Genomic DNA, 72089 nt, shown 5'->3' on the forward strand with positions numbered 1-72089 from the left:
ATGTTGTGGGACAGTTCAGCAAAAAAAAAATAAAAAAAATCGAAGGTCAGATATAGTAGTGTAGACGCATATGTATTGCTTAGACTCTTCGGTGTGGGACGCGGTTTGGAACCGCACTCATGCCACGTGGGATATGAACACCGCCCCCAGGGTGCGGTTTGGACCCGTGGAGACCGCACTACGGCCCTAGAAGACCGCATTCTGTGATTGGTTTCTCTCCCCTTGACCGTTCAAAGATTCGTTGCATGCAATTGTTTTTTTTTTTTTCTTTTTTAACCTTTTACTCCATCTATATATACATATTTACCATTTTTACATTCACACAACCTTTAAACACATAAAAATACAATCATTTTATCCAATTTTCTTTGAAAAAATGTCTTCTTCCAAAAGACCTAGCAAAGAAAAAACACCAGTCAGAAACACCAACACCCCAATACCTTCATTTGATCAACCGATTTTCTCACCTCCGTATTACCACTATGGCGATATGTTTCCTTCTTTTCCACAACGACCAGGGCAACCACATCCACAAACACCATCACTACCACAACCCGACCCGGATTTTAATCCATTTGATTTTTTGTCCCAACCCGAGTTTGTGCAACAAACACAAACACAACCAGAAACGGTCGTTTCTGATTCTGAATTCGTTACAGAAACTCAGCCCACTCGAGCAACGAATAAAAGAAAAGAGAAGGCGGAGGCTAGATGTTGGGAACCTTTGGAAGCGTTGGTGTTGGCACAATCTTGGATCGATATTTCAGAAGACGCGACGGTTGGAAAAGACCAAAAGCATGACCGCTTTTGGATTCGCGTTTTACACAGGTTCCATAAAGGAATGGGCCGTGGAGAATACCGTTCAAAACATCAAGTGTACTCCAAATGGGGGAAGATGAACAAGGAAGTCATGTTGTTTAATGACTTGTGGAACAACATGAAACGTCAATGGAAAAGTGGAGAAAGCGATGAAGTCATTTTGCAGAAAGCGTTGAAAGTGTATCAACAAGAAAATCTGAAGGCTTTCAAGTTTCTGGAGGTTTGGCATTTTTTGAAAGATAACAGGAAATGGCTGAGTAGCAAAACATTTGACCAACATATCGACAGTGGGTCAAAACGCAGCAGAACATCTGAGTCCGACCACACTACATCAGATGCTCGTGTTCAGTTTGATCTGAACGAAGATGAACCTGTTCCAGTTTCACCACCTTCCCGACCATTGGGAAGAGACAAATCAAAAAGCAAAGGCAAAGGCAAAGCGTCGGATTTCAGATGACTTGAAAGAAATGGGAACCAACATGAAGGATATAAAGGAGAGAATGGATAAGATTTTGAAAATTGCTTCTGAAAGAGAGCTTCGGAAACAAAGGGAGAGCGACATGCGAATACTAGCAATGGACACGTCGAATATGACCGGGGCGGAGCTTGAAGTGGTTTTGGCGATGAAGGAGGAAGTGAAAAACCGTTACATGAATCGTGGCTAATTTTTAGTTTTTTTTTTCAACTTTTTAATGGTTTCTTGTGTTTTTTTTTTTTAAAAAGTTGTTGGTTTTTTGTTTCTACTTTGTTTTTCTAAATTTTTAGGTTTTTTTTTTTTTTTTAAATTAGGCAATGTATGGTGTTTGTATTTTTAATTAATGAACTATTATGTTTTTAAAATTATGTTTTTCTTTATTAAAAAATAAGTTTTATTAAATTAAAATACTTAACAAAAAAAACAAAAAAAAAAAAAAAAAAAAAAAAAAAAAACTAAAACTGTGGCACCACACCCTTGGTGTGTCAAGAAACCACACTTAAGTGGTAAACTGTGACGTGGCGCTTACGTGGCGAGGGAGGGAGTGCGGTTTCGATGGCACCACTCCCTCCAGCCTTATAGGCCACTGGTGACCAAAACAAACAGCAGATATCTTCCTTTCCACAATCTGAAACAACACAACTACTATAAACAATCAAGAATCTTAGTAGTTAACCAAAAAAGGGACCGTCTTTGTTTCCTGATTCTTGCTTCTTTTTGACAAAAAAAAAACAAAAAAAAAAAAAAAAAAAAAAAAACCACTATTCAAGTGCAATTTTCAACGGAATTAGGTCATACTACAAAATAAAAATGCTTTCACTTCATTCAAAGTGGATCTTCCTTACCCAAATCCCAAACCCCAATAAACAAGTCTAAACCAAAAAAAATACTTTTTCAATTAAAAAGTGATTTGAAGATAGATGGCAACACATATATGTCAAACAAGTATATTTTCCAAATCAAATGATCCTCACTGTCAATCCCTTCACTTTAAGCAGAAAATAAAAATAAAAATATATTTAATTATATCCAAGCATAAACCCTTTTAGATGATTCATAAACCCGTTTGATTCATACCGCTTCATAGCTTCTCTATTGATCAGGGTAAGCTAACGTCTCTGATTCCCCTTTGCTACCTCAAACCTTCTTCATGATGAGAGTTTCAGAATCGGGAAAGGTGTTTGGGAGTTGATTTCCTGATTCTTCATAAGAGTTGTACCAATAGAGAGAATAAATAAGCACATACAGTTGATTGGTTTTGGATTACCTCGGACTTATTTTCTGTCGTTTCCTAGGGTTCCTCCCATGAACCTTAAATTCAAAGTTTTCTCTTATCATATCCTCTCTTGCTCCCATTTTCTTGTCTTGCTCTCAAATGAAGAAACAAACATGACAAACATTTCAAATATTTCAATTTTATCGATCGGTTTTGAGGGTCCTAAAATCGACCGACGCCCATGAATCCTGACCTCTGATTATCGAACTTGTTAACTGCTTCCAGAAAAAAAAAACCAAATATTATATTATGTATAAATATATAGGGCTATAGTTTAATAAGATATGTAGCTACATAAAATGAGAAAGTTTTACCAAAATCACATAACAAAGACACAAACTGAATTTTACTTGGAAAAGAAGAGACGAACTAACAGCAATAACGTCTGATTAAAAAAAACTATCAAAATACAGCTAGGAAGAAATGAAATTAGGGTTCTAGCCCTTTACCTGGATCCATTCCAAACATGATGAAGAAAATATAACAAACATAGGGCTTCAACATATATGCAGATGAAGAGAATGCTAGAAGATGGATTAAAGTGAAAAGGAGTGAAAAACTGAAAGTCTAATATGAAATGTGACTTATATCCAGGCAGACCTCATGAATGGACTCCAAACTGAAATCTAAGATTCTAATTTTTGTTGAAAAGACCCAAGAGTCAAATGAAGTGGAACATACAATGGTCGTTCTTTCAAATCATATAAAAAGAAAAGATAATAAAGATGAATCATGCAGTGTTCAAGAGAAAGAGGGAAACAAAACTCTAGAATAGAAGCAGAGGCTACAAGGCACGCCAACGATTAATAGTAATTAAGGATTTGGAGGAGAACGCCAGCGACACATCATTCAAATAGTATCAGACGGGAACTCTTGGGTGAAAAACAGCTCGATTAAGGGAGAGATGATGGTTCTTATGAGGAGGAAGCAATCAGGTGAAGTGAAAGAGGAATAGGAGAGACATACACCTTTTATTTGTAAAGAAGGACTTTGTGGCTGACGTAGGAGAAGCACCTCGGTAGCGGGAGCTGCACCGATCATGGCAGCTGGCAAAGCTACAAGCAGCTGGTGGCAAGTCTAGAAGCAAAACCCACCTTCAAGTCTCCTATAGCGGCAGCTGGAGCTCTTGATAGAGGGTGGCTCGCCAAAAGGTAGCAGAGGCTACAAGGCACGTTTCGTAGGATTGGCAAGTAGTTTGGGGGAAACGACATGAGAGAAGGTGAAACAGACAAGCAAGGTGTTCACCACCATATACGTTAAAAGTGGCCGCCCAGTAGACTTCTCATTGGCGGAGGAAGCACTTATCGACGTGGACATAGTTTACACTCTTTAACATATATATATATATATATATATATATATATATATATATATATATATATATATATATATATATATATATATATATATATATATATATATCACATTAATGACATTAACTTAAATAAATTGAAAACATATTCAAGCTACTTCCATAGTGTATTTATTTGTTTACTTATTTTTTGTATTGAGTTTTGGTTAAAATAAAAGTTGTTAAAATCGATATTATATGTAGATAATATTTTTAATTATAATTATTTCTTTTACGTTATAGTACCGCTACTTTAATGTTAGATAAGGATTAAAAGGTAATACATATTTGAAATTTCCAAGGAGAGGAAGACTTTTGAAATTAATAGGTCCTGTGATTATTTTTCGAATATGATATTTTGAATTTATGAGTAGGTTACATGAAATCCAGATTATGAGGATAATTTTTTAATGACCAATTTCATATCAAGGCATCGATATCAGACCACGAATTAGGATTTATATAATTCATATTTTTATAATTACCGAACATTAGATCATTTAGTATCAAATGCTAATTTTATCCATAGTTTATGATAATTTTAACATAAATATCAAAAAATATTATTTGAAAATAATATTTTCTATAATAATTTTGTTAGTAAAATGAAATTATGGACATAAATAAGGTATCACGATCAGCGAGACCCCTAAAGAGCTCTATGGGAGCTCTTAGATCCCGCTAGGGGTGATACCCCTAGGGCTCAGCAAGAGGGAGCAACCCTTCGTCGGAAACCACCACGATCACATTTGTCCCTCATAATGTTTCTGTCGCTAGCTAGCTCTATATCTCTCATCGTTGTAGAGTAACAGACCAAGAGGCGGAAAGATCTTCATTTCTTTAGGTGGGTTGGAGTACATGAGACGTGTTGAAGTTGTTTCGGCCGCAAGGTTTCATTAGGTAACTCGACGAGTTTAGGAGTCTAAACTCGGTGAGTTGACCGCTCTTGAGGAAACCCTAATTGTAGGGTTTTGCACCCTATTTAAATACCATAAGTCCCAGGTGTTGGCCTAATTTCCAGCCTCCAAAGTCCCTAACACTAATCTCGAAACCATAAATCCTTTTTGAGTGTTATAAGCCCTTTGAGAGTGTATTTTGGTGTGTTTGAAGCCATTAGAAGAAGGAGAAGCTTGGTGCAAGGTGGTGATTCAAGTTGGTGCCTTCAAGATTTTAATTATTTGCTTCATTTCTAGCATATTTTTGGTATAAAGTTCGAACCTTGCTTAATCTTTGATAAGATCTCTTTTTGGGTTAGTTTTGAGGCTTTTAGCGATGTTTTGGTGGTTGGTGGGGTTAAAGGTCGTCCCAAGTGCTATTCCTCCAGATCTATGGTCCTCTTGAGCTCTTTTAGCATAAAGGTGCCAACTTTATGGTCTTAAGGGCTCCATGCATGCATTAAGTCCATCTTATGGCTTCTTTTGAACATTTGAGTCTCTTCCAAGCATATTTGAGAGTAAAGTTGGAAAATTTAGGTGTGTTTGTATCCTTTAAGGACCAGATCTGTATTATAGGGCCTTATCCTGGTGAATACGTGCTTATTGTTAAAGCCTTAACCTTTTAAGCCTTAACCTTCACTGTAACATCCACAAAAATCATGCAAATTTTAAACTTTTTAAAACATTTAAAAACCAATAGTGTAACGCCCGCAAATCTGGGCTAGTCAATTTAGAGACAATAAGCATCAAAAATGAGTTTTTGATGGAAGACTATTTAGAATGAATAATCTTAACCAAGTGGTAGTATATGTTACAAGGGTTCCGTACATATAAGGAACGCCGAAATCCGAGTTATAATGAAGAAGTTATGGTCCGTCGAAGTTTTACAGCAAAACAGGCACGACACTACGAGACGTAAATAGTGAATTTACGATGGAGGACTTTTTAGCCTAAGAAATCTAAACAACAGTTGTAGTATACGTTAAACCGAGAACATACAAAAAATGAACGCCCAAGTCTGACTTCGTATGAGCAAATTATGAATTTTCTAAGATTTGGGATAGTAGTGCACGACCCGAAACTCAAATTTTAGATCGAGCGGTTTTATCCTACGCGACCTAAAAGATATTTTAATAACTCATTAATAGGAACTCAACGATAAAAAGAAAGACGAAAACGGAGTCCGTAATGGAGTTACGAATTCTTCGCGGTCATTTACCAGTCTAATCTCCTTCTATTGTTAAATTTAAGACCGGCCGAGAATTAGCCGACGAGTCAAAATGAAAGTTATAGATCTTATTTTTACCTACATGTGGATATAAAAAACGTTGAAAATGGAACTCGTATGCGAAAGTTATGAATTTTTGAAAATCGGTTGATTTCCACCCTGTGTGCGATGCCACGTGTCAGCACCATGCTCAGACTTGGAGCCCAAGTTGGCTCACAACGTGAATGACCGTCTAACCCCTTATAAATAAGAGGTGAAACCCTCTTCATTCCTCACACCTCCTATCACTTCCCTCTCTCTCTAGAACCTTTCTTTAGCCCCGAAACCCCCCGAAAAGCCTAGGGAACCTCCCTAGCACGAGGCGGAAGCCCCGGAGCGCCCAACGACTCCAAGAAGAAGAGCCTTTCAGCACTATAACGTTGCTCTAGCGGAGCCCGGTTTTAAGAAAAACCTGATGTAAGTGACCTACATCTAACATATCTTTAGTATAGATTATGTTTTAATATAGTAATGTTATTAGGACCTTATAATAAGTATTTGGACTATTATTGTGAGTTATATAAGTGTCGTTATAATATCTTTTTAACCACTCGTTGTATGGGGAATCTAGTTTGCAGGGCCACTTGGGTTGCTGGATTCAGAAGTGTTATATGCCAAAATGATCCTACACTCTGGTGTTCTATGTCTGGCCCCTGTCTGTACAGAGTGGGTGAAGATTATTGTTTAACGCATATATAATAGTAATAATAGCTAGACTATTAATTAGTCTCGTCAAATATTAGACTAAACTCTAGTGGTAATGATACTAGGTTTTGTCTGAGGGAAATTGTTTTAATGAAGTGCATCAAATCCCATCGCCATATGGCATCAAATCGATTCCATCGTATGGCCAGGAAATGGGCACTCTTGGTCAATCGATTCACGATGACCCATATGGCATCAAATCCCATCGCCATCCTCGACAAGTTGGTAATGAAGTGCATCGTGATCTATTCCCATTTCCACATGGGAATCTCTAGAGGCTACAACTTGCCATGCAACCTTTGATGTTTGGCCTTAACCATCCTGCAGGTCAAGCACCTCTCGACGTACCATCCATGAAATGACAGACGGAGGGATAGGAAAAATTCAATCATAAGGAATTTTGTTGGAAAAATGTATTTCGACTGACCTTAGAGAGGCTTGGGATACCCAAATTGCAAACTAGTCAAGTCCTTTACCATATTAGCATTTGGAGTTGCTCCATTCGAAAACCTTCATTGGTCGTAAGCACAGAGCCTCTTTGCGCTGGACTAAATTAAGTGCCACACGACTAGTTAGTTTCCAAATACCAGACAACATATTCGCCGCTCCATAAATCATTCAAGGAAACTACCAAGCAGAAAGTACGAATCCCCAAACGACCTAGAACTTCTAGAACCAACAAGGAAATCTATGCCTTCCGTAAGAGCAAAACCTTTGGAACTCTAGGATGATGATCACGTCAAATAGGGATCTCACCATAGAAGGGCATCGTGTGTTCCAGATGCATGGAATGCTAAATCCAAAGTGCTAAGGACCATGAGAGATTCTCAATAGAATCGGCCGAACAGCGTACAGGTATCATCTAATTAAGGAATTCGATACATTTCACCATATCCTGCCACATATATAGAGATTTGAAAAAGCGGTTGTCTGTCAGAAATTTTATCATTCCACTCAAATATATCGTGCAAGAGAAAGCCTTGACCTCGAAAAGAAATTTGTAGAAATCGAGTTTAGTGACGGAAACCCTCGGAAACCTTAGTCAGTAGAGTCCATCGAATGAAAACGAAATTGTACCACGTGGCGAAAGTCTTCTAACGCGTATTCAGAGGACCTGATTTCACTAGAGATCGGGTGAGCTAGATGAATCATGAGTATCTGTACCTTCCATCTCATTCAAGAATATTTCTTAAGCTTTAATTTCGGGACGAAATACCCTCTAACGGCGGGATGATGTGACTACCCGAAATTTTTTTGCTTTGAAAGCTCAGTCAGTCAACTCAACTGAGTGTCAGACTCATTGCTAATGAGTTCTAGCCTTCTCAAAAGTCATTCTAAGGAGTTTTAGCCTAGTACACTTAAGGAATGAGTGTTAGGAAGTACCTACTAAAGCCACGGAACAACAAATCAAGCTTAACCTCACCAAAAGGGATTTCACAGCCAAAGCACAAGAGTTTACAGTCGTAAACTCAAGGTTGGCTGTAAAATCCTCCTTATAGTCTCATATCCTTCAACTTTCTTTCATTATTTCATTTCCACCTCAAGAACTTCCATTTCTCTCTAAAGTATCATCAAGATCTTCATCCAAATCCTCCAAAAACGTAAGTGTTCTTCCTTTGATTTCTTAATACGTCTCTTCATCTAGTAACACCCTTATGATTTCATCCATGAAAACATCCATTTAGCTAGATCTTCAAATCTTCAACTTTCATCAAGAACATCAAGAACACACACTAGTGTTTTGGTCCGAAATCAACCCTTTCAAGCCTCTATATCGTAAGTACTCATTTCGTTAACTTATTATTTACTTGGAACACCTTATTAGAGCTTTGAAATAATCCATTTCTCAAGAACAAAAGGAGTTTAGGGCCAAGCAATCTCCCTTGGCCATAAACCCCTATAAGTGTGCCATTTTGACCTTAAACTCTTCTTAAGTCCAAACCCTAGACCATAAACCCTTAATGGACGTTGTAGGACCTTAATCCACAGACTTTGGCAACTTTGACCATGAGTTTACGACCGTAAACTCCCTTGGCCATAAATTCATGGCCGTAAACTCCATAAGTGGCCGTGAACTCTTCCTTGATCAATGACATGTGATTCAACACTTCATTCCAAGTGTTTCCTAGTCCCGTGAGGTGTTTCCTTGCATTTGGTTGCTTCTAAACACTATATTTATGTCAATATATGCCATTATGTGTCATTTAGGATTCGTTAAGTCTCGAGACTTCATTCGTGGAACTTCTCATCCTTATGCGCATATTCGTTTGAATCACCCACATCAGGTGAGTTCATACCCCATAATCAATCTTTTAAAGGGGGGGGGGGGATACAAGTTGAACACAATGATAATTGTGTAAATGATTGTTCTAAACATCTTTCAAAAGATTGCTTATGTCTTTTATAAGTGATCAAAACATTTCAAAAGCTCTTTTCAAGTTATATTACTTCATAGTTTACAAAACTTCGTCTTTAAAGTATAATCATAATATGGTAGATAAAATGAGTCTTTCCTTCAAATCAGTATAAGTACAAGTAAACATACTAGTAAAGTATAATAGGTATAGTTTAGGAGGTTCAGTTCATACAATAACTAGTACAGAGAAGAAAATACTATAACAAGTACAGGGAGGATCATATTATGACAAGTACAGGGAGGAACATACTATAACAAGTACAAGGAGGAACATACTATAACAAGTATAGAGAGAAACATACTATAACAAGTATAGGGAGGAACATACTATAACAAGCATAGGGAGGAACATACTATAACATGCATAGGGAGGAATACTCTATAACAATAACAGACGAACAAATCAAGTATTACACACTTATACAATAACTAGTATAGAGAAGAAAATACTATAACAAGTACAAGGATGAACATACAATAACAAGTACAGGGAGGAACATACTATAACAAGTACAGGGAGGAACATACTATAACAAGTACAAGGAGGAATATACTATAACAATAACAGACGAACAAATCAAGTATTATACACTTATACAACGTCCCTAGTATTCTAGGAAGACATTCTATCGTTAACTCATTGTTTGTAACAAATTAAGGTATAAATATATCTTTCCAGGTTTGCGTTAACTCTAGTACGATTACACGTACCTAGGTTAGCAGGCACGAGGTGACAAAATATAATAATATATCTATCCGATTTTGCATTAACTCTAGTACGATTACACGTACCTGGGTTAGCAGGCACGAGGTGATAAAGTATAATAATAAATCTTTCCGAGTTTGCGTTAACTCTAGTATGATTACACGTACCCGGGTTAGCAGGCACGAGGTGATAAAATATAATAATATATCTTTCCGGGTTTGTGTTAACTCTAGTATGATTATACGTACCTGGGTTAGCCGGCACGAGGTGATAAAATATAATAATATATCTTTCCGGGTTTGTGTTAACTCTAGTATGATTATACGTACCTGGGTTAGCCGGCACGAGCTGATAAAATATAATAATATATCTTTCCGGGTTTGCGTTAACACTAGTACGATTACACGTACCAGAGTTAGCAGGCATGAGGTGATAGCTATATATTAAATCGAAATTATTTATATAGATCACAATTATAAATATCTAACAGTAATAAACAAAACGTACAATTATACAAAACTCACATTAGTACCGACTAAGGCGTCAGAGTACGAAGTTTCATTACCTCTAGTAGTCGTCCAAACAATAGAACATTGAGTAAACTAAACTAGAAACTAATTTGTAAAAGGGTTGACTCCATTTTATTAAACACATATAACTTAAATGACCTTAAGTGATTAGTTCTATAATACCGTAGTTTATACGAGAGTTATACATATCATTAATATTCGATGGGTAATTGGATGTGTGATTTCCGCCTTACTTCCTGTTCCTTGTTTGGTTGTGGGCTTAGGGTAGATTCACACAATTAACTATCCGCTCGATAGTAGAATATATATAATTAGTGTAAACTAAGAGACTATAGAAGGAACCACTGTGGTTACAATTTTATTATAAGAAATAAGGGTTTTCTTAAAGAATCTTTTCTTCAAATATAAAGGAATTATTACAGTTAACTCCGTGAGTACCAAAGGAATACACCAGGATTATATACAACAAGGATCTAACAACCAATGGGATGTGTGTCATCCGCCTCATTCCTTTTTAGTACTCATAGAAAAGGATTGTAGAGTCATTTTTACTTATCTTTCATCAAAGTAGGAAATATAGGATTTTCTGGAGGAACAGGCGAACTTTTCTAAACAAAACTTACAATTTACTACAACTTACTAAACTTTCTACAACTTACATACATCACCAAAATCTTATGAACTCACCAGCTTAATTGCTGATCAACACTTTCAAAATAACTTGTATTCTTAGGTAACTAGTAGACGGGCACTCGCAGTGGGGATTCAGAAGATGGAGCAATATAGTTTCAAGTCTTGTTTTGTTATTTTCTTATGTATTCGATGTTTTGTAAACACATACTTTGTAAACACTTTCTTTCTAATGAAATGGTTGCTTATTACTTGATTACTATGATGCATTTCTTGTGATACTAAACATGACGTCCTCCACCCTCGAACGTTTCTGCCGTTTTGGTTTTGGGGTGTGACAGTTTGGTATCAGAGCATTGTTTATAGTGAACTAAGTATATCAGTCGATAAAAGATATACAACTATAAATACAATGGGGCTTAAGTGCTCTGCATAATAATATATTTTAAGAATATGACAATAAGTTATAAAAATATACCTACTTGCTTATACGTTTATACATACTAGAACAAGTATCACGAGAAGAATAGAACATGAGTATTTAAAGGTTGAACACTGTGGTCAAACCTGAACAATTATGTAATCATAGCTAGAATCAATATAGCCTGATCAATTATATTCATTTGAGATGTGACCGACATGTGTTTGGGAGTGATGGGGTGTTGAAACAGTTTTAAAACTTACGTAACTCTATCCAAAAGAATTCTAGATAAGAACGTAAAGATAAGATACTATGGGAGTATTTTATGATACTGTAACATGACAACAAGTTTAAAACATATCAAGTTCATTACATTAAAATACTATAGGAGTATTTTAGGCACTAAATAAATAACTTATGTGATAACTTAAAAGACCCTTACGGATAGGTCTATAATCTTGCAATGTATACTCCTAAAAGTTTTATATAATTGAGATTTTATAGACTTAGATTTTATGATCTACGCTTCACTACCTGTTCCTTGTTTGGTTGTGGTTTTGGAGTAGGATCACTTATTCAAAGGCCTATTTAATCTTAAATTATATACAACTTGCATACATTGTACAATAATAGGACACTGTAAGGATCACCCCATAAAGTTACCTTAAATCTAATAGATTCTTTAGACACATCCATTCTCGCACGAAAAACCCAGATAAATGTAACCACTTCCTCATAGTAGTTAGCAGAAGAGTCAAGGAGGAACAAGAGTAAGTTCAAGAAGAAGTTTTCAAAAAGAGATCAGCCAAAGTAACCAAAATGTATTATACGTCACACTAATAAATAATAATCTTGGTTAACTTAATGAGTTAGTGGAAACACTGCTCACCCTATGTGTTAGGATTATTTTCATTACATGAAACTGGTAACAGTTATTCAGGTCATAGATATTCATTCGAGGATAGCCATTTCTAATTCATAAAGTTTATTCGGTATAGACCCTATTATGAATTGTTTCTAGAACCTTGTGGAAGTCAGGACCAGATGCACTCAGAACAGGGTTAACTTAGTTTAAATATCACTCGTACCATACCTACTTCTACCCACCACCATGGCCATATCTCAGGAGTGCTGTCTAAAACATTGAGAAATGTTAAGCAAAGCGTGAAACTAATTAGTACATTTAAAAATGTTGGAATACTACAAGCGATGAGCATCATTTCTCAAGAGATCATTTTTCGCCTTGCAACAAAATCATGTCATCACCAGGAAGAAACCAACCAACAGGCGAGGCACTAATTCTGCAGATAGACACTGCTACCTTCCAGGCTGCGGTCACAGCTGTTGTGACAGAATCATGTCATCACCAAGAAGAAACCAACCAACAGGCAAGGCACCAATTCTGCAGATAGACACTGCAACCTTCCAGGCTGCGGTCACATCTGTTGTGATAGCCGTCATGTCACAACTCAATGTTAATAACGCCAGTGGAAGCAGAAGCAGTTCCGACAATACTAATCACAATAACAATCAAAGGAACCCGCTAGTGTCTGGTGGCAAGGACACCCCCGATCACAAACCTTAGATCAGGAAGCAAAAGTCCTGGAATAACAAGGCAAAAGGGTCGGCTCAAGGTTCTAACAAGAGACGACAGCCCGTGACTACCCCTGTGGCCACAACAGCAGTAACAACATCCTGCACTTCAGCTACCACTACAACCCCCGACAGACAATATGTTGGAAATCTCCCAATGTGTGACAGATGCACTTACCACCACAATGGAGCTTGTCGAGAGATGCAATGCAACAATTGCAATAGAAAGGGGCACATTGCCCGTTTCTGCAAGGAGCCGACACGACCAATTCCCCAAGTAAACTTGGCTTATTTCACAGTATCAGAGTGAACTAAGAGATCCGATCAGAGAAGCTATGATCGCTTAGCATATACATCAGGGTTGTGCATAGCTAAGATGTTGTAGATTTAGAGTCAGTGATTCCACCTTAATTCCTATTCCTTGTTTGGTGATGGATTTGAAGCAGAGCTACTCAGCTGACCGTCTTATTCATCTTAAGTGTTCATAACTTGTATATGACAGGCGATCATATTGGTACCAATGAGGATCATAGTATAAACTATCGAAATTAGTTATCAAAACACTTTCATTAATATGTACTCGCTCGTCGCGGTACGATACGTAGAAGTGTTACATCAAAGGGGAAAACAGAAAGCACTAGAACATTTACAAAGAGTACATTGTCGAACACAATAGGATTACATCATCGTATATCATAAGTTTCTTTCAAATCGGCCAAAACTTTGTTCAATAAAGAGTTTTTTACTATCATTCGTCATGAGTTGGCGTGGTCCTCACCAAACTAAGTTCATATATTTCTATCGCTTCGACCGTCAAGTTCTTGAAACATTCATCATTGTATCGACAGTCCGACCTAAACCTCCGTTTTTGTCTTTCGTATTCTAAAACCTTGAAGTACTCGTGCGAAGAGTACCTTGATCTCCAAATCCTTGTGGTCATATGTCCGCAGACCGTCACGAAATACCACTCGTCCAGCAGACTAAGTTCGAGCACATAGGCTAAGGACGAATACAACCCACCTATTACTAGTTAATGTATTTGAGAGGGTGGTATATGATTATGATTTCGCAGATTTAGTATGTCTGCTACCGCCCTATCTTCTATTCCTTGTTTGGTTGTGGACCTGGGGCAGAGCCGCACATCCAAACGTCTTACTAATCTTAATTATATATGACTTGTATACACGAGGTAATGATAGGTGGACCATGTATGAATCATATCAGAATCGTAAGGGCAAAGTTGCCTAGGTCTACGATTGGGTATACTGCTAATCAGAGGCAACAAATTGAGTTGACCTTCATAGTCAAGCTTCCCAAGATAACAGGCGGACATGATAGCATTTTTAGTGACCGTTGACGGATTAAAACTGCCAGTTCCTTGCAAATCGAAGAAAACAGACACATTAGTTAAGCTAATGGAACGCATGTCCGAGGGATTTGTTGGACTGCTCGGTGTTCAAATGTCTATTATCTCTATTTAAGATAATAAGAATCACCTTCCAAATTAGGCGGTTACTTCAGAAAATCCTCGAGGGCTAGGCTAGTCATGAGCACAGCCTACCATCCATGAAATGACAGACGGAATGATAGGACAAATTCAATCAAAAGGAATTTTGTGGCAAAAATGTATTTCGACTGACCTTAGAGAGGTTTGGGATACCCAAATTGCCAACTAGTCAAGTCCCTTACCATATTAGCATTTGAAGTTGCTCCATTCGAAAACCTTCATTGGTTGTAAGCGCAGAGCCTCTTTGCGCTGGACTAAATTAAGTGCCAAACGACTAGTTAGTTGCGAAATACCAGACAACATATTCGCCGGTCCATAAACCATTCTAGGAAACTATCAAGCCAAAAGTACGAATCCACAAATGACCTAGAACTTCTAGAACCAACCAGGAAAGCTACGCCTTCCATAAGAGCGAAACCTTTGGAACTCTAGGATGATGATCACGTCAAATAGGGATCTCACCATAGAAGGCTATCGTGTATTCCGGATGCATGGAATGTTAAATCCAAAGTGCTAAGGACCATAAGAGATTCTCAATAGAATCGGCCGAACAGCGTACAAGTCTCATCTATTTAGGGAATTCGATACATTTCACCATATCCTGCCACATATATAGAGATTTGAAAAAGCGGTTGTCTGTCGGTACTTTTATCATTCCACTCAAATATATCGTGCAAGAGAAAGCCTCGACCTGGAAAAGAAATTTGTAGAAATCCAGTTCAGTGAAGGAAAGCCTCAGAAACCCTAGTCAGCAGAGTCTATCGAACGAAAACGAAACTGTACCACGTGGCGAAAGTCTTCTAACACGTATTCAGAGGACCTGATTTAACTAGAGATCGAGTGATCTAGATGAATCATGAGTATCTGTACCTTCCATCTCATTCATGAATATTGGTTAAGCTTTAATTTCGGGACGAAATCCCATCTAACGGCGGGATGATGTGACAACCCGAATTTTTTTTGCTTTGAAAGCTCAGTCAGTCAACTCAACTGAGTGTCAGACTCAATGCTAATGAGTTCTAGCCTTGTCAAAAGTCATTCTAAGGAGTTTTAGCCTAGTACACTTAAGGAATGAGTGTTAGGAAGTACCTACTAAAGCCACAGAACAACAAATCAAGCTTAACCTCACCAAAAGGGAGTTCACAGCCAAAGCACAAGAGTTTACGGTCGTAAACTCAAGGTTTACTATAAACTCCTCCTTATAGTCACATATCCTTCAACTTTCTTTCATTATTTTATTTCCACCTCAAGAACTTCCATTTCTCTCTCAAGTATCATCAAGATCTTCATCCAAATCCTCCAAAAACGTAAGTGTTCTTCCTTTGATTTGTTAATACGTCTCTGCATCTAGTAAGACCCTTATGATTTCATCCATGAAAACATCCATTTTAACTAGATCTTCAAATCTTCAACTTTCACCAAGAACGCACACTAGTGTTTTGGTCCAAAATCAACCCTTTCAAGCCTCCATATCGTAAGTACTCCTTTCCTTAACTTATTATTTACTTTGAACACCTTATTAGAGCTTTGAAATCATCCATTTCTCAAGAAAAAAGGAGTTTACGGCCAAGCAATCTCCCATGGCCGTAAACCCCTATAAGGGTGCCATTTTGAGCTTAAACTCTTCTTAAGTCCAAGCCTTAAACCATAAACCCTTAATGGAAGTTGTAGGACCTTAACCCACACACTTTGCCAACTTTGACCATGAATTTACGGCCGTAAACTCCCTTGGCCGTAAACCCATGGCCGTAAACTCCATAAGTGGTCGTGAACTCTTCCTTGATCAATCACATGCGATTCAACACTTCATTCCAAGTGTTTCCTAGTCCCGTGAGGTGTTTCCTTGCATTTGATTTCTTCTAAACACTATATTTATGTCAATATATGCTATTATGTGTCATATAGGTTTCGTTAAATCTTGGGACTTCATTCGTGGAACTTCTCATCCTTATGTGCATATTCATTTGAATCACCCACATCAAGTGAGTTCATACCCCGTAATCAATCTTTTAAACTGTTTTAAAATACTTTTAAGGGGGGGGGGAATACAAGTTGAACATAATGATAATTCTGTCAATGATTGTTCTAAACATCTTTCAAAAGATTGCTTATATCTTTTATAAGTGATCAAAACATTTCAAAAGCTCTTTTCAAGTTATGTTACTTCATAGTTTACAAAACTCCGTCTTTAAAGTATAATCAGAACATGGTAGATAAAATGAGTCTTTCCTTCGAATCAGTATTAGTATAAGTAACATACTAGTAAACTACAATAGGTATAGTTTAGGAGGTTCAATTCATACAATAACTAGTACAGAGAAGAAAATACTATAACAAGTACAAGGAGGATCATACTATAACAAGTACAGGGAGGAACATACTATAACAAGTACAGGGAGGAAGATACTATCACAAGTACAGGGAGGAACATACTATAACAAGCATAGGGAGGAACATAATATAACATGTATAGGGAGGAATACTCTATAACAATAACAGACGAACAAATCAAGTATTACACACCTATACAATGTTCCTAGTATTCTAGGAAGACATTCTACACTTAACTCATTGTTTGTAACAAATTAAGGTATTAATATATCTTTCCGGGTTTGCGTTAACTCTAGTACGATTACATGTACCTGGGTTAGCTGGCACGAGCTGATAAAATATAATAAAATATCTTTCCAAGTTTGCGTTAACTCTAGTACGATTACAAGGACCTGGGTTAGCAGGCACGAGGTGATAAAATATAATAATAAATCTTTCCGAGTTTGCGTTAACTCGAGTACGATTACACGTACCTTGGTCAGCAGGCACAATGTGATAAAATATAATAATATATCTTTCCGGGTTTGCGTTAACTCTAATACGATTACACAAACCTGGGTTAGTAGGCACGAGGTGATAAAATATAATAATATATCTTTCTGGGTTTGCGTTAACACTGGTACGATTACACGTACCAGGGTTAGCAGGCAATAGGTGATAGCTATATATTAAATCAAAATTATTTATACAGAGCACATTTATAAATATCTGACAGTAATAAATAAAACATACAATTATACAAAACTCACATCAGTACCGACTAAGGCGTCAAAGTACAAAGTTTCATTACCTCTAGTAGTCGTCCTAACGATAGAACATTGAGTAAACTAAACTAGAATACAAAGTTTCGTTACCTCTAGTAGTCGTCCTAACGATAGAACATTGAGTAAACTAAACTAGAAACTAATTCGTAAAAGGGTTTAATCAATTTTATTAAACACATATAACTTAAAGGACCTTAAGTGATTAGTTCTATAATATCGTAGTTTATACATGAGAATTATACATATCATTAATAGTCGATGGGTAGTTGGATGTGTGATTTCCACCTTACTTCGTGTTCCTTCTTTGGTTGTGGGCTTAGGGCAGATTCACACAATTAACTATCCGCTTAATTGTAGAATATATATATATATATATATATATATATATATATATATATATATATATATATATATATATATATATATATATATATATATTTATAATTAGTGTAAACTAAGAGACTATAGAATGAACCACTGTGGTTACTATTATATTACAAGAAATAAGGAATTTCTTAAAGAATCTTTTCTTCAAATATAAAGGAACTATTACAGTAAACTCTGTGAGTACCAAGGGAATACACCAGGATTATATACAACAAGTATCTAATAACCAATGGGATGTGTGTCATCCCCCTCATTCCTTGTTCCTTGTTTGGTTGTGGGCTTAGTACAGATACACACATTCGATTGTTTGTTTACTCTGAGTTTTTATATAACTTGTATCCATTTATTACTCATAGAAATGATTGTAGAGTCATTTTTACTTATCTTTCATCAAAGTAGGAAATATAGGATTTTTTGGAGGAATTGACGAACTTTTCTAAACAAACTTACAATTTACTACAACTTACTAAACTTTCTACAACTTACATACATCACTAAAATCTAATGAACTCACCAGCTTAATTGCTGATCAACTCTTTCAAAATAACTTGTATTCTCAGGTAACTAGTAGACAGGTACTCGCACTGAGGATTCAGAAGATGGGGCAGTATAGCTTCAAGTCTTGTTTTGTTATTTGCCTATGTATTCTATGTTTTGTAAACACATACTTTGTAAACACTTTCTTTCTAATGAAATGGTTGTTTATTACTTGATTAATATGATGCATGTCTTGTGATACTAAACATGACATCCCCCACTCCCGAACGTTTCCGACGTTCCGGTTTTCGGGTGTGACAAAGAGGGATGATGATTGAAACAGAAAAAGGGGGAAATTAAACCCTAACACAATATATTGTGTAACCGAACTAAACATAACCTAATATATGACTATATAAATGAAAATCAAGATATTTACCTGAATCGGAGGTTAATGAAAACTACTTTTAGATTTTAAGGAGGTTTCCAGAATTAGAAGCATCAACGATGAGTTGTGTTGTCATGTGTTTGAAAGGAGATGGTTTTAACATGGCATAAGGAACTAACTCCAAGTGATAAAACAGATTTGGGAGGGAAGGAAACTTACAACAATTTTATGAAACTGGAATTGGATTGCGCCAATTTCAACGAGAGATCAGCGATTGTAAAACAAAAATGTGCGTACCTCAAAAAAAAATTTGTCGGCGTTCTCTTTCTAAACGTATACTAGATGCCAATAATCAACAATTTCTCTATCTGTCGTTGAACCCTCGCTGAAATACCTTCATTTTCTAATGATTAACGAGGGATTGAGGTGCGCCAATAAACACTTGCGAAATTCGTAGTTGATCCCTCGATAAACCCTAGCTATAAGCCTTAAACTTTGCTACAAAATTAATCCGTCGCTAAATTTGTCGCTGAAACTCAAGTTTCTAGTAGTGAAATACTAATTGGCAATTATAAAAAATTATTGGTAAAAAACTAATTGAGAAAATGAAAAAAAATACAAATATAAAAATGTGATAATTTAATGTGTAAATTATAATGTGATTATTGTAAAAGAAAACTTTTTGAAAATGAAAAAACATGGCAAAAAAAATCATTTCGGTTTTTTTGCTTACTATAATATAACCAAACAATGAAAATGATTCTAATATACATTTCTTTGGTGAATTCTTTATTATACTCATTTCTTTTTCTCCACCTTAATTTATTTTTTTCTCTATTTTCAATTCTATTTCTTGGTAGCAAACGCACGCATAGGTTTGAGTTTATACTCTGCATGGGGCTTCCTAGTGGCATTTAATTAATTATTATAAGGCCCAGTGGGCATAGAACCATTTTGTTGATCCAATTTCTAAGGGATTTGAAATAGTGGGACTGTAAAGTCGTCGCGAAATTCTGCACGATCGTTAAACGCTTCTTCAACGTACGTGATTGTCATCGGTAACCTCAATCACCGTCGTTGTCTAGTTCCCAACTCTTCGCTGATCTCTGACACCTTCCGAGTTTCCTTCCACTGGTGAAGGAATTTAATGTTCACCTTCAATTTGGCCCTCTTCATGTTCTTCTTCTTAAGCGGGCCCCATCATATCAGACACTCTTATTCTATTTCCGAGTGAGAATGGTGATTAGGAGGCTTCCATTGTTTTTCTTTCTCCTTAATCAATCAAGATCATGAATCTATGATCTCCATAGACTGAATGCTTCGGGTAGCAAAAATCCTGCCGATCTTATCGCCAACTGTCGCCATGCTACTATTGATTATATTTATATATTTCAGCTACATTGATTGTAGGTTTTATAGTTACTTAATATTATCTTATGTATGGCAATGACTATTAAAGAAGCTCCATATTTCGAGTTTTTCCTGCATCAATCTATCAATCTACTTCAACTCTACTCTGAAAACATGTCGACGGACCTCATTTCCAACCAAAATATATGCTCCCACCCCACAGCCATTAATGGCGAAAACCCAATCTCAGACCAACAAGAACACGTCCACAACAAGCTCAATGAAAAGGTAAACGGCCTTGTTGCGACTCTCCCCGAAGGCAAAGGTTGGAGGGGCCCTGAAATCTTTCTACATAAAGGTTTCTGGTTGCCCCAAACAGTTTTCAAGAGCTTATTAACGATCCACGAATACTTCCATCCAAACCCCACCGACATATTCCTCGCAGCTTTCATGAAGTGTGGAACCACCTGGCTTAGAGCTCTCATGTTCGCCACCGCCAACCGCCACCGTTACAAAATCTCTGACAATCCTCTTCATCAAACCGGACCCCACGGTGTCTTCCCTTCCCTCGACGCTCAAATCTTTCTTGATCAGTATTCTGTAAGAAAGTTCGACAATCTCCCTTCCCCTAGACTGTTTGCTACACACTTTGCTCATGACTTGTTACCGACCTCAATGACATCATCATCGTCGACATGCAAGTTTGTGTACGTGTGTAGGGATCCAAAAGACGCACTCATTTCCAAGTGGCATTATATGAGCAAAATCAGGTCGAAGGAACTCACACCCATTTCGTTTAATGAAGCTTACGAACTTTTCTGCAACGGGGTCTCCGAATACGGACCATTTTGGGAGCATGTGTTGGGGTACTGGAAAGCAAGCCAGGAATCACCTGAAAAGATCTTGTTCTTGAAGTATGAGGATATGAAGAAGGAACCATCTGTGGAGCTGAAGAAGTTGGCGGAGTTCATGGGAATGCCTTTTACAACGGAGGAAGAGGAGGGTGGGGTTGTGGAAGAGATTGTGAAGCTGTGTAGTTTTGAGAATTTGAGTAACTTTGAGGTGAATAAAGATGGTGTTCAGATGTTTGGGGCGGAGGTGGTGGTGGAGAATCGGAATTTTTTCAGGAAAGGAAAGGTGGGAGATTGGGAAAATTACTTGACTGAGGAGATGAGAGACCGGATTGATTCAATCACTGAAACCAGATTGAAAGATTCAGGGTTGGCACTAGGGCTCACCCAAAAAGCTTAATATTATTTCAAGTTTATGTTTTACATAATAGGAGACCAAACTTTTTTGTTATCGTTCTATTTCAATTTATGCATGTTAAACATTAGCATCAAGAAATTGTATGTGGTTTTCAAAATGAAATAAAGACATTATTAATAAAAACTAGGGAGGAGCCCCGCTTTGCGGGGTTGGATCCGCCAGAAATAACTGACCAGTGAGATTTATTGCAAGTTTGTTGAAGTTAATTAAAGCATCTTAATTTTATTTGTACCTAACATCGGGTGTGTAGGTGTTTGAAGTAGAATGTCCTAATAAGAAAAAAGATGGAAAATTACAACGTTACGTATAGTGTCTAAATAAGAAAAAAATAAAAGTGTAACATTGTAATAGAGAGAATTGAATGTAAGATGAGAATCAAGAATCTCAGATGTAGGCCAAATCTCACATACAATTAGTAAAAGAAAAAATTAAAATGTCATTCTTTCTCAGCAGGTTATACAAACATTTATTTGGTTTAAGAAAGTATCTAATAACCCATTTATAGAAATGATTCAAGATAAATTCGATTACTAAATGGACAAATGAGTCACAGTTATTGGCAGTCATTAGTGGTTGGAGCCAGACGTGACCATCTCTTGCTGTTTCACTTCCGGCTTATCCAATAATTTAAGATGAACCAACTTCATTCACACTCCATTCCATTCCATTAGAAAGAAACTGTGACCAGAGATGTTAGATGTTAGCATTTCTTTTGAAATACTAAGCGATTGACCCAACTTATTAAAGTTTGCAATGAGTAGATTTGGACCCAAAGTCTACAAATTGGGATGGTGAAAGACAAACTAACCAAGGTAATGAAGAATTTGAGGATAGATAACAACCTAACAACCCAAAAAATGTCTTTGATTGAGAACCCAATGACAGATTCTTCAACAAATTGGCAACTTCTATACAAAAATAGGTTAAGGAGAGTTCTTCTTAAGTACCTTTAAATCCAATCCTGATTGTCTGATTATTAGATAATATGGAATTCTGCTGTAAAGCATAAAAAAGAAAAAAGAAAGATAAAAAAGTAGAAACATTAATTAAAAAAATAAATAAATGAATAAAAGAGATTCTCATCTGAGTGTCTTACTTTGGATCCAACACCAAATTTTGAACTTCCTTAATTGATGAACTTGCTGAATGAAGTGAAATCTTTCCAACCTACAATCATTCAACATTACAATTAAAAAAAGGTAAATAATGAAATCACAAGGGTGTAATGGGAAAAAAGATGGTCGACCTCTAAAATTTGAAGCTTTGCGTCATGGACTCATGGTCATTAGGAAGTTCACGAATCTTTGCACCTAATCTTACAGCTTCTGCTTGACTTTCAGGGAAGACGAAATCAAGCCCTAACTCAACTGTTGACTGCAAAAAGTCAACACAACTCACTTAGCAGTTTATTTGTTAAAAAAATAAATTAATTAAAAGATTAAAAAGAACTTATTTTTTAGTATTTGTATGAGAGAAGGACATTAAAGTCACCTGACCATGCCTCTATACCTGATAAATAAATAAGTAAATTCACATAAATTTCTACAGTTAAATCTAGAAAAAGCAATATAAATATAAAACTTACCAAAATCTTCTTTTAATTTATTTTTATGATGACTATACAGTTAGCATGAAGAACCATGTAAAATTGTAATAAGCTGAAAGGAAAATAAAAGTCAAAGAAAAAGAAAAAGCATTCTCACAAATATCAATTACCTGCCATTTTTTCATGAAGTTAGTCAAGTTACAAAGTCAAACAGAATTTGAAACACAAACTTAAATAAGAAGCAAAAGACATTGGATCGTTTGTGCATAGAAAGAGAGATATAAGTTTTACCAAGAATCCAATTAGCCGAAGGAGTCGATTGAAATTAGAGGTATTTCCATAGTGTATTTAGTTGTTTACTCATTTTTTGTGTTGAGGTTTGGTTAAAATAAAAGTTGTTACAATCGATATTATATGTAGATAATATTTTTAATTATAATACCGCGACTTTAATATTAGATAACGATTAAAAGGAAATTTTGAAGGAGAGGAAGACTTTTGAAATTAATAGGTGGTGTGATTATTTTTCGAATATGATATTTTGAATTTATTAGTAGGTTACATGAAATCCAGATTATGAGGATAATTTTTTAATGACCAATTTCATATCAAGGCACCGATATCAGACTACGAATTAGGATTTATATAATTCATATTTTTATAATTACCGAGCATTAGATCATTTAGTATCAAATGCTGATTTTATCCATAGTTTATGATAATTTTAACATAAATATAAAAAAAATATTATTTTAAAATAATATTTTCTATAATAATTTTGTTAGTAAAATGAAATTATGGACATAAATAAGGTATGACGATCAGCGAGACCACCAAAGAGCTCTATGGGAGCTCTTAGATCCCGCTAGGGGTGATACCCCTAGGGCTTAGCAAGAGGGCGCAACCCTTCGTCGGAAACCACCACCATCACATTTGTCCCTCATAATGTTTCTGTCGCTAGCTAGCTCTCTATCTCTCATCGTTGTAGAGTAACAGACCAAGAGCTGGAAAGATCTGCATTTCTTTAGGTGGGTTGGAGTACGTGAGACGTGTTGAAGTTGTTTCGGCCGCAAGGTTTCATTAGGTAACTCGACGAGTTTAGGAGTCTCAACTCGGTGAGTTGACCGCTCTGGAGGAAACCCTAATTTTAGGGTTTTGCACCCTATTTAAACACCATAAGTCCCAGGTGTTGGCCTAATTTCCAGCCTCCAAAGTCCCTAACACTAATCTCGAAACCATAAAGCCTTTTTGAGTGTTCTAAGCCCTTTGAGAGTATATTTTGGAGTGTTTGAAGCCATTAGAAGAAGGAGAAGCTTGGTGTAAGGTGGTGATTGAAGTTGGAGCCTTCAAGATTTTAATTCTTTACTTCATTTCCATCATATTTCTGGTATAAAGTTCTAACCTTGCTTAATGTTTGATAAGATCTCTTTTTGGGTTAGTTTTGAGGCTTTTAGCCATGTTTTGGTGGTTAGTGGGGTTGAAGGTCGTCCCAAGTGCTATTCTTCCAGATCCATGGTCCTCTTGAGCTCTTTTAGCATAAAGGTGCCAACTTTTTTGTCTTAAGGGCTCCATGCATGCATTAAGTCCATCTTATGGCTTCTTTTGAACATTTGAGTCTCTTCCAAGCATATTTGAGAGTAAAGTTGGAAAATTTAGGTGTGTTTGTAGCCTTTAAGGACCATATCTATATTTTGGGGCCTTGTCATGGTGAATACGTGCTTATTGTTAAAGCCTTAACCTTTTAAGCTTAGGGTTTGGGTTCTATACCTAATAGGATAGTTCTTAAGGGTAAAGTTGGAAACTTCACTGTAACATCCACAAAAATCATGCAAATTTTACACTTTTTAAAACATTTAAAAACCTATAGTGTAACGCCCGCAAATCCGGGCTAGTCAATTTAGAGATAATGAGCATCAAAAATAAGTTTTTGATGGAAGATTATTTAGAAGGAATAATCTTAACCAAGTGGTAGTATATGCTACAAGGGTTCCATACATATAAAGAACGCCGAAATCCGAGTTATAACGAACAAGTTATGGTCCGTCGAAGTTTTACGGCAAAACATGCACGACACCGGGAGACGTAAATAGTGAATTTACGATGGAGGACTTTGTAGCCTAAGAAATCTAAACAACAGTGGTAGTATATGTTAAACCGAGAACATACAAAAAAAGAACGCCCAAATCTGACTTTGTATGAGCAAGTTATGAATTTTCTAAGATTTGGCATAGTAGTGTAGGACCCGAAACTCAAATTTTAGATCGAGCGGTTTTAGCCTACGCGACCTAAATGAGAGTTGAATATCTCATTAATAGGAACTCAACGATAAAAAGATAGACGAAAACGGAGTCCGCATGAAGGAGTTACGAATTCTTCGCGGTCATTTACTAGTCTAATCTCCTCCTACTGTTAGATTTATGATCGGTCAAGACTTAGCGGGCGAGTCAAAATGAAAGTTGTAGATCTTATTTTTACCTATGCGTGGATATCAAGAACGTTGAAAGCGGAACTCGTATGCAAAAGTTATGAATTTTTTAAAATCGGCTGATTTCCACCCTATGTGCGATGCCACGTGTTAGCATCAGGCTCAGACTTGGAGCCCATGTTGGCTCACGACATGAGTGACCCTCCAACCCCCTATAAATAAGAGGTGAAGCCCTCTTCATTCCTCACACCTCCCATCACTTCCCCCTCTCTCTCTCTCTCTCTAGAACCTCTCTCTAACCCCGAAACCCCCCGAAAAGCCTAAGGAACCTCCCTAGCACGAGGCGGTAGCCTCGGAGCTCCCGACGACTCCGAGAAGAAGAGCCATTCGGCTCAGGAACGTTACTCCAGTGGAGCCCAGTTTTGAGAAAAACCCGCTGTAAATGAGCTATGTCTAACATATCTTTAGTATAACTTATGTTTTAATATAGTAATGTTATTAGGACCTTATAATAAGTATTTAGACTATTATTGTGAGTTATATAGGTGTCGTTATAATGTCTTTTTAACCACTCGGGATACAGGGAATCCGGTTTGGAGGGCCGCTTGGGTTGCTGGATTCAGAAGTCCTATATGCCAAAATGATCCCGCCCTCCGGTATTCTATTTCTGGCCCCTGACATCAGCTTCTCCGATGGCTGGCCATGGTCTCACCGATCATGATTTACTGGAAAGAAGAGTGGCGGCAGAAGGAGGACTCGCAACCGGCGGCGACTCAATCGAATAGTGGTTAGGGTTTGATTCATGAACACGGGAGGGAATAAAGATCATCGGCTGATCTCGCATCCCTCCAAACTTCCATTCATTTTATCACATTCAACCCCTACTTACCCGATTTTCTTCAAACTAAGTACAAAATTTACCTAATAACCCCCGCCCTCAGAAATCATTACAAATTGAATCCAAAATTTACAATTTGGTTCTTTCTTCCCAAATCTATTCAATTAAGTCCCAGTAACTTACCAATCAGCCCCTGCCTTTGAAAATATATACAAACCACTCTGGAATTTACACTTTTAACCCCCAATTGCTTAAATCGTGACAATTAACTCCTCGAGGCCAACACCTTGCAATGTTATTATTATTTTTTTTATTAATATAGGGTTTCGACTTATATTAACCCTTATCTATTTATTTATCTAATATTCGGGATGTTACAACTCTCCCCCACTTAAGTTAGATTTTGTCCTCGAAATCATTCCTTACCATCCCTTACACGCCCGACATCTTGAACGGCATGACCATAAGCCCAAGCATATCCCCGGACGTTCCGTCCAATAGAGCTATCTTAACCAACCACATGTACATGCAACCACTAAGTTCGCTTTACCCCAAGCTGTAATCACACATCATTACCAACCTCTGTCGACTAACACTCAATAACTTAATGTATGTTGCGGTCCTTATCACGCCGAATGAACTAACCATCCCAGGTCTAGAACATTAAATGTAAACCATACCACTCAAAATGAAATCCATTAGGGATCTAAAATCTCAGCTTACCTTAACTTTACACAGATAGGGCCAAACTCAAACTCGAGATTCTGATTCAACAGCAGAATTGGAATCTCTCAAATCCAATATGATACTCAACTCACAACCCGTGATTTACGAATCTATGCGTACATCACTTCTCCGATTCCCACCAATGTGCCACAACCTCTAATCAATTCGAGATATAACGGATCCCAACCATCATGGAGACCACAATCTCGCCCCTGGCCCGGCCACCAGGTTCCCAAAGACTCAATTATTAGGACTACCCAAGCCTAAAACTCTTCTGTATCAAGCTCTGATCAGAGAGCACTTCATCACAATGTTCTCTCGCTGACTAGCGGGTACTACGGCTCCCCGCAGTATCATAACGACCTCTCACTGAACAGTGAGTACTACGTCTCCTCGTAGCATCACCACATCCTCTTACTGAATAGTGAGTACTACGGCTCCCCGTAGCATCACCACAACCTCTCACTAAATAGTGAGTACTACAGCTCCCCGTAGCATCACGACAACTTCTCTGCACTGACTCATTGAAGCTGCAGCTCCCCGTAGTCTTACCGCACTTACTCTTACCACTTCACAATCTCATCCTCAGGTTGAAAACAGACTACGATCATTAACTCATGTTCTACGGCCCAACATAGATAGGTACACATACACCCATCCAGACTAAACATCACTACTTTGGACGACCACCGTCGTGACAAAACCTCTTTTTCTCGCCGCAATTCACCTTCTTAGATAAATCTATTGATGTCAATTAGCTGAAGGGCTCCCACCGGAACCATAGACACTTGATACACCACTCGTCATCTCATAACTCAAGACTCGAAATAAACTGAAATTTTGGACATCATACCCAGATGTGTCGGCACACCATCACAGAATCTCATGATGTCTTGCCCCCACCACTGATCTCATACTCACGACATCATACTCAGATACCGCAATGTACTCTGTTGGAATCTCAAAACTGATCTTCATCTCGCACATCTTAGAACTTCGAAAATCCCAATCCTCAACTTTAAACACAGGGAAATCGTCGATGACTCAGAACATGATGTCGACAATCCTATACTCCCTCCTCTGTCGCTCAAACCTCTCCAAGGATATTCATACCGACTCTGAAGCTGGTTGCACGATCATCTCTTACCCATTCCAAAGAGCATAGAATAATCCATTCATCGAACCAACCACCTCAAAAAATTATTACCTACTACAAGGCCTCTACCTAACGGCCACCTGTTGTGTAGACACTCATCCTTTCTTGAACACATACGACATGGACTATCTCGCGTTGCACTTCGCCTTGACCATCAATAATCATGGTCTCAGGAATCCGCACCGCAGGTCTCTATATCTAGTTCTCTAATCACTCTTCAACATATCTCTGATCTCCTCAACAGCACCCGGTCCTCCCCCACTCAGGGTTCGAACCATCACCAATTGGTTCACCAACAATCTATCCCACAAACTGTTTTTTTTTACCAGTAACATCGCACCTACTCTTGGAAGGTGATATGCAATGCTCAATGATCTCCCTGATGGAGTTCGAGCAACTCCAACTACCCGAATCTCAGATGAAATCCTCAGAAACTTCTCATGATGACTACTCCTAGGCATTCAGAATCTCGTATCATCCCATTATCGGACATCTCAACTCTCCAGTAGTAACTCTGACTCTTAATCTGAAATAATGAACTATCATACTCCTCATCCTCGACTCTTCAATCAATGTTCCATCACGTGGATTGTAATAAGAGTGGAGTACTCATTACCAAACTCGATACTCATCATAGATAATAAGAGCCACTGCCCGAATACCCTCTTCTTAATCGTCTGCCGCTGCAACTAATACATGCCCTACAATGCTCAAATAGGGTGTATCCTTGTCCTTAACCATCTCAGTCCTTGCTGACAACCTGCTCATGCTCTAACATTACCTCTCGGCAAACATACTGCCCAAATACTCTGATGAAAGGTCGCCATCAATGCTAACCCGCAGGGTTCTACCCCCATGCTCGGAAACCGAATTGTCAACACCTCTTATGTTTCCCACAGGAAACAGAAATAATACCATCCATGTCACAGACGGTGACATCTCCACTATTGGCTGATTGCTCACTCATGCTACAATCCTCTATAACTGCTATCTCTACTCATCCTTGAGTCTTGCGACTCCAACTGGCATATCACCAACAATCCCTTGGAGCTAACTCGATTTCCCTCTCCAGGGATGCTTCACTAAAACTCGTTCATCATGGCCTTCTGGCCCCAAACTCTTGCACATCTGATCTCAGCCTAGACAATCACCATGACATAACTGGTAGAACCAGGAACACTAACCGCCATGGGTCATGGTACTTGAACCATGTGGCCACCCCTCGATCTGCTATGAATCATGGTACCCGAACCATGTTATCTCTTCTCAATCCGCTACGAATCATGGTACTCGACCCATGACATCACCTCTCGATCTGCTACGAATCATGGTACTCGAACCATGAAATCACCTCTCGATCTGCTACAAATGATGGTACTCGAACCATGAAGTCACCTCTCGATCTGCTACAAATCATGGTACTCGAACCATGAAGTCACCTCTTGATCTGCTACAAATCAAGGTACTCGAACCATGAAGTCACCTCTCGATCTGCTACACATCATGGTACTTGAATCAGGAAATCACCTCTCAACTGCTACAAATCATGGTACTCGAACCATGAAATCACCTCTCATCTGCTACTTAGAACCTCCGGAATGTTCTCTGTATCGAGTATGGGTCCTCTGCTTTCAATAGTACAGGCCCATACTACTTGCCAAATCTACCCATACTTTCCACACGGACCATCCCCGAGTCCCTAAGTAACTGCTCGACCTTTTCACTCACCAACCCCGTCATGCGTGTTCGCTCCTTTGCGAAATATCCAACGATGTCAGTGTACTCATCTGACTAGGGTCACCCTTTCCTAAGCTCTTCCTAGGTTCTCACACTTCCCGCCATCAGCTGCTGAAGAACTCCTTATGATGTCAGCCATCTACCTCCTGGATATCGTCATATTCACTTAGTAGCTGGCTCTCATCATAAAGAGTTCCACAAAGCACGAAGCAAGCAACATTCGGGCATCGAATAATCTCTACTAACATATAAACCACTCTAGGTCATTACCCACTTGCTCTCCTCATACTCTAAGGATACCACCGAGCTCAAGCAACTTTACCCCACACGGGCATTTGACTACTCTCTAAGTAGACTCCTCAAATGCTCATCTAGGTATCTCTCCTAGATTACCCCTTTACTCAAAACCCTCTCTAGAGGATTCCGGCAAGATACTCTTACTCAACACATGCTCGAAAGCACATCACAGATAACAAACGTAATAAAAACGTAAGGGTATTTTGGGAAATCACCGTTCGGGCTATAGCTGATTGTACACACTGCTCCAACTTGTATTCTTTTAGAAACTCTTACTCGTTTTAGAAAAATCATTTCCTTGAAATTTTTTCTCAAATCCTCAGTTTGAGTCCAGATCTACCCGAAGGTGCATCCGAATCCCTCAAACCAAGGATCTGATACCAGCTTGTAACACCGAAAATTTTCATATAAATTTTTCATTGTTAAATCACAAAATTCTCATAATACATTACATGAAAATCCACAATTATCAAATTAACAAAACACAAAGCCATAACTGTTTGATTAATAATCCAGGATCCTCCAAAACATAACTCTTCATCTTGTGTGTACAATCGAGTTGTCGCCTTCCCGTGATCCTGAGAAGTACCTGAAACACATAACACATAACACGGTAAGCACGAAGCATAGTGAGTTCCCCGAAATACCACATACAACAGATACTAGCCACTCGAGGCTATAACTCTGTGGACCCTCTGGTCCTAACTTTGTGGACCCTCCGGCCCTAACTCTGTGGACCTTCTGGTCCTATGCTCGTTGGACCCTCCGGTCCGGTCTGCTTGAGCCTTCCGGCCTCATAAATCGTTGGGCCCTCCAGTCCGGTCTATAAACTCCGCATAGCATAACTCACAAAGACAAAATGCATAGTATGTCACATAAAACAGGATAACATAATACTCAATGTAAGCACATAAGACCTTCCGGTCACACATAACTACCACTCAAGGTAAAGTATAGTGAGAACACTCACCTCGGATGGCGAACAGATCCTATAAATGCTACTGGTACACTCTGGCTTCCATTACTAAGCCAAACCCACAAATAACCCTATTGGGATACAAGACAAACCTTCACATTATTAGGTCTAAATATGGTCCACCAATCCGGTCCATAAATAATCCAAGCCCAATGGGCCCACTAAGGCCCAATACCAAATGGGTTCACAAAAAGTCCTCCAATGGCCCAACCATGGCCCAATTTTCCAAATTGGGCCCAACCCTCACACAGACCTTACCCGAAAGCCCATTTAAATATTCTAGTCAATGTGACTGCTCTTGGATGGCTCATCAATGGCCCAATCACCAAAGCCCAATAAAAGGCTCAACACACGACCCAAGTAGAAACTAGGGTTTCCACATAAAATGATGATTAGGGTTAAGTGTTTCTCACTTAACCCATTAATGGCTTAACCCATTAAGTCCATGATTCCACTAAGCCATCATACAATAAAATCGTCATGGGTTATAACTTCAGTCCATTGGTCAAAATGCGGGTCCCAATAGGCCCAAACCAACAAACCCCAAAATTAGGGTTTTCTAAACCCTAATTAGGTTTTCTAGCCCATAAACCATCCAACAAGCCCATATCAAGCATTTGGGCTGATTAGGGTTCACTATGCCAAGGACCACCCACTGCCACCTCAGGTAGTGGTGGTTAGTGGCGGCTCACGGCGGCGGCCACCACTTCAAGGTGGTGGTGGGAGGTTTCCCGGCCATACAAGCACCCATTCAACCTCATAATATCAGAAAACAATAATTATACTCAAACATAAACTCACAAACACACCCATATCCACCTCCCATGGAGGCTAGTGGCGGCGGAGGGTGGTAGAAAACACACATGGATGGCAGCCACCACCTCATGGTGGTGGCAGTGGATTTTCGACCACAAGGAGAACACACACAAATCCGAAATGGAAACAGCAATACACAACTACATGGAGATCACCAAATACGCCCTAACACAACCCTCGTCGTGGAGGCAGCCGGAGCTCGCTAGCAGATTTGGAATAACCATAGGGCGGTGGTGGCGACGACAGCGTATGGGGCTTGGCTCCTGGTCTCCGGCTTCGTCGGCTCTAGCATCACAGAAGAGCGCTCGACGGTTCAAGGTCTCACCGGCAGCGATCGTGGCAGACAATCCCTACTGGCAGCGGCGGCTCGCTATTGACTTTGTTGTGCTGCTCGACGCTACTGATAGCAACTTCTCCGATGGCTGGCCATGGTCTCACCGATCACAATTTACCGGAAAGAAGAGTGGCGGCAGAAGGAGGACTCCCAATCGGCAGCAGCTCAATAGAATAGTGGTTAGGGTTTGATTCATGAACACAAGAGGGAATAAAGATCACCGGCTGATCTCGCATCCCTCCAAACTTCCATTCATTTTATCATATTCAGCCCCTCCTTACCCAATTTTCTTCAAACAAAGTACAAAATTTACCTAATAACCCCCGCCCTCAGAAATCATTACAAACTGAATCCAAAATTTACAATCTGGTCCTTTCTTCCCAAAAATCTATTCAAGTAAGTCCCAATAACTTACCAATCAGCCCCTGCCTTTGAAAATATATACAAACCACTCTGGAATTTACACTTTTAACCCCCAACTGCTTAAATCGTGACAATTAACTCCTCGAGGCCAACACCTTGCAATATTATTATTATTATTTTTATTATTATAGGGTTTCGACTTATATTAACGCTTATCTATTTATTTATTTAATACTCGGGATGTTACATGAAAGGACAACTTATCTCGTCCAAATCATATCATGCACCAACTTGGGGACTTTTGGGACAAGAAATGGTTCCATAAAGCTAGCATGGCAAGATCCATATCATACAAGCATAAAGTTTGAAGGTTTTTACCTTCTAGAGCTTGTGGGGCACAAAGCAACTTCAGATCCACAAGCTTGTTCTCCTTCTCCATCTTCTTGATGTAACACTTTCTTCTCTAACTACTCAAAACACACTCTATAAGCTCACACACTCAAGGAAAGGATTAGGGTTTGGGGAAAACGGCTCAAAACTATGGAGGCTTAGGTAAGGGAGGGTTATGATCTAATAAGGATGTTTATATAGCACTCAAACCCTAAATATTAGGGTTTTCATCTGACGTGAGTACACTTAGCATACACAAGTGTACGCCCAGCCTACTGAGGCGCGCGTAGTACGCTTAGCGTACCTTATGTACGCATAGGATACTATTCTTGTTCTTAATGTTGCAAATTTAGCCCTTAGGCTTCTCATGGTTCAACTCTGCTAAATCCAGGGACTACAAATGACAAAATAATAATAAAAGAGAGGATTCAGATATACCTATAACACTTGACCTAGACTTTGTCCTCGATGTCTGTGTTGGTAAATAGATCCAGGTAATGCTCCCGTATCTCTGACTTTGTTTCCCATGTCCACTTAGATCCCTTCCGATGTCGCCATTGCACTTTTACCAGAGGTATCTCCTTGTTGCGCAAAACCTTTATTTGACGGAGCTCCTCTGGAAGATCCAGTCTATATGCAACCTTTCCAACCCTGGTAATCACCCGAAATTGTCTAATGTATTGGGGACCCAACTTTCCCCTCTTTCTGAAGGGAATCATGGCCTTCCAGGGTGAAACCTTCAGTAATACCATCTCACCTACCTGAAACTTGAACTCAAATCGGCATCTGTCAGCATAACTCTTCTGTCGACTCTAAGCGGTTTGCAATCGATGTCTAATATAATGAATCTTCTCGGTAGTTTGCAAGATTACCTCTGTCCGTCTCATCACTCTGTGACCAACCTCAACCCAACTGACTGTTGGATTAGTGTCTAAGTCCATATCTATTTTGATATGTACTTGACCCGATGGTGCATGGTCCTTTTAGGTTGCCTTCACCAAAGCAACTTGATAGGATGAATTATGGAGAGAAAGGATTAATTATGATTTATTAATATATTATGAGAATAATATATTAAAGGAGAAATCATATTGTTTAATTAATATTAGTCAAGAATTAATTAATAATTAATTTTGTGGCTAAAAGAGATTAATTAAACTTAACGGACTGGAACTGTAATTATAAGATAATTGCATTTGGGTTATGGATCACCTTGGAATAATAGGTTGGACGAATTCTATGTGGAAACCCATTAGAAATCATCCAAGGGATATTCTAAAAGGGTCCATGGGCTGCTTAGGGCTTAAGCAGTCAAATTAGGGTTTCCTAGTTGAAAACCCTAATAGCCTACATGTATATATAGTACCCTTAAGCCCCAAAAACGTGGCTAAGAGTTCCACTAGGGTTTATGGACGTTTTGGGCAGCCTCCTCTCTTCTCATCCTTCATCCTCTTGCTCTTGGTGTTTATGAGCCATTAGAGGAGTGACAGTTATGACTCTAAGCTTTCTAAAGCCATTACAAAGGAGGATTTGAGATTGTTATTTCTACATAACAATCAAGGTAAGATCTAAACCCCATTCTTATGTTAATATTGATTATCATATGCTAGATCTAGGGTTTAAAGTCTTGGATCAATCTCATGTACAATAGAGAAACCTAGATCCAAGCATTAGGGTTTACATGAGCACATAGGATGTTCTTATGGCCAAAACCCATCAGTGGTATTAGAGCCTTGATTGGTTTCTATTGTATTGATGCCTAGTACATTCATTCTTACTGTAAAATCGAGTTTTTGACCATCTGCTTGACAAACTCGTCGAGTTCCAATGTGGACTCGTCGAGTAGGGTGAACTCGGCGAGTCCATAAGGGGACTCGGCGAGTTTAGCTGTCAGACAAGCGGGTTTTCGGGATTTTAACCTATTTTGACTTAGGATAATTGCCATAATTGTTTAAAATTAATAAAATACAAATTTTATTGATTCCTTATGATTATATTTAACAAAATAAAAGATTTTGGTCATCTAATTAGATAATTGTTACCTTATTTGATAAATGTTAAATTATTTGAATTAATTGATCATTATCTTGCAAGAATTTGAACTAGATCTAATTATATAACCACCAATTAATTATTAATTGTCTTATTTGAATTTTATGATCTAGAATATTCTTGATAAAGTTTGGAAAAGTTTCAAATTATTCCCTTTAGGTTTTATAGTTTAAATTTGAACTTAAAAGTTTTGTTTTTGAAATTTAAATAAGTTAAACCCTAATGTTTTGAAATGTTTCAAAACTTGCCCTCAAGTTTTGGAATTTAAAAGTTAACTAAAAGTTTAATTTAGAAATGTTAAATTCTAAAACCCTAGTATTGTTTTGAAAAGTTCAAATCACACCCTTATGGCTTTATTAATTATTTAAAGTGTGTAATTAAAAGAGGTAATCCATAAAGTTTTGGTTCACAATTTAATTAAATTAAAAGTATAATTATTAATTTTGACCACCTAGTATCTTAAAAGTGTAAAATACACCCTATACTATATATAACATTAAAAGTCTAATATTATATATATGTATGATTAAAAGTCAGTCTTACCGTTAGTAGGCCTCATTCACGAAGTTGGTCTATAAGGGGTGTTGAAGGAAATTGCCTATAAAATGACGATTGAATGGGTATCCACTCTTACCCACCGCACTCTTGACTAGTGTAGGGTCGTTAGCCGAACGGGTAGGATAGGACAGAAACCTTCCATTATAAGTATAATGAAGTACAAAAGTAACTAAATGTTTTTACAAATTCCCAATCTTAGCTACTTTAGGCAAAAGTGTATTGATGTAAATCCATGAAATTACACTTTTTACCCTTACGAAGACATTAGTGGAGCGTGTGTGGTTGACCGGCACACTAAATGGCTCTAAGCAAAGGTAGAAATGGGTTACTCAATGTTTGTCATAGTTCGGTGGAGCGTGTGTGGTTAACCGGGACATCGAATAGGTGACTGTAACATTTGAGGGCACCATGTAAGTTTTCATGGTTATTCACACCCTGTTTTGTGATCCTCGGCATCCCAGTCACAAATCGAGGGGCATATCGAGATTTAAACATGCCATTGAAAAGTTCAATGAATCTCAAAAGATCTAGGAATTTTCAACTTAAATTTCTTTTTCATTTTTCATGGTAGAAATTGGTAGATCGTCATTTACCTACCTTCAAATATTTTGCAACTAGATTATGGCATCCCTCTTCTAGGTTGTAGAGTATTGTGTTGGATCCTACCTTCGATGTTTCATTTGGGTGTTGCATCAAGGATTCTAATCAACTTAACTTGAATTTTTTTCTCCCGTTTTGTAGATGTCAAAGTACGACAACTATGGTCTTCCCAAATCCCGTGGAACAAACTTTCCACATGAAGATGATATTCCATGATTCAATCGACGAACAAGAGATCATGCTTCACTTCCTCCACCTCCTCTAATTATTCTCCCTAACCCACAAGTTCGAAGATTTGAAAAGATCAAGCTCACTCAAGCCCTTTTGGCAAGTAAACATGAAGAAGGAAAGTCAGTGTCAGCACACGTCCTAGAGATGAAGTCACACATTGATAGGTTAAGAATGTTGGGATCCGTTGTTTGTGAGGAGCTGGCTATTGACTGGGTTCTTCAGTCGCTTCCTAACTCATATAGTGAGTTCGTAAGAGAGTACTATATGATGAACCACGACATGACCCTTATAGATCTCAGCTACATGCTTATTGATGCTGAATTAGAAATGGTTTGGCGCACTAGAAAAGCAAAGTTGATTGGTGAATCTGCCATCCAGACATCTATGGATATAGGCAATGGCAACGAAAGGCATGCCATGATCGAAGAGTTTGATCATAAGAGAAAGGCAAGGTCTGAAGTAGTTCCATGTGCTGTTCCAAAAGAGTCAATTTGCTTTGTATGCCAAGAGAAGGGGCATTGGAGACGAAGCTGCCCTATTTACCTAAGAGATCTAAGAGATGGGAGAGTCAAAACGTATGGCTCTACTTTAGGTAAAATCCATTAACTCACTCTTTTAAGCTCCTATTCTATATTCTTAATACATAATGTGATAAGATTACAATTGATGTTTTTTAGGGTCAAAGAAGAGAGAGGAAGCTTAAGGGAAGAAGTGAGCGGAATCTAATCGTGAAGAAATGGATTTTGATCGCATTGCTTGAAGATTGGATTGTTGATCTACTACTTAGAGTTAGAATAGATCGCTAAGAAATATGTATTAACATAGTTTTCAATTGAATTGCATTGTAAGGAAAAAAATTTCCGCAATAAAATAAATTTTGATTTTATATTATTTATTTATCCTTGCAATGGCGTGTATGAAAAATTGATGTTTGAATGTTTCTGTTATTAGCAAAAAAAATGGATGATGTTATTTGTGGAAATGTCAAGAATTTACCAAATAGGGAGAGTTTCTCATCGCCAAGTTTCAAGTGGACAGAAACTTGGAATCAAGCAACTTGGTTGCATGATGAATTAGAAATTTCATATTTGGAAATTAGACTAATTCCTTGACAAAGTGTCTGTGACAACCCAAATTTATTGCCGTTACATAATCCCTTTTTTGCTAACGGAATTCGTCGCTTTATAAAAAGTTCCGTAATATTTGGAGTCGTCAGTAAATAAATATCCATTTATTTATATTCCATGTCATTATTAATTGATATAAGTAAGTATAACTTGTTAAATGATAATCACGTATAACAAAATAAAGTTATATTACTTTTCAACCACTTCACCCGGGTAAAAAGTTTTAACCCCGTTAAACTTTAGCATCGGGTAACCGTGTACCGGATGCAATACCCGAGGCATATATAAAGGAAGTGGACACCACTTTGAACACTTTTTACCACCCACTCACTCTCTCTCACTACTTTCTCTCGCTAGACCCGAATCCGACTCCAAAACTGTGAATTCCGGCTTCCAAACGTAAGATTTTCTTTCCTAACTTGTTCTAATCATACATCAAAGTGTTTACATCTAGGAAATCATAAGAATGAGGGGCAAACAAGGAGTTTACGGCCTAAGAAGCTCCTTAGGCCGTAAACACCCCAAAACTTGGCCAAACCCCAATTTTTCCTTCCTTTAGGCTTGCATGCTAATTAAGGGATATACCTAGATGAGTTTGGACACCAAAACACAAGTTTTTAGGACCTAAAAGAGAGTTTACGGCCCAAGCAGATGCTTAGGTCGTAAACACCCAATTTCCAAGTTAAAATGCCCCAAAAACTCATCTAAGGCATGCTAGAATTTAGTTATTATCATAGGAAATGCTTAGGGCCATAAAGCAACACATTTTGAGGGACAAAATGGAGTTTACGGCCCAAGCATAAGCTAGGACCGTCAACTCCCCCAAACACAACCAAATGAAGGTTTTAAACCCCCAAATTGGTCCTAGACATTCACTAGAAATTTAGGGGATTGATTTAGGGCCTTAACATTCATTTTTTAGAGGAGAACAAGAGTTCACGGCCAAGCCTAGGGCCTTAAGGCCGTAAAATCCTAAGGAGTGGCCTTTGGGCCATAAACTCCAAGGGAGTAAACTCTTGGACTCCCCCGTAACCCCTATTTGGCCTTGTACGATCCCCGAGAACCACTTCTAAGCCCTAAAACCCCGAAACGATGCTAGAGTATCTAAGTGTTTTAATAAAAAGTATAAAATGATTAATTTCTAGTAAAACACACATTCCACATGTTAATACGGTCTTAAAAGGTGTACGAGCCCTTATTTGGCACCAAACGCTCAACCGACACTTTCACCTGATTTACCCGATTTACTCGATTTCAGGTGAGTTCATACCCCTTTAATGAACCATTCAAATGTTTTTATATGTTTTAGGCGGGGGGATACAAGTAAAATATACATGTTTATTGACATTAATCACATGTGATTCACTATCCGTAGTTCAAATCACATGTGATTTACCACTATGCCTTATAAAAGGATTTTATGTTTTCAAACCTATTTTGGATAAATAAACAATTTTCTAAATGTTCCCTTTGGACAAGATTTTTATTAAATAATTTTTCTTATAAAATGTAACCACACTAATATATTTATATAAGTAAGACTTGAAGGACTTAGGACCGATAGCTCGCCTTATTTCCTGTTCTTGTTTGATTGTGGGCTTAGGGTAGTTTATTATCCGTCCGACTGTCGTTGATTTCTTAGTTATATATCATGTATATTAGTTTTGGATACGAGTATTTTCATTTCATCCGATGCTTAAACCACTACATTGACAAGAACCATACACACTAAGTTAACTATAATAGGTATAGTTAAGGCCACTACTACTCGCTATAGCTACTACTCTACACACTATAATACACACTATTACGAGACTATACACTAATAAGAGAACACACTACGAGATATACAAAAGACTACTGCACTATAATACTAGAGAAAGTACTAATCAGGAGATAACACACTAATTCACTACGAGATACTCTATTCGCAACATATTATGCCCAAAGTTTTTCTGGCAGGAAGACGACGCTACATGTATAGATCTATACGGGGCAGACACTATTACATCCCGACTGTTAATTTCAATCCGAGCCGTGCAGGCCTAGGGATGCCACTATTTCACTACACTGTGCATGACCGGGAAGGTCATGTGGTCCTCTATTACTCACACTATCGGTAGCATACAAGGAATACACTAACTCCACACTAAAATACTAAAACTAAAGTATAAGTTAATATCCCGAAGTAAATAAGTATCTATTACTAATGGGAGCCTGCACCACTATTACTGATATCAGGCATAACTTTTCCTATTACACTACCTATTGGAGATTTACTAATCTACTTTTACAACAAGCGGTTTTCAATTATGAAAATTACATACAACTTAAAGGTTTTCACATACGCTGTATATTCTGGAAAATATAGGATTTTCTCGGGTTTTCTACTACTTATGAATGTGAATTGCAGCTTTTCATACTATCTGTTCTAATGCATTTTTACAGAACTCACACTAAACTCTTATGAACTCACCAGCTTTATGCTGATACTCGTTTTCAAAATAACTTGTATCCTCAGGTCAAAGATAGACAGGTACAGGTGCATCATTTTGGAGAAGGTGGAGCTTACAAGATCCATCTCTTATTTTTTCTATTACTTTTGGTGTTTGTTGAACATTACAGAACACGCTTGTAATTAAGATTACTATGAAATGAAACGGTTGTATGTTTCTTGTTTTTACTATTATGCAATTGTGATGATACTGCACATGACGTCCTCCACCCCGAAGCGTATTCCGCCGTTATCGGTTTTGGGGTGTGACAGATTGGTATCAGAGCATTGTTTATAGTGAATCAAGTATATCAACTTATAAAAGATATATGAACTATAAACGCTTCGGGGCTAAAACACTCTGACCAAGAATATATACTGTTAAGTATTTAAAAGATTTAACTAAGTATATATATACACACGTCTCTATGAAACACAGAAGTCAGTATCACACTAGAACAAAACAAAAGTATTAAGATTGTTAGACAGCACAATTGGGCTTACAGGCATATAGTCACATTTGGGGGAATGTAGTCTGATCAACTACGTTTTCCTAGGAGTGACTAGCATGTGCCTAAACTTGGTTGTGGTGGTGCAACAAGTCTAAAAACTTACCAACACTACCACAATAACGTTACCATAAGAATACTATTGGAGTATTCTGTATCTCTAAAACATACTTATGTGATAACTAAAAGGGTCGTTACTGGTAGGACAATAGTTGCTAAGTGGATACACCACGGTTACATGTGACTAGGGCGCTATAGACTCAGAATTTGTAGCCTTTGCATCATTTCCTGTTCTTGTTTGATTGGGGATCTGGAGTTAGGGTTGCTTATTCGAAGGACTATCTTGCTTCGATTGCATGTAATTGGTATGCACTATGCAAGTATTGGGTCGACTAGTAACGATTCATATTATAAGCATCATAGAGTAGTACGTCTATTAACCTTTCTATCCCCCTTTCTCGCGTAGATAGCATGGCTGGCTTCCCCCATCCTGGTGATCCGTACTATCCAAACCAGGGCAATGGAGGATGGCTCGATGAGGAGTCAAACAATGAGCACCCGATCCCTTTGGATGATCATCACGCTGAAGGCTTCTTGGATAGCTCCAACTCCGAACCAGAAGTTAACAACCAACCTCCTGAAGCTCTGAACCCCAACCCCCGTCCGACATTTCAGGGTCCCACTCCTATGTGGGCCATATCCTTGCACTGATGGAGCGAGGAGCAGGGTCAGCCTTTACCTTACAATGGAGACCGAAGCTTCTACAACATAAGCGAAGGAGGATCGGCGGATCGGGTTCTGCCCATCATGATCCGAAGGATTGCCAGGAATGTCGAGTAGGGTCAACCTGCTATTGGTCGAGTTGTAGAAGTGGATGCCAACTCGAATCTCAACACGGTTCGCATCTGCCAACTCGAAGAAGCCATGGACAGGACAAGAAGGACCAACGAGGCTCTACAGCCTCAACTGGCTGCATCCCGAGCCGAAGTTAGGGAACTCCGAGCACGCCAAAGGACTCATGATCGACACCATCAGGAAGTTATGCGTCAGATAGCGGATCTGAGGGTTCGCCCCAACGATTAACCGTCACCAGTAGAAGACGTCTAGTACCTCACTCTTTTGTTTAAAGGACTAGCCTTTCCTCTCTATGTTCCATAGATCTCTTGTCTGTAAACATTCCTAGCTTTAAAGTACCTTAACTAGACCTCTAAACTGCCAACATCTTCCTGATGGTTTGATGTAAGACCTACTGTTAGGTCAATTTTCATGAACTTGTATTACATCATTTATACCAGTATGTTGCCAGTTGACTACTCTATTGCTATGAATCTCATTCTGATCTTGGACTATGTTGATTTAATCCATGAAACACTCTATTCATATTCGCAATAGACTCTTACTATTGCTATCATTTCTATGGTCTTCCAGTGAAAGATGCCTCCTCGAAAGCGTCCAAACCAAGGAAGACCAGCAACTCAAACCCCTCCTCCACCACCTCCTCCTCCGCAGTTCGATCCAGTGTTGTTCCAAACGGCTGTGACTGCGGCTGTAATATCAGCGATGGCTCAAATGAACTCCGGTGATGCAAGCGGTGGTAACTCCAGATTTGGTGAGGTCCATCAAAGAGTGCAGGGATGCACTTATAAGGACTTCATGAACTGTAAACCTACCTTCTTCGATGGTACCGGAGGAATTCTGGCATTGTCTCAATGGTTCCAAAGAACCGAAGCTGTATTTGAAATGTGCTCTTTCCCCGAAGAGAGAAAAATCAAGTTTGCTACCGCCACCCTCACTAACAGAGCCTTGACATGGTGGAACGGCCATGTCAGTGCACTCTCCTTGGTAACAGCCAATGCCATGGGCTGGGACACTCTAAAAGATCTCATGAGAGGGGAGTACTGCCCTAGGGGCGAAGTTCAGAAACTTGAGGAGGAACTTTGGAACCTCAGGATGAAAGGGACTGACATAACAGCATACACGGCCAGGTTCTGTGACTTGGCGGCTATGTGTCCCAACATGATCCCATCCGACAGCAAAAAGATTGAACGATACATCTGGGGTCTAATGCCCCCGTATCAAGGAAACGTATTAGCCTCACGCCCTACCACCTTCGACAGCGCCAAGGAATTGGCCCAGAGTCTGATCAACCATGAAGTCTCTTCCACTCCAGCAATAGCAACCCCAACCAGCACTGCACCACCCGATTGATCTGACAGAAAGAGGAAGCGATGGGATAAGAAGAAAGGCAAGAAAACTCAAACCTCCTCCAAGGACCAGTAAATTGTGGCGGTCCATGCTGCCACTACCCCAGCCACTCCTGCACCACCAAAAGCTTATAGTGGGAATCTGCCCAAGTGTCCCAAGTGCCCTTTCCACCACAACGGCCCCTGCTATGAATTGCAGTGTTCCAACTACGGTCGGAAGGGCCATACGGTGCGATTCTGCAAGGCCCCTCCCAAACTTATTTCGCAAGTTCCCGATTCGGGAGTGACCCCAACGTGTGACGGTTGCGGTGAAGCTGGTCACTTCAAGAAAAACTGTCCGAAGGCTGTGAATGCTGGGGGAACCGGAATACTACTCGCTATTGGTCACAATGAAGCAGTAGCGGATCCCACAGTAGTCACGGGTACGTTTATTCTCAACAACTCTTATGCCTGTGTCTTATTCGATAGTGGTGCAGAAAGAAGCTTCATAAACCAAAACTTTAAACACCTACTTAAACAATCCCCACAACCACTAAAAGAAACATTCTTCGTAGAAATGGCTAACGGGATGACCGAAAGCTCTAACAAAATCTACATAGGTTGTACCCTCACGTTAGACGATCACTCATTTCCAATCGATCTTATACCAGTCTCAATCAAAAATTTTGATGTCATTGTTGGTATGAACTGGTTGAGTCTTCATCGCGCCGATATCCTATGTTTCGACAAAACCGTTCGCCTAAATCTTCCAAATCACGAGACTTTATTGATCTATGGAGATAAACCCGGTACGGGCCTCCGTATAATCTCTAGTATTCAGGCCCAAAAATATTTGCGTAAGGAATATCGCGCCTTTCTGGCTCACGTCGTCAACACAAGTCAGAAAGTGAAAGATCCAAAAGACATTCCCATTGTATGCGAATTCCCTGATGTCTTCCCGAAGGATCTCCTAGGTCTACCTCCCAAACGTCAGGTTGAGTTCAAAATCGACCTAGTCCCAGGAGCTACCCCCATAGCTAAGTCGCCCTATTGTCTAGCGCCTGCTGAAATGCAAGAACTATCCAGGAAACTGAACGAGTTGCTCAGCAAGGGCTTTATCAGACCGAGTTTCTCACCTTGGGGAGCTCCGGTCTTATTCGTGAAGAAGAAGTACAGATCGTTTCGTATGTGCATCGATTATAGGGAACTCAACAAACTCACGATCAAATATCGCTATCCTCTCCCTCGTATCGACGACCTATTCGACCAACTACAAGGAGCGAGCTACTTCTCCAAGATTGATCTTAGGTCCGGGTACCACCAGTTACGGGTACTAGAGGAAGATGTTCCAAAGACAGCTTTCCGAACCCGTTACGGACACTTCGAGTTCGTAGTGATGCCCTTTGGACTGAGTAACACCCCCGCAGTGTTCATGGACTTGATGAATAGGGTGTGTCGTCCGTATCTAGATCAGTTCGTCATCATCTTTATTGAAAATATACTCATCTACTCTCGAAGCGAGGAAGAACACAGGGATCATTTACGACGAGTTCTGGAAACCCTACGATCAGAGAAGTTATATGCGAAGTTCTCAAAGTGCGAATTTTGGATCCGAAGGGTCGAATTCTTAGGACACGTGGTCAGTGAAGACGGAATCCATGTGGACCCCTCCAAAATTAAAGCTATTGAGAACTGGTCAGCACCGAAGACGCCTACAGAAATTCGTCAATTTCTAGGCCTCGCTGGCTACGACCACAGATTCATCCAAAACTTCTCTCGGATTACGAAGCCTCTCACTATGTTGACACAGAAGTGCGTGTCATTCGACTGGGAAGAGAAACAGGAGAAGGTATTCCAGACCCTGAAGCGAGCCCTATGCACCGCACCAGTATTATCCCTTCCCGAAGGAACAGAAGATTTTGTCGTATACTGCGATGCATCAGATCAAGGGATCGGTTGTGTCTTGATGCAACGAGGTAAAGTCATCGCCTTTGCCTGAAGACAGCTAAAGACACATGAGGTGAACTACACTACACACGACCTCGAGTTACGGGCGGTTGTATTTGCTTTAAAGGTCTGGAGACACTACTTGTATGGAACGAAGAGCATAGTGTACACTGATCATAAAAGCCTCCAACACATACTGAACCAGAAAGAGCTCAACATGAGACAGCGCCAATGGGTCGAGCTACTCAGTGATTACGACTGCGAAATTCGATACCACCCGGGGAAAGCCAACGTGGTAGCAGACGCCCTGAGTAGGAAAGAGTATTCTGGTCGAAGAACCAAGTCATTAACAATGACTATCCATTCGCACCTATCCGCACAGACCAAGGAGGCTCAACTTGAAGACTTTAAGCCTGAGAATGTGACGGGAGAATCCCTGCGTGGAATAGATAAGAGTTTGGAGGTCAAGGGTGACGGAGCTTACTATCTCATGGACTGAATCTGGACTCCGCACCACGGAGGTTTCAGAGATCTGGTCATGAAGGAAGCACACAACACTCGCTACTCCATCCACCCAGGTTCAGATAAGATGTATCTGGATCTTAAAAAGCTATACTGGTGGCCTAACATGAAAGCGGAGATCGCTACCTTTGTGAGTAAGTGCCTTACTTGCGAAGGTCAAGGTTGAATATCAAAAGCCATCGGGACTCCTCCAACAACCGGAGATACCAGAATGGAAGTGGGAGCAGATCACAATGGATTTCATAACCAAGCTACCCAAGACAACGGGTGGGTTGGATGCCATTTGGGTCATCGTCGACAGATTGACCACGTCTGCACACTTCCTGCCCATCAAAGAAACGGACAAGATGGAGAAACTCACAAGAACATACATAAAGGAAATAGTGCGGCTGCATAGCGTCCCCATATCTATTATCTCGGATAGAGATAGTAGGTTTACTTCGAGATTTTGGCAATCACTACAAAAAGCATTGGGGACGAGGCTGGACATGAGTACAGCCTACCATCCACAGACTGACAGACAAAGTGAGAGGACGATCCAAACCTTAGAAGATATGCTGCGAGCTTGTGTGATTGACTTCGTTAAATCGTGGGATACACACTTACCCCTTGTGGAGTTTTCCTACAACAATAGTTATCATACGAGCATCAAAGCAGCTCCATTCGAAGCCCTCTATGGCCGGAAGTGCAGATCCCCTTTGTGCTGGGCTGAGGTGGGTGACACTCAGTTAGCTAAAGGACGAGTTCCTGATAGCGCTCTCACTGGTCCGGAGATTATTCGAGAAACGACCAAAAAGATTGTACAGATTCGTGAACGATTAAAAGCCGCTAGGGATCGACAGAAAAGCTACGCAGACAAATGGAGAAAACCCTTGGAATTCCAGGTGGGAGACCGAGTCCTTTTGAAGGTCTCGCCCTGGAAGGGCACGATACGCTTCGGAAAGCGTGGAAAGCTGAACCCGAGGTTCATAGGGCCTTTCGAGATTCTCGCTAGAATTGGACCCGTAGCTTACAAACTCAACCTACCCCACGAGCTAAGTAACATACATCCTACCTTCCACGTCTCAAACTTGAAAAAATGCCTATCCGACGAGACTCTCGTGATTCCCCTCGACGAGATTGAGGTCAATGAGAGCCTCAACTTCGTGGAAGAGCCTGCGGAGATTATGGATCGGGAAGTAAAACGAACGAGACAAAGCCGCATCGCAGTCGTGAAGGTTCGGTGGAACGCCAAGCGGGGACCGGAATTCACTTGGGAGCGCGAGGATTAAATGAAACTCAAATATCCTCATCTCTTCGCTTAGTAGTATTGTAATAACGTATCTGTTTGAATTCTGAATTTCGGGACGAAATTCCCCTAACGGGTGGATGATGTGACAACCCAAATTTATTGCCGTTACATAATCTCGTTTTCGCTAACGGAATTCGTCGCTTTATAAAAAGTTCTGTAATATTTGGAGTCGTCAGTAAATAAATATCCATTTATTTATATTCCATGTCATTATTAATTGATATAAGTAAGTATAACTTGTTAAATGATAATCCCGTATAACAAAATAAAGTTATATTACTTTTCAACCACTTCACTCGGGTAAAAAGTTTTAACCCTGTTAAACTTTAGCATTGGGTAGCCGTGTACCGGGTGCAATACCCGAGGCATATATAAAGGAAGTGGACACCACTTTGAACACTTTTTACCACCCACTCACTCTCTCTCACTACTTTCTCTCTGTAGACCCGAATCCGACTCCAAAACCCCGAATTCCGGCTTCCAAACGTAAGATTTTCTTTCCTAACATGTTCTAATCATACATCAAAGTGTTTACGTCTAAGAAATCATAAGAATGAGGGGAAAACAAGGAGTTTACGGCCTAAGAAGCTCCTTAGGCCGTAAACACCCCAAAACTTGGCCAAACCCCAATTTTTCCTTCCTTTAGGCTTGCATGCTAATTAAGGGATATACCTAGATGAGTTTGGACACCAAAACACAAGTTTTTAGGACCTAAAGATAGTTTAGGGCCCAAGCACATGCTTAGGACGTAAACACCCAATTTCCATGTTAAAATGCCCCAAAAACTCATCTAAGGCATGCTAGAATTTACTTATGATCATAGGAAATGCTTAGGGCCATAAAGCAACACATTTTGAGGGACAAAATGGAGTTTACGGCCCAAGCATAAGCTAGGACCGTAAACTCCCTCAAACCCAACCAAATGAAGGTTTTAATCCCCCAAATTGGTCCTAGACATTCACTAGAAATTTAGGGGATTGATTTAGGGCCTTAACATTCATTTTTGCGAGGAGAACAAGAGTTCACGGCCAAGCCTAGGGCCTTAAGGCCGTAAAATCCTAAGGATTGGCCTTTGGGCCATAAACTCCAAGGGAGTAAACTCTTGGACTCCCCCGTAACCCCTATTTGGCCTTGTACGATCCCCGAGAACCACTTCTAAGCCCTAAAACCCCGAAACGATGCTAGAGTATCTAAGTGTTTTAATAAAAAGTATAAAATGATTAATTTCTAGTAAAACACACATTCCACATGTTAATACGGTCTTAAAAGGTGTACGAGCCCTTATTTGGCACCAAACGCTCAACCGACACTTTCACCTGATTTACCCGATTTACTCGATTTCAGGTGAGTTCATACCCCTTTAATGAACCATTCAAATGTTTTTATATGTTTTAGACGGGGGGGATACAAGTAAAATATACATGTTTATTGACATTAATCACATGTGATTCACTATCCGTAGTTCAAATCACATGTGATTTACCACTATGCCTTATAAAAGGATTTTATGTTTTCAAACCTATTTTGGATAAATAAACAATTTTCTAAATGTTCCCTTTGGACAAGATTTTTATTAAATAATTTTTCTTATAAAATGTAACCACACTAATATATTTATATAAGTAAGACTTGAAGGACTTAGGACCGATAGCTCGCCTTATTTCCTGTTCTTTTTTGATTGTGGGCTTAGGGTAGTTTGTTATCCATCCGGCTGTCGTTGATTTCTTAGTTATATATCATGTATATTAGTGTTGGATACGAGTATTTTTATTTCATCCGATGCTTAAACCACTACATTGACAAGAACCATACTCACTAAGTTAACTATAATAGGTATAGTTAAGGCCACTACTACTCGCTATAGCTACTACTCTACACACTATAATACACACTATTACGAGACTATACACTAATAAGAGAACACACTACAAGATATACAAAAGACTACTGCACTATAATACTAGAGAAAGTACTAATCAGGAGATAACACACTAATTCACTACAAGATACTCTATTCGCTACATACTATGCCCAAAGTTTTTCTGGCAGGAAGACGACGCTACATGTATAGATCTATACGGGGCAGACACTATTACATCCCGACTGTTAATTTCAATCCGAGCCGTGCAGGCCCAGGGATGCCACTATTTCACTACACTGTGCATGACCGGGAAGGTCATGTGGTCCTCTATTACTCACACTATCGGTAGCATACAAGGAATACACTAACTCCACACTAGAATATTAAAACTAAAGTATAAGTTAATATCCCGAAGTAAATAAGTATCTATTACTAATGGGAGCCTGCACCACTATTACTAATATCAGGCATAACTTTTCCTATTACACTACCTATTGGAGATTTACTAATCTACTTTTACAACAAGGGGTTTTCAATTGTGAAAACTACATACAACCTAAAGGTTTTCACATACGCTGTATATTCTGGAAAATATAGGATTTTCTCGGGTTTTATACTACTTATGAATGTGAATTGCAGCTTTTCATACTATCTGTTCTAATGCATTTTTACAGAACTCACACTAAACTCTTATGAACTCACCAGCTTTATGCTGATACTCGTTTTCAAAATAACTTGTATCCTCAGGTCAAAGATAGACAGGTACAGGTGCAGCATTTTGGAGAAGGTGGAGCATACTAGATCCATCTCTTATTTTTTGTATTAGTTTTGGTGTTTGTTGAACATTACAGAACACGCTTTTAATTAAGCTTACTATGAAATGAAACGGTTGTATGTTTCTTGTTTTTAATATTATGCAATTGTGATGATACTGCACATGACGTCCTCCACAAGAGTGACAAAGATATTCGTCATGATCTACTAAAGGTTTAATAGATATGATTATACTTATAAGATTAAGTGTAATTCTGAACTGATTAAAAGAGTTTCAATCAATAGCAGAACGGATAAGAAGAATCAAGTAGGCAGAAAGATAAAAGTGTCTCTATTCTAATAAGAAGGGAGAGTACCTTTTATTATGTTTCGTGATAGGTCTTAATGATTAAGAACCATATCTCAATTGATCCTCTAAGTGAGTCTTAGTACAATTGTATGTCTGAGAAGAGGAATCAAGTATTGAAAAAATGGTTAAATCAAGAAGTCAATCATACTTTGTTCCAAAACAAGTCTTAGAGTTAAGATTGTGACATTGAGTGACAAGTCTTAAGAAGGTTTATAACATTCATCAAATATGGAATTTGAACAGGTTTTCTTATTACTGCACATTTGAAGTTGGAAAGTTGTGATGTATTGGATAAGACAAAGACCAACTAGGACCAATTTTGAAGTGTTTTGTCTTGATAAAAGCTACACTGACTCTTGAATATTTGATTGTCAAGAAATGTTTATTGACAAGAGAATCTTATATGTCAAGGAGTCAGTGGGAGTCTTAATGGTCTTGAAAAGTTCAAGAACTAATCAAGAATAAACCTTATCGATCATCATGCACACGACTTGAGGTTTACAACCTATCGTGCTGACACTATTTTGTTTCTGTGCCATTCCAGTTGAGTTAATTATGCATGTGAGTTCTATGAGTTCTCATTTGAACGCATAAAAGGCAAGCACCTTGATCATTGGAAAGTACATTGATAGGAAAGGGTGAGCTGCTTAACTACTTGGAAGACATGGTGGGCACTCGTGTTACCATAAGGCAAGAAATCAAGATTGAGAAAGTTCGGTCCATATGAGTTTGGATTTGTCACAAACTTTGGTTTTGACAAATTCGCATGGATAGGAACACATACACCATTAAAATCTAAGTTTCATAAGATTCCCTCCTTCATGAAAATGACTGTGAGGAAATGCTTTCACTAAGAGAGATTTTAAGAAGATAGTGATTGTGAAATTGTATTCTCGAATTCGATTATGGTTACGGTATCCCTTTCCATAATTCGAATTGTGAGATTTGGCAATTAGTCTGAATTGTTTAGACACACATACGATCTATCTAAGGCAAAGGTGTATAAGGTTAAGAAGCTTAGATAAAGGATTATCATGATGGGTTTTGACTATAAGAACATCCTATGTACTCATACAAACCCTAATGCTTGGATCTAGGTTTCTCTATTGTACATGCAAGTAATCTAAGACTATAAACCCTAATTCTAGCATACAGGTAATCATATTAACATGATAATGGGTTTAAGATATTACCTTGATTGTTATGTAGCAATAACAATCCCAATTCCTCCTTGTATTGACTTTAGAAAGCTTAGAGTCACAAATGTCACTCCTCTAATGGTTCACAAACACCATAAGCAAGAGGATGAAGAGGAGAGAGGATGGAGGCTGCCCAAAAACGTCCATAAACCCTAGAGAAGTCTTATCCCCGTTTTTAGGTCATAAGGGATCTATATATATAGGAGGCTATTAGGGTTATCTAACAAGGAAACTCTAAATTGTATGCTTAAGCCCTAAGCAACCCATGGAGTCCATTAATTAAGGCCTTGGACGATTTCCTTATGGGTTTCCCCATAGAATTCGTCCACTCCTTAATTTAAGACAATCCAAAGCCCAAATTGCAATTATCTTATAATTACAATTCCAGTCCCTTTAGTTTAATTAATCTCTTTTAGTCACAAAACTAATTACCAATTAATTATTGACTAATATTAATTAAACAATATGATTTCTCCTTTAATTCATCCTATCAAGTTGCTTTGGTGAAGGCAACCCAAAAGGACCATGCACCATCGGGTCAAGTACATACAAAAATAGTTATGGACTTAGACACTAATCCAACAGTCTCCCACTTGGATAAGTCTAATAACTATTATGCGTATGACTTCAGATCCTGATCTGCAATCGTAGCTTTCCAAAGCCGCTGTCAACTCTGATCCTATCAGATGCGCGTGTCCTTAGATAGGGGATCACATATTCCTCCATTCTAGATATCATATGAGATATGATTTCAAATCATTCTCTTTGTACTATATCTCGATTCCCGATTTATGAAGACTAACTAATTGAACAAATCAAATTAGCCCTAGCCCGGCCGAGCATTTACGTTTGTCATCACTAAATCATCGAGGGGCCCAAAGATATCGCTTTTATCCTACTTTGGATAAAAGGAATGGATAAACTTTGATACAATGCTTGCTTGCACTCACCCACCTAATTACACACAACAATATGTTTTACAACACCAAGTTACTAGTGCGTTTACGTATTACCAATGTGCAACCGATTCGCAAGATACAACTCACACATCTCAGTTTCATGAATATAAGATGTTATCGTCTCACCAATCACTCGTGATACAATTCATGGAGTGATCCAAGTGAGTGTGGGTTTAATCCAATGCTCAAATCATGTTCATAAGCACTCATGAACGTTGCAGCAAACATTTGCTTATGTCTAATGCTCTTTAGACAATCCACACACCAATTCACGACAGTCTTTATTCATACCTACTTCCAACGTATGACTGACTGTGGCCCGTTCGAATAATTTAACCGTTCTTAACCAATTAAATTATTCAGGAAGTCAAAACATGCAAATGTGAAACACAAGAATAATACTAATCCCATATGGCCTCAAACCTTTGAGTATAAATAAAACACCTTTTATTTATCACCATATCGATTACTCATTATTTGTCGTTTCGGGTAATCAACTTCTTACATGAATTATTACACTTGTCCCATGCTCCTAGCATGCACACAATGTTTACCTATGGTTCTTACTTTGTGAAATAGATCAAATTGAACACATTTCCAATCATTCTTATTTCACAACTCCAAATCCTTTTCATAAGTGAAAGAATATCAAATTCTTGCTACTTATAGAATATGCTAGATTCTAAGATTTTTATGCAATGATACTTTCGTAATGTCACTGCACCAAAGTCACAAAGACTATTGCCAATGATATTACAAAGTCCTCTATCGGAGATTGTTACAAGACAATTCCTTAGATATGATGTCTCTCACTCAAGGTACATTCCTTTGAACATCCTTTTGCATAAAAGTTTCTAATCTAGACATAGATTTACAATATTCAATTCCCAATATGGACATGCTTCCATATATTCCATATGATAACTCATTCTTAATAGAATCTTATCTATTCATAATAATGTCGACATGGTCCATCCAATATGGAAACATTTCCACATTTTCCATATGAAAACTCATTCTTAATAGAATCTTTTCTATTCATAATAATGTCGATATGGTCCATTGAATACCACGCTTCCAACTACTTACAAGAAACCAATCCTCGTCGAACTTTGGATTGTCCTTTGATAGTTGTTTAATTATTTTAGTCAAAACCAATTCTAGTCCCTTTTCCTTCTAAATGCGCTAGACATTTGGAAAAATTTTAGAATGGTCAAACATTAAATCATTTGCAATCGATCCTATACCCGAAGTGTATGGGACACGACACATAATGTTTTATTTGCTATGTTCTCAAAATTCGAATTGTGAAGAGGAATGTCGTAATCATAATCGAAATTTTAAGAACACACTATGTACCTTTGACTAAATTTATTAACATTTCTCAACCTAAGCCTTTAGATTTGAAATGAAGCATAATATTCTCTCCCTTAATTATAGCAAAACAACTTTACAACCCTTACTACTTTGCAAGATATAACTCTTGTTTTCTATAATTAATATTGCCAACTTGCAATACGTGCCTTAATAATCATACAATCATAAAATTTATGCTCCCACTATCATGATGATTATTATAAAACATAACACTTATGCTCCCACTAGCTTCGACATGTAATCATAAACATCTTAACTTTCAGAAAAAAAAAACAATACTTATTGAATTTCTTAAGTTCATGTTTCTAATACTTAGTGCTTTGATAATCTTTTATCAAGGCTTCTTGAACTTATACACCTTTGCCTTCGATAGTTCATATGTGTGTCTAAACAATTAAGACTAATTGCCAAACCTCACAATTCTAATCATGGAAAGGGATACCGTAACCATAATTGAATTCGAGAATGCAATTTTACAATCACTATCTTCTAAAAATCTTTCTTAGTGAAAGCATTTCCTCACAATCATTTTCATGAAGGAGGAAATCTTATGACACCTAGATTTAAACGGCGTATATGTTCCTATCCATGTGAATTTGTTAAAACCAATGTTTACGACAAATTCAAACTCATATGGACCGAACTTTCTTAATCTTGATTTCTTGCCTTATGGTAGCACAGCTGCCCACCATGTCTTAGTACTGAAGCAGCTCACCCTTTCCTATCAATGTACCTTTCATTGATTAAGGTGCTTTGCCTTTTATGCGTTCAAAATGAGAACTCATAGAACTCGCATGCATAATTAACTCAATTGGAACAGCACAGAAACAAAATAATGTCAGCACGATAGGTTGTAAACCTCAACTCGTGTGCTAGTGATGATCGATAAGGTTTATTTGATTTGTTCTTGAAACCTTTTAAGACCATTAAGACTCCCACCGACTCCTTGACATATAAGATTATCTTGTCAATAACCATTTCTTGACAAACAAATATTCAAGAGTTAGTGTAGCTTTTTATCAAAGCACTTCATAAATTGGTCTTAGTTGGTCTTTTTCTTATCCAAGGCATCACAACTTTCCACATTTGATGATTATTATAAACCTTCTTAACATTTATCACTCAATGTCACAATCTTAACTTTGAGAACGAAGTATGATTGACTTATTGATTTAACCATTTCTTAAATTCTTGATTCCCCTTCTTAGACACGCAATTGTACTATGACTCACTTAGAGGATTAATTGAGATATGGTTCTTAATCATTAAGACTTATCAAAAAGCATACAAGGTACTCTCCCTTCTTATTAGAATGGTGAAACTTTTATCTTTCTGCCTACTTGATTCTTCTTATTCGTTTTGCTATTGATTTAAAAATTTTCAATCAATTCAGAATTACACTTAATCTTATAAGTATAATCATATTTACGAACCCTTTAGCAAATCATGACGAATATCTTTGTTACTCTTATGGTGGACTTTAATCAATACGCAACTTTGTGTACTCGATCTCCTAGTCCTTCACTTGACACTTTGTCAATGAATTAGTTTAATTTCCAAATATGAAATTTCTCATTCATCGTGCAACCAATTTGCATGATTCCAAGTTTCTGTCCAATTGAAACTTGGGCGATGAGAAACTCTCCCTATTTGGTAAATTTTCGACATTTCCATAAACAACATAACTAGGAATCAAATCCATTATTGCTATTGTTAGAAACATTCAAACATCAATTTTTCATACATGCTATTGCAAGGATAAATAAATAATATAAAGTCAAAATTTATTTTATTGCGGAAAAATTTGTCCTTACAACGCAATTCATTGAAAAAACTATGCTAATACATATTTCTTAGCAATCTAATTCTAACTCTAAGTAGTAGCTCAAGAATCTAATCTTCGAGAAATGCGATCGAAATCCATTCCTTCACGGTTAGATTCTGCTCACTTCTTCCTTTAAGCTTCCTTTCTTTTCTTCGATCTTATAAAACATCAATTGTAATCTTATCACATTATGTATTAAGAATCTAGAATAGAAGCTTAACAGAGTTAGTTAATGGATTTTACCTATATTAGAGCCATACGTTTCAACTCTCCCATCTCTTAGATCTCTTAGGTAAATGGGGCAGCTTCGTCTCCAATGCCCTTTCTCTTGGCAATAAAAGCAAATTGACTCTTTTGGAACATGACATGGAACTACTTCAGACATTGCCTTTCTCTTATGATCAAACTTTTCGATCATAGCATGTCTTTCGTTGCCATTGTCTATATCCATAGAGGTCTCGAAGGCAGATTCACCAATCAACTTTGCTTTTCTATTGCGCCAAACCATTGCTGATTCAGTAGCAATAATCATAGGGGTGAGATCTATAAGGGTGACGTCGCAGTTCATCATATAGTACTCTCTTACGAACACACTATATGAGTTAGGAAGTGACTGAAGAACCCAATCAACAGCCATTTCCTCACAGACAGTGGATCCCGACATTCTTAATCTATCAATGTGTGACTTCATCCCTAGGACGTGTGCACACACCGACTTTCCTTCTTTATGTTTACTTGCCAAAAGGGCTTGAGTGATCTTGAACTTTTCAAGCCTTTGAACTTGTGGGTTATGGAGAATAATTGGAGGAGGTGGAGGAAGTGAAGCATGATTTCTTGTTCCTCGATCGAATCATGGAATATCATCTTCATGTGGAAAGGTTGTTCCATGGGATTTGGGAAAACCATAGTTGTCGAACTTTGACATCTACAAAACAGGAGAAAACGAATTCAAGTTAGTTGATTGATTGAGTCCTTAGTAAATCACCCAAATGAGATACTAAGGATAGGACCCACCACAATATTCTACAACTCGGGAGAGGGATGCCGTAACCCTAATTGCAGAATATTTAAAGGTAAGTGAATGACGATTCACTAATTTCCACCACAAAAAACAAAAAAGAAATTTAAGTTTTTAAATCTATGAAAACTCCTAGATCCTTTGAGATTCAGTGAACATTTCAATGGCATGTTTAAATCTCGATATGCCCCTCTTGTTTGTGACTGGGATGCCGAGGATCACAAAGCGGGTGTGAATAACCATGCAAACTGACATGGTGCCCTCACATGTTACGGTCACCTATTCGATGTGCCGGTAAACCACACACGCTCCACCGAACTATGACAAAAATTGAGTCACCCTTTGCTACCTTTTCTTAGAACCATTTAATGTGCCGGTAAACCACACACGCTCCACTAACGTCTTCACAAGGGCACAAAGTGTAATTTCATTGAATTGCATCAATTAACTTTTGCCTAAGTAACTAAGATTAGGAATTTGTAAAACATTTAGTTACTTTTGTACTTCATTATACTTATAATGGAAGGTTTTGTCCTATCCTACCCGTTCGGCTAACGACCCTCCACTAGTCAAGAGTACGGTGGGTAAGAGTGGATACGCATTCAATCTTCATTTTATAGACAATTTCCTTAAACACTCCTTATAGAACAGCTTCGTGAATGAGGCCTACTAACGGTAAGACTGACTTTTACTCATACTTAAATGTTAGACTTTTAATGTTATATATAGTATAGGGTGTATTTTACACATTTTAAAAATACTAGGAGGTCAAATTTAACAATTATACTTTTAATTCAATTAAATTGCAAACCTAAACTTTTATGGATTTATTAAACCTCTTTTAATTATACACCTTAATTAATTAATAAAACCATAAGGATGTGATTTAAACTTTTCAAAACATGACTAGGGTTTTAGAATTTAACATTCCTAAATTAAACTTTTAATCAACTTTTAAATTCCAAAAACTTGAGGGCAAGTTTTGAAACATTTCAAAACATTTAGGTTTAGAATTTAAATATACATCAAAATTAATCTTTTAATCAAAATTAAATTCCAAAACTTGAGGTCAAGTTTTGAAACTTTTCAAAACATTAGGGTTTTAACTATTTAAATTTCAAAACTAAACTTTTGAGTATAAATTTAAACTATAAAACCTAAAAAGGGAAAAATTGAAACTTTTCAAAACACAAGGATCAAATAACAAATAATATAAATTAAACAATTAATTTCATCGTTATTTATATTTGACCTAATTTCAATTTCTTGCAAAATATGTTACCCAATTAATACAAATAATCAATCTTTATCATATAAGGAAGTAATTATCTAATTAATTGGTATATATCTTTTGTTTATTCAAGGATATATCCAAAATATGATTAAAATTCGAATTTTAATGATCCATAACAGTTAAGGTATGTATCCAAGACCAAAACAGCAAGAAATCCCGAACATGCCTCTTTCTGTCGCTCGAACTCGCCGAGTACCATACTGTACTCGCCGAGTTGAGGCCTACTCGCCGAGTACACTGTGGTACTCGCCGAGTTCATCAGGCAGGGAGGCCAAAATTCGATTTTTATAACACATAAAGCATCAATACAATAGAAACCAATCATGGCTCTGATACCACCGATGGGTTTTGACTATAAGAACATCCTATGTGCTCATACAAACCCTAATGCTTGGATCTAGGTTTCTCTATTGTACATGCAATTCATCCAAGACTGTAAACCCTAATTCTAGCATACAAGTAATCATATTAACATGAGAATGGGTTTAAGATATTACCTTGATTGTTATGTAGCAATAACAATCCCAATTCCTCCTTGTATTGACTTTAGAAAGCTTAGAGTCACAAATGTCACTCCTCTAATGGTTCACAAACACCATAAGCAAGAGGATGAAGAGGAGAGAGGATGGAGGCTGCCCAAAAACGTCCACAAACCCTAGAGAAGTCTTAGCCCCGTTTTTAGGTCATAAGGGATCTATATATATAGGAGGCTATTGGGGTTATCTAACAAGGAAACCCTAAATTGGATGCTTAAGCCCTAAGCAACCCATGGAGTCCATTAATTAAGGCCTTGGACGATTTCCTTATGGGTTTCCCCATAGAATCCGTCCACTCCTTAACTTAAGACAATCCATAGCCCAAATTGCAATTATCTTATAATTACAATTCCAGTCCCTTTAGTTTAATTAATCTCTTTTAGTCACAAAACTAATTACCAATTAATTATTGACTAATATTAGTTAAACAATATGATTTCTCCTTTAATATATTATTCTCATAATATATTAATAAATCATATTTAATCCTTTCTCTCCAAAATTCATCCTATCAAGTTGCTTTGGTGAAGGAAACCGAAAAGTACCATGCACCATCGGGTCAAGTACATACCAAAATAGTTATGGACTTAGACACTAATCCAATAGTCTCCCACTTGGATAAGTCTAATAACTATTATGCATATGACTTCAGATCCTGATCTGCAATCGTAGCCTTCCAAAGCCGCTGTCAACTCTGATCCTATCAGATGCGCGTATCCTTAGATAAGGGATCATATATTCCTCCATTCTAGATATCATATGAGATATGATTTCAAATCATTCTCTTTGTACTATATCTCGATTCCCGATTTATGAAGACTAACTAATTGAACAAATCAAATTAGCCCTATCCTGGCCGAGCATTTACGTTTGTCATCACTAAATCATCGAGGGGCCCAAATGATATCGCTTTTATCCTACTTTGGATAAAAGGAACGGATAAACTTTGATACAATGCTTGCTTGCACTCACCTACCGAATTACACACAACAATATGTTTTACAACACCAAGTTAGTAGTGCGTTTACATATTATCAATGTTCAATTGATTCGCAAGTACATACCAAAATAGTTATGGACTTAGACACTAATCCAACATGTCTATGTCCATAACTATTTTGGTATGTACTTGACCCGATGGTGCATGGTCCTTTTGGGTTGCCTTCACCAAAGCAACTTGATAGGATGAATTATGGAGAGAAAGGATTAATTATGATTTATTTATATATTATGAGAATAATATATTAAAGGAGAAATCATATTGTTTTATTAATATTTGTCAAGAATTAATTAATAATTAATTTTGTGGCTAAAAAAGATTAATTAAACTTATGGGACTGGAACTGTAATTATAAGATAATTGCATTTGGGCTATGGATCACCTTGGAATAATAGGTTGGACAAATTCTATGGGGAAACCCATTAGAAATCATCCAAGGGATATTCTAAAAGGGTCCATGGGCTGCTTAGGGCTTAAGCAGTCTGATTAGGGTTTCCTAGTTGAAAACCCTAATAGCCTACATGTATATATAGTACCGTTAAGCCCCAAAAACGTGGCTAAGAGTTCTACTAGGGTTTTTGGACGTTTTGGGCAGCCTCTTCTCTTCTTATTCTTCATCCTCTTGCTTTTGGTGTTTGTGAGCCATTAGAGGAGTGACAATTGTGGCTCTAAGCTTTCTAAAGCCATTACAAAGGAGGATTTGAGATTTTTGTTGCTACACAACAATGAAGGTAAGATCTAAACCCCATTCTTATGTTAATATTGATTATCATATGCTAGATCTAGGGTTTAAAGTCTTGGATGAATTGCATGTACAATAGAGAAACCTAGATCCAAGCATTAGGGTTTGCATGAGCACATAGGATGTTTTTATGGCAAAAACCCATCAACCGGGGTGCGACATCTCCGCCCATATAACAACTCAAAAGGTGGGGCGCCAATGCTGGAATGATAGTTGTTGTTGTAGGCGAACTCGGCAAGGGATAGGTGGGAATCCTAGCTCCCATCGAAATCGATGACACAAGCCATTAACATGTCCTCGAGGGTCTGTATGGTCCGCTCACTATGGCTGTTGATTTGTGGATGATAAGCTGTACTAAAGTTAAGTTGCGTGCCTAGCTCCTCGTGGAACTTCTGCCAGAAACGGGAGGTGAACCTAACATCATGGTCGGAAACAATAGAGATCGGAACTCCGGGGCAAGCAACGATCTCGCGAACATACATGTCGGCCAGCTTATCGGCCGATGAGCTCTCCCGTATGGCCAGGAAATGGGCACTCTTGGTCAATCGATTCATGATGACCCATATGGCATCAAATCCCTTTGCCAATCTCGACAAGTTGGTAATGAAGTGCATCGTGATCTATTCCCATTTCCAAATGGGAATCTCTAGAGGCTACAACTTGCCATGCAGCCTCTAATGCTCGGCCTTGACCATCCTGCAGGTCAAGCACCTCTCGACGTACCAAGCGATTTATCGCTTCATGCACAACCACTAGTAGCTCAAACTCAAATCCTAGTACTTCTTAGTGGCTCTCGGGTGAATAGAGACGTGAGACTTATGAGCCTCCTCCATAACCATCTGCCTGACCCGACCAGACATCGAAACCTATACCCAACCGCATCGGGTCAATAATCACCAGCTATCCTGCACAAATCAGGTATTCTCACCCCCGATCCTCTCTAGTTTCTAGTTCTCTGGTCCCATGCCCTCAGCCTGAGCCTCTCTAATCAAGCCCACAAGTGGAGAATGCACCGATATCCTCATACATATTTCCAGAATGGAAGATCCAACTGACTTGTGGCTCAGAGCATCCGTAACCATGTTCGCTTTACCTGGGTGGTAACTGATCTCACAGTCATAGTCTTGACTACATCAAGCCACCTGTGTTATCTCATGTTCAGGTTCGGATGATCCATGATGTGTCTCTGGCTCTTGTGATCTGTGTATATTGTATAGTGGACCCTATAGAGATAATGTCTCCAAATCTTGAGAGCGAATACCACCGCTCCCAACTCCAGATCAGGAGTAAGGTATATCGTCTCGTGCGGCTACAGCTGCCTCGATGCGTAGGCTATCACCCATCCTCTCTGAATGAGGACTGCTCCTAGTCTCGTGATGGATGCATCACAGAACACCACAAATTCCTTGACTCCCTTCAGATGAGTCAATACTAGAGCCGCATATAAACATTGTCGGAGGGTCTCAAACGCCCTCTGCTGCTCGGGGCCCCACCGGAAATCCACCCCTTCCTCATCATACGAGTGATGGGTAGTGCAATCTTGGAGAAATCCTATATGAATCTCCGATAGTACCCTGCCAATCGTAGAAAGCTCCTGATATCCGAGGGAGATTTCAGAACTTCCCACTACATAACCGCCTCGATTTTGGCCGGATCGACCAAAATCCCCTCCTTGTTAATGAGGTGTCTTAGGAACTGAACCTCTCGTAACAAAAAATTTCACTTCGAGAACTTGGTACGTAGCCGTTCTCGCCTCAAAAACTCCCAATAACTCTCGTAGATGCTCCTCATGTTGCTCTCGGGTGTTGGAGTATACCAAGATATCGTCTATGAATACGATGACCGAGCGATCGAGCATTAGTCTGCAGACTAAATTCATCAGGTCCATAAATATTGCAGGCGTGTTGGTGAGCTAAAACTACATTACCACGAACTCGTATTGTGCATAATGAGTTTGGTACACGGTCTTCTCTATATCCTCCTCCCTAACCCTGACATGATGGTACCCAGACCTAAGGTCTATCTTGTAGAACCAAGATGCCCTCTGCATGCAACTGATCGAAAAGATCATCTATCCTCAGGAGTAGATAATGGTTCTTCACCATCAACTTGTTCAACTCCCGATAACCAATGCACATCTGGTGTGAACCATCATTTTTCCTGATGAAGAGAACTGGTGCTCCCCATGGAGAACTGCTCGGCCGAATGAATTGCTTACCCAGCAGTTCCTGCAGCTGTGATGACAGCTCCTACATCTCTAGTGGTGCCAACCGGTACGACACCTTGGCAATTGGAGCTGCACCTAGGCTTAGGTCAATCGTAAATTTGACCTGCCTCTCCAGAGGCACTCCTGGTAACTCCTTCGGGAACACGTCAAAAACTCCCTGACCACCAGAACCTCTGAAACTGAAATCTAATCTTTGACCCGCATATCCACCACATACGTTAGATAACCCATACACCCATGCTGAATGTACTGCCGAGCCCTGGTAGCTGAACAAAAATCTGATCCCAATCTGGTACCCTCGCCATAGACAATCAGTTCTCCCCTACTTGGGGTTTGAACCACCACTCGCTGACCCTTGCAATCAATCATAGCTCCAAAGCGACTAAGTCAGTTTGTACCTACGATTACACACACATCCCCCAAGGGAATCAGAATCAAGTCTATCAGGAAAGACACCCCGAAGATCTCCAGCTCATATCCCCGATAGACTAAAGAAGCAGAAACCCCGTGTAGTTTGGCGATAGAGATTTGCAACGGGCACTCTAGCTCTCCTACTGGCACATTGAACTCCCTACTAAATGTATGAGATACAAACGACCGACTTTCCCCTAAGTCAAATAATACAAGGTAGGCAAGGAGTTCACTAAAAAGGTACCTAATCACAGGTACAAATAGATAAGCATAAAACATATAGAATCAGTAAGATAAGGATAGGAACATACCAGCAACCATATCTGGTGCAGCCCTGGCCTCCTCTACTGTAAGCTGGAAGGTGCATCCCTGAGCCCTCGGGGGCTCTGCTCAACCATGTCTTCCATTTGTAATCCTCAATGTGGCTGGTGTGGGAGTCTGCGTCGGCTTAACGGCGGGCAACGGACTGTTGGCCTTCACATGGCCAATCTGCTCACAGTGCTAACATAACCTCACACTCAAAACTGGAGCAGACTGGTGTCAATCCTTCGCATAATGCCCCTCCTTGCCACACTTGTGGCACCCTCTACCTGATCGACAAACTCCAGAATGACCCTTTCTGCACTTTCCACAAGTGCGACCGTGCTGACCTCCGGTCCTAGTATCAGCGGTCTTGGACCACTTCAGCGCTGGTTGTGACTGTGATGGGGCCCGCTTCTACTTCCGTAACTATAACTCGATCTCCAACTCACGCCATCTTGTAGCCTCCTGTAAATCTAGCAGAGTGTCACATCACTGGGTAGCAACAACCGATGGATGTTAGTCTTAAGCATGCTCAGATAACGTATCATCTGAGCCTGCTCAGAAGCAAACTCCGGGAAAAACATCGCCCTCTCCGTGAACGTAACGATGGTCTTAATCACGGTCTCACCATCCTGTCTCAACTCCATAAAATCTTGAGCTAGCCTCCCCCTCTCGACCTATGGAATATAGCGAGCGCGAAACATATCCCTAAATTGCTCCCAAGTAACCGCAGCTCTCTGGTCATCCGAATAAGACCTTGTCATCGGTCTCTACCTGTCCTTTGCCCCGGACCTCAGCAAGTTCAGGTCACATCTGACCTTTTGGTCAGTATGACATGAGCACATGAGGAAACAACCCTCCATATCAGACAACCACCTCATGGCCCTGATCGAATCCTGAGTACCATCAAATGTTGGGGGCTTCGTGTTATCGAAGTCCCGATACTAAAAAGCTCGGCCAACTTCTCCTCCTGCCGCTGTTACCGCTGATGTAGTTGTTGCGGCGGCCATCTCAACTAGGGTTACGTATAGATCATCAAAATTCTCCATCATGTCGGTCTTAATAGATCCAAACATCTCCAGAATATGACCCCGGACAATCTCGACCACGTCCTCACGGATGATCTCCCTGACACGATCCTTTTCCAATGCTGCCCTATCCTAGTCGATGATCTCGGGTGTTATCGGGGCACCCTGATTGCCGTGTCCCGATCCCGATCTAGACCCATTCACGAAACACCTCGTAATCACGATTCTAAAATTACACTAGGAAGATATCAGATAATCCGCATAAATAAGAGGGAACCAACTCCCAACTAAACCCTAGGGGTTGTGACTTCATTGCTATGCGTATGGGTCCTGTGCTTTTAGTAGTACGGGCCCATACTACCTTGCATACCTACCCATATTTGTCTCAAGTATCATCACAACACCCTAACAATATACACATGCATGGTGATCTCTTGATCCTCACTCCTAGAGGAAAGCTAACTACCTCATAACTAGCCTACTGACCCCGCACAACTAAACCATCCATGAAACTTCCACCAACCCTACAACACTAGTATATGCTAGCCATACATTATGCTAGACCCTATATACTTTCGAATATCTGATCCTACCCTACGCCCTTCATCAAACAAGAACAGGAAATAAGGTCAAACCAAACATTCTCCGGCTATAAGATCTTAATTATGTACAGCCGTGATACATACACTAAGCAACTATAATAATGATGTCAATTTCATATAAGGAAAGCCCTAGGCTACCATGCATCATATAATCCGGAAATTCTATCATGAAATTTTGAAGATCCCTAGCCTATTACTAGCATGCTGTTCTAACATATCTCAATATCAGATAACCGCATGGTATTTTAGGGTTACTTACTGGCTCCGACTGATCGTACACTCTGCATCATCCTTTAATTATTTTGAAAAACCTTTTTGATAATCATTTTGAAGATATTTTCCTTAGTTTGAGCCAGGATTCACACAAGTGTTCCTCCAATTCACTCAAACCAAGGCTCTGATACCAACTTGTACATCCATAAAAATCATGCCAATTTTAAACTTTTTAAAACATTTACAAACCAATAGTTATTACAAATTTGTTATCAAAATGGTTCTACATCATAGTATCCCAGTACACAAAGTCACAAAAAGTGAGTAGCTATACGATCACGCCTTTGCCTTCCCTCGATCATCCGAGGTACCTGAAACAAAAATTGAAACTGTAAGCCTGAATCTTAGTGAGTTCTCCCAAAATACTGATACATAACAAATTACACACATAATAACAGCATGTAATGGGTCCACAGTCTATAGATTGGATTACCCGCTGGGCCCACAGTGTGAGTCTTGCTTACCTTCCAGTCCCAGAACTCACATCTGGCTTGCCTCCGAGCCCACATCAAAAGTCTGGTTTTCTTTCGAGCCCACAACTTATGACTGGCTAGCCCCCTTCAGTCTTAAGACTGAAATATAACTGATCAGAGCTTAGTGCGACTTTGGCATGCTCCCCTGGCCCTCAGCTCACAACTGGAATGCTCCAATACCCTTAAGCCCTTAGTACGAGTCTGGCATACCACTTGGTCCTCAGCTCGTATCTGGTATGCTAGCGAGTCCTCAGTATGAGTTTGGAATGCCTTCCCTGTTAGGGTCGAAGTCTTGTAAAGAGTCGAATTTTGTTTAGTCTATTTTCGTATGTAATGTATTTACTAAGTCACTTTTGTACGAAGTGTAAAGGTTCCAGACTTAGTATTTTTTGTACTCTTATGTTCCCTATAAATAGGAACTAAGCTTTGGTTTAGACTAACGAGTTTTCTAGATTTCGTAGTCTATGTTTTGTAATCAAGCTTACTGAGAGTAATAGAAACTTCAAAGTCTTATTTACTTTCTTAGTTCATTACATTGATTAATCTTATTCTTAATCGATTTCTCATACACACTTCTTCTACAATTGGTATCAGAGCATGAATCAAATTGTATTGATCTGAATTTTTTTCCGAATCATCTGCTTTTGAGTAATTTTTTTGTTTCAAAAGTTTTCGGGCTTTTCGTTTTGAAAATCACGTATGATCTACAAATTTGATTAGATTCTGCATTCAAATTGTATAATCGAGTGATCGATTATAAGTTTATAATCAAGTCGTTTGATCAAATCTCAAATTCATCAAGTTTTCTGTTATTTCTGAATTTTTTTCTCATGTGTTCATCAATGGCGAACTTCAACATGAACACAATGACTTCGTATTCTCATCTTCTCGGATCATCAACCAAAATTCCAATGTTGATTCCAGAATACTACGATCAGTGGGCTGATCATATAGAAGACTACTTGAAAGGTCTGGATGAAGAGTTGTGGAATTGCATAAAAGGAACAATTCAACCTCCATCAAATGTTCAAAATATTGGTTCATATGGAACTACTGCTACTGTTAAAGATCAACAAACAAGACTGGAGAAACACGAAAAGCGTTGTATGAGAGAATTGAGAGGTGCTTTACCACCTGTTGTTTATAACTACATTCGTAGTTGTAAAATTGCTAAGCATATCTGCAATACTCTCAAGGAAAAGTATCAAGGAAGCGAGAAGACTAAGATCAATTCTATTAAGCAATGTTTGGTTGAGCTGAAAGAGTTCAAACAGAAGGAAACTGAAACAACTAAAGTTTAATACGATTGTCTGAATGAGTTGATCTACAAATGTAATCACTATGGAATCACAAGGTCTCTAATGGAGTATAATCTTACTTTTGTTATGGGACTTAGGAAGGAATGGAGGAGTGTTAGTGTGATGATCAAAAATCAACAAAGATTTGATACTTCTTCTTTGAATTATGTTTACAATCAGCTGAAGACACATGCAAGTGAAGTGTCTGAAATAATGGATGAAGCGAAACAGAGTTTATGTCACACCCCAAAACCGAGAACGGTGGAAATGTTCTAGGGCAGAGGACGTCATGTAAAGTATCACAACACAGAACAATAGCAAACAAGCAAACAACATCATTCATTGCATTAAATATATAATTTTAAAACAAGCGTGTTCTATACAGTTATAGACACCAAAAATGTAAATCAAAATAAAGAGATGAGTCCTGAATGCGCTCCATCTTCTCAAAAGCTGGTCTCGGTACCTGTCTACTAATGACCTGAGAATACAAGTTATTTTGAAAGAGTTTATCAGCATTAAGCTGGTGAATTCATAAGTATTTTAGTGTCGGTGTTTGTATCAAAACGTTTGAACATAGTTTTAAACAATAGTTTGTAAACATTGTCGATAACAGTATGTAAATGTTTGTACGTGCTTATTTTCTATTAAAAGTAGCCTTCTACCAAGGCGTAACTATTTTGTACGTCCGTTTATCATAAATGTGTGTAATTTTCCCAAGTATAACTATCATTATCAAAATATAGTTTGTACATTATTGTTTAAGTGAAAAGATCACTAAATAATTGTAAAGGGTAAATTAATGTAGTAATGTAGTGTTGTATTATAGGAACTACTGTCATACTAACTAGCTTAAACCGAATCTGTATCAAGGTATGATGAGATTAATTGTACCATACTATCGACTGAGTAATAACGACAAATGTAGGTCGTAAAAATGGTATGACGTTTGGCACTCGCAGACCTGCAGGTCTGGCTGTAGCTAGCAGCAAGGTGTAGGATAGTCAATCCAGTATAGATCTATACGCAAACTCACGATGTCCCTCCAAGAGACTCTGGTTACAACTTGGGCCATGACATTTAAGGCATGCTCCAATATAGTGGATCACATTTATGTAAATGTATGTATGTATATGTAATGTATTGTTTCTGTTCTAGTATCGTTGTATATGTTCTCTTTCTAGTATAGTTGTATATGTTATCCTTCTAGTATAGTTGTATATGTTCTCATAGTAATATCATGTATTTGTTCTAGTAGAAATAAGTATTGACTTATAAATGAACTGACTCCTTGTATGTTTCTTGAAACTAAAAGTAGTAAGTAGTATAACCCTAACTATACCTATTATAGTTTATTGGTAATTTGAGGAATGACTGAATGTATTGAACTAAGATATAAATCTTTATGTCAATACATATACACATAATATATAAATAAGGATTCAACGACACTCGGACAAATAAGCGGGTACTTTAGGACCACAATCAAACGAGGAACAGGAAGTAAAGTGGGTTATTTCTCCTAAGTCCTTCAAACTCTATTTATATAACTATATATATGTATTAAGCATGGTTTTTAACAATATAAGAGTTTAAAACATGTGGAATAGTTTAATGACAGTTTAAAGTCATTTGCTTGGTAAAACAGTTTGAAGTATTTAAACTTCCAATAATATACTAGTTATTAATCACATGTGATTGATCTAATAACTTATCAAGATTTAACTTGTATTCTCCCCCATAAAAGCATTTAAAACATTTCAAAGGTTGATTAATAGGGGTATGAACTCACCTGTAATGAGTGGTTCTGATGACAATTTTGGATTAGTTGCTAGGTGTCAAGTGGTGACTTGAGTACACACGCGAATCCTATTTAGCATATATTGGCACATATATGGATATAATTAGTGTTATGAACAACTAATTGATGAGTTTGGGACTACCTTAGGGACTAGTAAACACTTATAATGAAGTGTTACAATCATATATGATTGTATGAAGGGTTATAAGGCTATACAAGAAGGTGTATGGCCAAAATACACACTATATGTGTGTGTGCGGCCAGGTGTGCGGCCTGGTGTGCTGCCAATACATGTGTGCAGCCATGTCTGCGGCCAGGTGTGCTGCCAGATGGTGTGTGCTACCAAAAACATGGTATTCTTGGTGTTCTTGGTGAAAGTTGTTACCTTTTGGATGATACTTGAGAGGATTTTAAGTCGTTGCTTTGAAGAAATGTAAGAAATGATCAAGAGACCAAGGATTTCATATATAGGAGGTGAGTGCGGCTAGAGGTGCGTGAGGTTGGGTGTGTGCGGCTGGCTGGACGCACACACCTAAGTTGGTGTGTTTGGCTCGATTTTCCGATGCTATCCTCTAACTATTCCATCCTCCGACAAGTATCCCAATTATACTAGGCTTTATTCACTCATTTAGACTCATAAACCTCATTATAGAATAGCAAAACGAAGCTAATCTTTGATAACATTGAAGAATGAAAGTTAGAAATTTCGGGTTGTCACAGTTTAGGAGGACCACTAGCTCTGGTTTCGAAAGTGTCTGAGGTGGAATTTGTTGAAAAGGAGAATTCCGATGAAGAAGGTTTCCTCTTGAATTCGGATTATGAAGCTATTGTTTTTTATTCGAATAATCGAGTTAAGAAGTTTTTCAAAAAGCCTTTTAATTCTAAGGGAAATCATAGTGAGATGAAAGGAAATCTTACGAAGTCTGGTGTAGAAGAGAAAAGGAAATTTGAAAAGCCTGAGGACAATGATGACAAGGTGAAAGAGTTTAAGGCAGAAAAGAAACTGAAAGGAGATTTTGGTATAGATTGTCATTACTACAATGGTGTGAATCACTTTGCAATTGGTTGTATGCTTTGAAAGAAAGAGGAGAAGAAGAATAGAGTGAAGGATGAAGGATACTATGATGAAAAACTGGAGGAAGTTCGTGAGAAGGCCAAACGGTTGTCTCTTGTGGCAAGAGGAGAGAATGAAGATGAAGAAAGTGGTACCTATCAGATTTGGTCATCCGAGTCTGATGATGAGGAGATGAGACATCCTACTCATGGTGCCAGGTTTATAGAATTCGAGGATGGAGAAGCAGAAGAGATATCTGGACATTGCTTCATTTAGAAGTCAAGTGCCAAATCTTCAATGACAACAAAGGTACGTTTTATACTCGAATCTTTCAATATTCCTTTACATGCATATGATTCTGAAATAATTGATTTTGATGATACTGTTGCTTACTTTGATGCTATTGTTGTGTCTGCTAAGTAATAAGGAAAAGAAACTTAATAATCAATTGCTTAAGACACAAAAGTTTCTAGACACGAAACGATGCAGGGTAGAGTATCTAGAGTTGCAATTAGGAAATGTCAATCGTGATAGAGAGAATCTAGATAAAGATGTAAAAATGTTGTTGGCTGAACATAATATCTATTGTAATTCTACAAAACGGTTGTATGCAAAATTAACAACATTACATCATTCTTCTGAAATTAGCAAAGAACAACATCGTAAACTATTGCATTTTCTTGCATTCGAAAGAGAAAAAGTTTATGTCATGTCATATGATTGTGAAAACACAATAGCTTATTTTAAAAATGTACTAGATGATAGGTTTGCATATGGCGTTGTTAAAATAGATGAGCTTTTAAATGCTGATGAATGGGTTAATATTTTTAATGAAATTTTGACGAAAGATGAGAAAGTGAAAATTTTGAAAAGAACTGAGCATTCGAAACTTGATTCACAACTCAATTTTGCTGATGTCGATGAGAATTCAGATAATCTCAGCGAAATCAGTGAAATTGAAGAAGAAGAAAGTATTGATTGTTCTCATTTGTCTATCATTAACATCACATCTAAGGCCAAAGGTAAAGAAATTGTTAATGATTCGATGGTTGAGGATGACATTGGAAAACCCACTACTTTGAAATTTTTTGACTTTGATGATGTGGAAGTTTGAGATAGTCAGACAGATAGTAGTGATGATGAGGAGGACGACATCAAAGCTTCAAATGTTCATAAAACAGAAAAGAAAGTTTCAACTGAAACATCAATTCCAAGAGTTGTTGTTGAACAAGTTTATGGAGAAACTAAAAAATTTGACAAAGTGATGAATGAAAAAGGTGCTCATTTTTTGGAAACTCATACTGTCGTGTATCCGAATTTTACATGCACAGATGATGTAGTGTTTCCAAATTAAGTATTTGTCACAACTGGGAATGTTGAGAACGTCAAGCCTGAATTCAACAAATTGGTCGAAGACTATAATAAGCGTTCAACTGATGAAGGATTCTTTTCGAATCAAAACACAAGTGAAAACAATCTCACTAAAAATTCATATATTTTTCAAAAACAAAACTCAAAACAAAGATGGGTTGTTAAATCAGAAAATGAAAAAGATGTTACAAAAGAAGTTGTTTATTCAACTCCAATTGTGAAACTTAATTCAAACGAATTCAAAGTGATTGTTAACAACTTTTCAAAAGAACACAAAGTTTCAAAAAGAAAGGCACGAAAAGTAATTTTTTGGCAAGTGGTGTCTAACGAAAAATCCGCTCTGACTAAATCCAAAGTTTCGTATGAGACAGTCAGTGTTTCAAAGTCTAAATTCATAAATTCTTCAAAAGCTAAGAGTTCTCAAAAACCAATTGCCATAGCAAAAAAAAAAGATACGTCTTTTCATCATCCAATGAGTGTAATAGACAAATTTCCAGTAAATCAAAAGGTTGCACATATTCGAAAATTTGATAACATTTGAAAGTATGAGAAATCACACTAGGTTGTGAATGATCAAAAACTTAACAATGTTCGAAAATCAACGAATAGTCAACAAGTTCCAAACAAAATTTTCAAATCAAAAGTTACATTTACTCGACAAAAGCCAAATTTTCCAAATCTTTCAATCACAAAACCAACAAAAGTTTCGTGTTCAAATGAAAAATCAGAAAGTTGTTCTATCAATAATTGGCTTGAAGGACAAGGCAAAAGGTATCAGTCTGGGAGTTTTTCTCAAGTTCAGATCAAAGCAACTTATGAAAAGTATTTGAATGAATCAACAACTAGAAGTTTATCTTCTCAAGATTCTGATATACCGGTATAGAGATGGAAACCAATCAACAAATTAACAAGAATTGAGAAGCCTAAGGTGCAATCTAATGAGAATCCGAAACTATCAAAAAATTATATTTCAATATCTTTAGATAATGATGTGTATAACTGCAAAAATTCGAACTTGGGCTTTTAGTTTTAAAATTCACTCCTTGTTTCAAACTAATAACCAATGACCCAAAAAGCCTTGGGTACCTAAATTCTTTAATTAAATGCAGGTACTCTATGACGAGCAATATGATACGAAGTGGTATATTGATAGTGGTTGCTCACGTTACATGACTGGAAGGAAGGAGAATTTAAGAGATTTTCGAAGTCTTGAAAATGATGGAGTAGTGAAGTTTGGTAATCATAAAAAATGTCAAATGAAAGGATATGGCAAAGTAACGAATGGACAATTCACAGTAAATCGAGTTGCATATGTGGAAGGTCTTCAACATAACTTGATTAGTGTTTCACAATTAGTTGTGGGCAGTGGAAATCAAGTGGTGTTTAACGAAGAAGGGAGTATAATCTCAAAAGTGAAGACGAATGAAGCGTTTCTAAAATCAAAACGATATGGTGATATGTTCACACTGGATATTAAACCAATAATGGGCAAACCATCTGTTTGTCTGCTTTCGAAAGCTTCAAGTGATGTCAGTTGGTTATGGCCTAGACGTTTATCACATTTAAACTTTCAAAATCTAAACAAGCTTGTTATAGAAG

The 72089-nt window shown here is 38.4% G+C and overlaps 1 pseudogene; it reads left to right on the top strand.

The window, feature by feature from the left end:
* The first annotated feature begins 20409 nt into the window (after positions 1 to 20409).
* Positions 20410 to 21720, top strand: LOC145103211 (cytosolic sulfotransferase 5 pseudogene; annotated as a pseudogene).
* Positions 21721 to 72089: the final 50369 nt, after the last annotated feature.

The sequence above is a fragment of the Lactuca serriola genome, chromosome 4 (genome assembly GCF_051521515.1).
Source record: "Lactuca serriola cultivar US96UC23 chromosome 4, Lser_US96UC23_V15, whole genome shotgun sequence".
Taxonomy (NCBI): Eukaryota; Viridiplantae; Streptophyta; class Magnoliopsida; order Asterales; family Asteraceae; genus Lactuca; species Lactuca serriola.